We start from the raw sequence: 64,684 nt of genomic DNA on the forward strand, positions 1-64,684 counted from the left end.
GGGGGGGGTCTTTCTTCTTTTTTTTTGTTAGTTTTCTTTTCTGGTTTTGTGTTTTCTTTTCTTTCTATTTATTTTCTTTTTGTTTTTATTTTACTTTCTTTTAAGTTTACTTTTTACTTAATATTAAAATGATCCCTAAATTAGTAATACCATGAAACCACTGCCACAAAAGGTTTTATCCCAAAACAATTTAGTTTAGTATTTTATTTATTTATAAAAGCATTTAAATATCGGTTTTGCTACTGTTTTATTCATTTTAGAATAATTACACATTTTATAAGAGTGTGGTTCCTCCACCATAATTACCTATGTATTATTTGGTTCACTCCGAACATTTAAATTTTAATATTTGAAAACTTTTATTGTTTGCCTATATTTTAAATTTTAAATTTGAATCGTTTTTGAACTAACTCGAGTTTATCAACAGTAACCGAGGTGACGTGGCATCGTTAACGCGGGATTATTGTAGCCTAATTATCCGGGCGTCACAGGGGGGTTCCTGTAACCCCCCTGTACTCCGATACACCCCGGAACACTTCCAGTGTCCGAATACTATCATCCTATATATCAATCTTTACCTCTCAAACATTTCGAGACTCCTCGTCATGTCCGTGATCTCATCAGGGACTCCGAACAACATTCAGTCACCAAATCACATAACTCATATAATACAAAATCGTCATCGAACGTTAAGCGTGCGGACCCTACGGGTTCGAGAACTATGTAGACATGACCGAGACACCTCTCCGGTCAATAACCAATAGCGGAACCTGGATGCTCATATTGGCTCCCACATATTCTACGAAGATATTTATCAGTCGAACCATTATGACAACATACGTTAGTCCCTTTGTCATCGTATGTTACTTGCCCGAGATTCCATCGTCGGTATCTTAGTACCTAGTTCAATCTTGTTATCGGCAAGTCTCTTTACTCATTTCGTAATGCATCATCCTACAACTAACTAATTATTCACTTTGCTTGCAAGGCTTCTTATGATGTGCATTACCGAGAGGGCCCAGATATACCTCTCCGATACTCGGAGTGACAAATCCTAATCTCGATCTATGCCAACCCAACAAACACCTTCAGAGATACCTGTAGAGAATCTTTATAATCACCCAGTTACATTGTGACGTTTGATAGCACACAAGGCATTCCTCCGGTATCCAGGAGTTGCATAATCTCATAGTCGGAGGAATATGTATTTGACATGAAGAAAGCAATAGCAATAAAACTGAACGATCATAATGCTAAGCTAACGAATGGGTCTTGTCCATCACATCATTCTCCTAATGATGTGATCCCGTTCATCAAATGACAACACATGTCTATGGTTAGGAAACTTAGCCATCTTTGATTAACGAGCTACTCAAGTAGAGGCATACTAAGGACACAATGTTTTGTCTATGTATCCACACATGTATCATGTTTCTAGTTAATAAAATTCTAGCATTAATAATAGACATTTATCATGAATAAGGAAATATAAAATAACAACTTTATTATTGCCTCTAGGGCATATTTCCTTCATAAATGTGATTCGGTTGGAAGTATATTAGTTGTTGCCAGGGAAGAGACTGTGTGATGGTTTGTGTTTGCTTGTGTGTGATGCCAACACAAATTATATGGTGTCAATGGTCAGTAAGATCAAAATTCTTGAACTATATGTGCATGACAAAGATTTTTTTTTATGACCATCTTTAGAGATGATGCCATTCCAATGATACGACATGGTTTCAACTCTAGAAAGAGAAGGACACAAGATATCTCACCCCTTTTAATGAAAAATACATCATCCACAAATAGAGTGCAGTACTCTAGAGGAAATTTTACAGGAGAGAGGCAAATGCTTGGAAGAAGAGTAATTCAACACATCAATTCACACAGGAGAGGAGAAGTACCAGGAGTAGGACTCAACTTCAAGAGATTCAGCAATTAGATAAAGATGACATTGGTGGCGGTGAAAATAGTATCAATGTATTGTGCCTCATATTATGAGGTAGATAGAGATGGTGACAATTTGTATGATAAGTATGTTGAGACATATGAAGGGAAGGATGGATCGGGCAGTTGCATTTCATACACACATATACAAAATGTTTGGACATTCCATTTCATGGCATACACATACATTGCATTAGCTTCACATACAAACAATTGCATATTATGATCATCGCATTGGTACATTTTCACTTACGCCCTTTGTTGGTTTTAAAGTTGCTACACTATTGGTTTCATCATTTTTGTTGTCGAAAGATAGAATTAATCCATGTACCATCTCAATTTTCCATACTATAGAAGGAATTGTTAGCCCATGTTTCATTTCAATAGCCAGATTTTTTGGAAAGGAGGTTAAACCCCTGGACTCTCCATCAATGATGCACACAACCATTTTTATTAATTATTCAACATAATACAAAACAAAGCTAACCATGGGAGAACCATTACAAAATGTAAAAGTCCACACCAATGACTAAGTCGACTTCTTTCACATCAATGCCTTCAAAAAGGGATAAATGTCCTCGCACCATCCTCGCCACATCCGGCTGGAGACGACCATGACAAGGATTTTCGTCCTGGTTACCATGCTCATCTATTATTTGTTCAATGTAAAATTAATAGACTATTGCCTTGAATCACTTTTATCCTAGTTGACAAACACATATACATCATTTGATCATGATCGTGTTGGGTAGCAATCTACATCAAAAATTATGTTTGTTTTATCATTTATCTACTCGAGGATGACCAGGGATTATGCTTGGGGATTATGATACGCCTCAGACGTATCTACAATTTTTTTATTATTTCATGCTATTATAATATCAATTTTGAATACTTTTTTATAACATTTTGTTAGACTAACCTATTAATTTAGTGCTCAGTGCCAGTTGTTCTTTTCTACATGTTTTTGACTTTTTCAAAAAAAATCCATATCTACAGAGCCCCAAAACCCTAAGGATTTAATACAATTTTTGTCAAGCCATGAAGGTTCCAGAAAGTGCTGGGAGTTGTTGGGGGTCCATCTAGGGGCCCCATGTGGACAGGGGGCCACCTGTGTGGCTAGTCCGCGTAGCCCCCGGGCGTCGCTTTACATTGCTTCTTCCGCCTAGAAATCCTATATTCCAAGAAATCCTCGGTATCATATTTTTCTGACTCTTTACATTGTTGCAAGCTTCTTTTCCGAGGAGATCCAATTTGGAGGCCTGTTATGGCACCTTGCCGGAGGGGGAATCTAGCATCAAAGCCATCTCAACTTCAACGCGTTCCTAGAGAAAACCAAGCTAAAAGATGATGGCAGCAACTATACGGACTGGGTTCGGAACCTGAGGATCATCCTCACAGCTGCCAAGAAAGATTATGTCCTAGAAGCGCCGCTAGGTGAAGCACCAATCCCAGAGAACCAAGACGTTATGAACGCTTGGCAGTATCGTGCTGATGATTAATCCCTCGTTCAGTGCGGCATGCTTTACAGCTTAGAACCGGGGCTCCAAAAGCATTTTGAGCAACACGGAGCATACGAGATGTTCGAAGAGCTGAAAATGGTTTTCCAAGCTCATGCCTGGGTCGAGAGATATGAAGTCTCCGACAAGTTCTTCAGCTGTAAGATGGAGGAAAATAGTTCTATTAGTGAGCACATACTCAAGATGTCTGGGTTGCACAATCGCTTGACTCAGATGGGAGTTAATCTCCCGGATGACGCGATCATTAACAGAATCCTCCAGTCGCTCCCACCAAGCTACAAGAGCTTTGTGATGAACTTCAATATGCAGGGGATGGAAAAGACCATTCCTGAGGTATATTCAATGCTGAAATCAGCAGAGGTAGAGATCAAAAAGGAACATCAAGTGTTGATGGTGAATAAAACCACTAAGTTCAAGAAGGGCAAGGGTAAGAAGAGCTTCAAGAAGGAAGGCAAGGGAGTTGCCGCGCCCGGGAAGCCAGTTGCCGGGAAGAAGTCAAACAATGGATCCAAGCCTGAGACTGAGTGCTTTTATTGCAAGGGAAGTGGTCACTAGAAGTGGATCTGCCCCAAGTACTTAGCGGACAAGAAGGCCGGCAAAACCAAAGGTATATGTGATATACATGTAATTGATGTGTACCTTACCAGTGCTCGTAGTAGCTCCTGGCTATTTGATACCGGTGCGGTTGCTCATATTTGTAACTCAAAGCAGGAGCTGCGGAATAAGCGGAGACTGGCGAAGGACGAGGTGACGATGCGCGTCGGGAATGGTTCCAAGGTCGATGTGATCGCCGTCGGCACGCTACCTCTACATTTACCTACGGGATTAGTTTTAAACCTCAATAATTGTTATTTAGTACCAGCTTTGAGCATGAACATTGTATCAGGATCTCATTTAATTCGAGATGGCTACTCATTTAAATCCGAGAATAATGGTTGTTCTATTTATATGAGTGATACGTTTTATGGTCATGCCCCGCTGGTGAATGGTTTATTCTTAATGAATCTCGAGCGCAATGTTACACATATTCATAGTGTGAATACCAAAAGATGTAAAGTTGATAACGATAGTCCCACATACTTGTGGCACTGCCGCCTTGGTCACATTGGTGTCAAGCGCATGAAGAAGCTCCATGCTGATGGACTTTTAGAGTCGCTAGATTATGAATCGTTTGACACATGCGAACCATGCCTCATGGGCAAAATGACCAAGACTCCGTTCTCCGAAACGATGGAGCAAGCAACCAACTTATTGGAAATCATACATACTGATGTGTGCGGTCCAATGAGCGTTGAGGCTCGCGGAGGATATCGTTATGTTCTCACTCTCACTGATGACTTGTGTAGATACGGGTATGTCTACTTAATGAAACACAAGTCAGAGACCTTTGAAAAGTTCAAGGAATTTCAGAATGAGGTAGAGAATCAACGTGACCGAAAGATAAAGTTTTTACGATCAGATCGTGGGGATGAATATTTAAGTCACGAATTTGGTACGCACTTAAGGAAATGTGGAATCGTTTCCCAACTCACGCCACCTGGAACACCTCAGCAAAATGGTGTGTCCGAACGTCGTAATTGCACTCTATTGGATATGGTGCGATCTATGATGTCATTTACCGATTTATCGCTATCATTTTCGGGATACGCTCTAGAGACAGCTACAGTCACTTTAAATAGGGCACCGTCTAAATCTGTTGAGACGACACCGTATGAATTATGGTTTGGGAAGAAACCTAAGCTATCGTTTCTAAAAGTTTGGGGATGCGATGCTTATGTCAATAAACTTCAACCTGAGAAGCTCGAACCCAAGTCGGAAAAATGCGTCTTCATAGGATACCCTAAGGAAACCATTGGGTATACCTTCTACTTAAGATTCGAGGGAAAGATTTTTGTTGCCAAGAACGGGTCCTTTCTGGAGAAAGAGTTTCTCTCGAAAGAATTAAGTGGGAGGAAAGTGGAGCTTGACGAAGTACTGCCTCTTGAAACGGTAAGTAGCGCATCTCAGGAAGATGTTCCTGTGATGCCTGCACCGACAAGAGAGGAGGTTAATGATGATGATCAAGATACTTCGGATCAAGCTCCTACTGGACTTCGAAGGTCCACAAGGACACGTTCCACACCAGAGTGGTACGGAAGCGATGGCGGGCCCAGATTCCAACAAATGGCTTGAAGCCATGCAATCCGAGATAGGATCCATGTATGAAAACAAAGTGTGGACTTTGACAAACTTGCCCGATGATCGGCGAGCGATAGAAAACAAACGGATCTTTAAGAAGAAGATGGACACAGATGGTAATGTTACCATATATAAAGCTCGACTTGTCGCTAAGGGTTATCGACAAGTTCAAGGGATTGACTACGATGAGACATTCTCTCCCGTAGCGAAGCTGAAGTCCGTCCGAATCATGTTAGCAATTGCCCCATACTATGATTATGAGATATGGCAAATGGACGTCAAAACGGCATTCCTTAACGGTCACCTTAAGGAAGAACTGTATATGATGCATCCAGAAGGTTTTGTCGACCCTAAGAATGCTAACAAGGTATGCAAGCTCCAGCGCTCCATCTATGGGCTGGTGCAAGCATCTTGGAGTTGGAACATTCGCTTTAATGAGATGATCAAAGCGTTTGGGTTTATGCAGACTTATGGAGAAGCCTGCGTTTACAAGAAAGTGAGTGGGAGCTCTGTAGCATTTCTCATATTATATGTGGATGACATACATTTGATGGGAAATGATATAGAACTTTTGGACAACATTAAGGCCTACTTGAATAAGTGTTTTTCAATGAAGGACCTTGGAGAAGCTGCTTACATATTAGGCATTAAAATCTATAGAGATAGATCAAGACGCCTCATAGGACTTTCACAAAGCACATACCTTGATAAGATATTAAAGAAGTTCAATATGGATCAGTCCAAGAAGGGGTTCTTGCCTGTGTTGCAATGTGTGAAATTGAGCTTGGCTCAATGCCCGACCACGACAGAAGATAGAGAAAAGATGAGTGTCGTCCCCTATGCCTCAACCATAGGGTCTATCATGTATGCCATGACCTGTACCAGACCTGATATAAACCTTGCCGTAAGTTTGGTAGGAAGGTACCAAAGTAATCCCGGCATGGAACACTGGACAGCGGTCAAGAACATCCTTAAGTACCTGAAAAGGACTAAGGATATGTTTCTCGTATATGGAGGTGATGAAGAGCTCCTCGTAAAGGGTTACGTCGACGCTAGCTTCGACACAGATCTGGATGACTCTAAGTCACAAACCGGATACGTGTATTTTTGAATGGTGGTGCAGTAAGCTGGTGCAGCTGCAAGTAGAGTGTCGTGGCGGGATCTACATGTGAAGTGGAGTACATGGTAGCCTCGGAGGCAGCGCATGAAGCTATTTGGGCGAAGGAGTTCATCACCGACCTAGGAGTCATACCCAATGCGTCGGGGCCGATCACACTCTTCTGTTAACACTGGAGCTATTGCACTTGCCAAGGAGCCCAGGTTTCACAAGAAGACCAGGCACATCAAGCGTCGCTTCAACTCCATCCGTGAAAATGTTCAAGATGGAGACATAGATATTTGTAAAGTACATACGGATCTGAATGTAGAAGATCCGTTGACTAAACCTCTCCCTAGAGCAAAACATGATCAACATCAGAACGCAATGGGTGTTTGATACATCACAAAGTAACTAGATTATTGACTCTAGTGCAAGTGGGAGACTGTTGGAAATATGCCCTAGAGGCAATAATAAAATGGTTATTATTATATTTCTTTGTTCATGATAATTGTCTATTGTTCATGCTAAAATTGTATTATCCGGAAATCGTAATACATGTGTGAATACATAGACCACACCAAGTCCCTAGTGAGCCTCTAGTTGACTAGCTCGTTGATCAACAGATAGTCATGGTTTCCTGACTATGGACATTGGATGTCATTGATAACGGGATCACATCATTAGGAGAATGATGTGATGGACAAGACCCAATCCTGAGCATAGCACAAAGATCGTATAGTTCGTTTCGCTAGAGCTTTTCCAAATGTCAAGTATCATTTCCTTAGACCATGAGATTGTGCAACTCCGGGATACCGTAGGAGTGCTTTGGGTGTGCCAAACGACACAATGTAACTGGGTGACTATAAAGGTGCACTACGGGTATCTCCGAAAGTGTTTGTTGGGTTGGCACGAATCGAGACTGGGATTTGTCACTCCGTATGACGGAGAGGTATCTCTGGGCCCACTCGGTAATGCATCATAATAATGATCTCAATGTGACCAAGTGTCTGGTCACGGGATCATGCATTACGGTACGAGTAAAGTGACTTTCCGGTAACGAGATTGAACGAGGTATTGGGATACCGACGATCGAGTCTCGGGCAAGTAACATACCGATTTACAAAGGGAATTGTATACGGGATTGATTGAATCCTCGACATCGTGGTTCATCCGATGAGATCATCGAGGAGCATGTGGGAGCCAAAATGGGTATCCAGATCCCGCTATTGGTTATTGACCGGAGAGGCGTCTCGGTCATGTCTACATGTCTCCCGAACCCGTAGTGTCTACACACTTAAGGTTCGGTGACGCTAGGGTTGTAGAGATATGAGTATGTAGTAACCCGAAAGTTGTTCGGAGTCCCGGATGAGATCCCGGACATCACAATGAGTTCCGGAATGGTCCGGAGGTGAAGAATTATATATAGGAAGTGCAGTTTCGGCCATTGGGAAAGTTTCGGGGGTCACCGGTATTGTACCGGGACCACCGGAAGGGTCCCGGGGGTCCACCGGAAGGGTTCCGGGGGTCCACCGGGTGGGGCCACCTATCCCGGAGGGCCCCGTGGGCTGAAGTGGGGAGGGGAACCAGCCCCTGGTGGGCTGGTGCGCCCCCCTTGGGCCCCCTGCACCTAGGGTTGGAAACCCTAGGGTCGGGGGGCGCCTCCACTTGCCTTGGGGGGCAAGCCACCCCCTTGGCCGCCGCCCCCCCTTGGAGATCTCATCTCCTAGGGCCGGCGCCCCCCCAGGGGGGCTATATAAAGAGGGGGGGGGAGGGGAACCGCACCCCAAGTCTTGACGCCTCCCTCTCCCCTGCTACACCTCTCCCTCTCGCAGAAGCTTGGTGAAACCCTGCCATGATCACGGCTGCATCCACCACCACGCCGTCGTGCTGCTGGATCTTCATCAACCTCTCCTTCCCCCTTGCTGGATCAAGAAGGAGTAGACGTCTTCCCAACCGCACGTGTGTTGAACGCGGAGGTGCCGTCCGTTCGGCGCTAGGATCTCTGGTGATTTGGATCACGACGAGTACGACTCCCTCAACCCCGTTCTCTTGAACGCTTCCGCACGCGATCTACAAGGGTATGTAGATGCACTCCCCTCTCTCGTTGCTAGATGACTCCATAGGTTGATCTTGGTGAACGTAGGAATTTTTTTATTTTATGCAACGTTCCCCAACAGTGGCATCATGAGCTAGGTCTATGCGTAGTTACTATGCACGAGTAGAACACAAAGCAGTTGTGGGCATAGATGTTGTTAATTTTCTTGCCACTACTAGTCTTATCTTGCTTCGGCGGCATCGTGGGATGAAGCGGCCCGGACCGACCTTACACGTACGCTTATGTGAGACAGGTTCCACCAACTGACATGCACTAGTTGCATAAAGTGGCTAGCGGGTGTCTGTCTCTCCCACTTTAGTCGGAGCGGATTCGATGAAAAGGGTCCTTATGAAGGGTAAATAGAAATTGGCATATCACGTTGTGGTTTTACGTAGGTAAGAAACTTTCTTGCTAGAACACCTATAGAAGCCACGTAAAAACTTGCAACAACAATTAGAGGACGTCTAACTTGTTTTTGCAGCAAGTGTTTTGTGATGTGATATGGCCAAAGGATGTGATGAATGATATATGTGATGTATGAGATGATCATGTTCTTGTAATAGGAATCACGACTTGCATGTCGATGAGTATGACAACCGGCAGGAGCCATAGGAGTTGTCTTTATTTTTTGTATGACCTGCGTGTCATTGAAGAATGCCATGTAAATTACTTTACTTTATTGCTAAACGCGTTAGCCATAGAAGTAGAAGTAGTTGTTGGCGTGACAACTTCATGAAGACACGATGATGGAGATCATGGTGTCATTCCGGTGATGAAGATGATCATGGCGCCCCGAAGATGGAGATCAAAGGAGCAATATGATATTGGCCATATCATGTCACTATTTGATTGCATGTGATGTTTATCATGTTTTACATCTTATTTGCTTAGAACGACGGTAGCTTAAATAAGATGATCCCTCAAAATAATTTCAAAAAAATTGTTCCCCCTAACTGTGCACCTTTGTGAAGGTTCGTTGTTTCGAAGCACCACGTGATGATCGGGTGTGATAGATCCTAACGTTCGAATACAACGGGTGTAAGCTAGATTTACACACGCAATACACTTAGGTTGACTTGACGAGCCTAGCATGTATAGACGTGGCCTCGGAACACGGAAGACCGAAAGGTCAAGCATGAGTCATATAGAAGATACGATCAACATGAAGATGTTCACCGATGTTAACTTGTCCGTCTCACGTGATGATCGGACACGACCTAGTTGGCTCGGATCATGTTTCACTTAGATGACTAGAGGGATGTCTGTCTAAGTGGGAGTTCATTGAATAATTTGATTAGATGAACTTAATTATCATGAACTTAGTCTAAAACCTTTGCAAAATGTCTTGTAGATCAAATGGCCAACGCACATGTCCACCTCAACTTCAACGCGTTCCTAGAGAAAACCAAGCTGAAAGATGATGGCAGCTACTATACGGACTGGGTCCGGAACCTGAGGATCATCCTCATAGCTGCCAAGAAAGATTATGTCCTAGAAGCGCCGCTAGGTGAAGCACCAATCCCAGAGAACCAAGACATTATGAACGCTTGGCACTCTCGTGCTAATGATTACTCCCTCGTTCAGTGCGGCGTGTTTTACAGCTTAGAACCGGGGCTCCAAAAGCGTTTTGAGCAACACGGAGCATACGAGATGTTCGAAGAGCTGAAAATGGTTTTCCAAGCTCATGCCCCTGTCGAGAGATATGAAGTCTCCGACAAGTTCTTCAGCTATAAGATGGAGGAAAATAGTTCTGTTAGTGAGCACATACTCAAGATGTCTGGGTTGCACAATCGCTTGACTCAGCTGGGATTTAATCTCCTGGATGACGCGGTCATTGACAGAATCCTCCAGTCGCTCCCACCAAGCTACAAGAGCTTTGTGATGAACTTCAATATGCAGGGGATGGAAAAGACCATTCCTGAGGTATATTCAATGCTGAAATCAGCAGAGGTAGAGATCAAAAAGGAACATCAAGTGTTGATGGTGAATAAAACCACTAAGCTCAAGAAGGCAAGGGTAAGAAGAGCTTCAAGAAGGACGGCAAGGGAGTTGCGCGCCCTGTAAGCCAGTTGCCGGGAAGAAGTCAAACAATGGACCCAAGCCTGAGACTGCGTGCCTTTATTGCAAGGGAAGTGGTCACTGGAAGCAGAACTACCCCAAGTACTTAGCGGACAAGAAGGCCGGCAAAACCAAAGGTATATGTGATATACATGTACTTGATGTGTACCTTACCAGTGCTCGTAGTAGCTCCTGGGTATTTGATACCGGTGCGGTTGCTCATATTTGTAACTCAAAGCAGGAGCTACGGAATAAGCGGAGACTGGCGAAGGACGAGGTGACGATGCGCGTCGGGAATGGTTCCAAGGTCGATGTGATCGCCGTTGGCACGCTACCTCTACATTTACCTACGGGATTAGTTTTAAACCTCAATAATTGTTATTTAGTACCAGCTTTGAGCATGAACATTGTATCAGGATCTCGTTTAATTCGAGATGGCTACTCATTTAAATCCGAGAATAATGGTTGTTCTATTTATATGAGTGATGTGTTTTATGGTCATGCCCCGCTGGTGAATGGTTTATTCTTAATGAATCTCGAGCGCAATGTTGCACATATTCATAGTGTGAATACCAAAAGATGTAAAGTTGATAACGATAGTCCCACATACTTGTGGCACTGCCGCCTTGGTCACATTGGTGTCAAGCGCATGAAGAAGCTACATGCTGATGGACTTTTAGAGTCTCTAGATTATGAATCGTTTGACACATGCAAACCATGCCTCATCGGCAAAATGACCAAGACTCCGTTCTCCGGAACGATGGAGCGAGCAACCAACTTATTGGAAATCATACATACTGATGTGTGCGGTCCAATGAGCGTTGAGGCTCGCAGAGGATATCGTTATGTTCTCACTCTCACTGATGACTTGAGTAGATTTGGGTATGTCTACTTAATGAAACACAAGTCGGAGACCTTTGAAAAGTTCAAGGAATTTCAGAATGAGGTAGAGAATCAACGTGACCGAAAGATAAAGTTCTTACGACCGGATCGTGGGGGTGAATATTTAAGTCACGAATTTGGTACACACTTAAGGAAATGTGGAATCGTTTCACAACTCACGCCGCCTAGAACACCTCAGCGAAATGGTGTGTCCGAACGTCGTAATCACACTCTATTGGATATGGTGCGATCTATGATGTCACTTACCGATTTACCGCTATCATTTTGGGGATACACTTTAGAGACAGCTACGTTCACTTTAAATAGGGCACAGTTTAAATCCGTTGAGACGACACCGTATGAATTATGGTTTGGGAAGAAACCTAAGCTGTCGTTTCTAAAAGTTTGGGGATGCGATGCTTATGTCAAGAAACTTCAACCTGAGAAGCTCGAACCCAAGTCGGAAAAATGCGTCTTCATAGGATACCCTAAGGAAACCATTGGGTATACCTTCTACTTAAGATCCGAGGGCAAGATTTTTGTTGCCAAGATTTGGTCCTTTCTGGAGAAAGAGTTTCTCTCGAAAGAACTAAGTGGGAGGAAAGTGGAGCTTGACGAAGTACTGCCTCTTGAAACAGTAAGTAGCGCATCTCAGGAAGATGTTCCTGTGATGCCTGCACCGACAAGAGAGGAGGTTAATGATGATGATCAACATACTTCGGATCAAGCTCCTACTGAACTTTGAAGGTCCACAAGGACACGTTCCGCACCAGAGTGGTACGGCAACCCTGTCTTGGAAATCATGTTGTTAGACAACGGTGAACCTTCGAACTATGAAGAAGCGATGGCGGGCCCAGATTCCAACAAATGGCTTGAAGCCATGCAATCCGAGATAGGATCCATGTATGAAAACAAAGTGTGGACTTTGACAGACTTACCCGATGATCGGCGAGCGATAGAAAACAAATGGATCTTTAAGAAGAAGACGGACGCAGATGGTAATGTTACCATATATAAAGCTCGACTTGTCGCTAAGGGTTATCGACAAGTTCAAGGGATTGAATACGATGAGACATTCTCTCCCGTAGCGAAGCTGATGTCCGTCTGAATCATGTTAGCAATTGCCGCATACTATGATTATGAGATATGGCAAATGGACGTCAAAACGACATTTCTTAACAGTCACCTTAAGGAAGAACTGTATATGATGCAGCCGGAAGGTTTTGTCGACCCTAAGAATGCTAACAAGGTATGCAAGCTCCAGCGCTCCATCTATGGGCTGGTGCAAGCATCTCGGAGTTGGAACATTCGCTTTAATGAGATGATCAAAGCGTTTGGGTTTATGCAGACTTATGGAGAAGCCCGCGTTTACAAGAAAGTGAGTGGGAGCTCTGTAGCATTTCTCATATTATATGTGGATGACATACTTTTGATGGGAAATGATATAGAACTTTTGGATAGCATTAAGGCCTACTTGAATAAGTGTTTTTCAATGAAGGGCCTTGGAGAAGCTGCTTACATATTAGGCATCGAAATCTATAGAGATAGATCAAGACGCCTCATAGGTCTTTCAAAAAGCACATACCTTGATAAGATGTTGATGAAGTTCAATATGGATCAGTCCAATAAGGGGTTCTTATCTGTGTTGCAAGGTGTGAAATTGAGCTCGGCTCAATGCCCGACCACGGCAGAAGATAAAGAAAAGATGAGTATTGTCCCCTATGCCTCAGCCATAGGGTCTATCATGTATGCCATGACCTGTACCAGACCTGATATAAACCTTGCCGTAAGTTTGGTAGGAAGGTACCAAAGTAATACTGGCATGGAACACTGGACAGCGGTCAAGAACATCCTTAAGTACCTGAAAAGGACTAAGGATATGTTTCTCGTATATGGAGGTGACGAAGAGCTCATCGTAAAGGGTTACGTCGACGCTAGCTTCGACACAGATCTGGATGACTCTAAGTCACAACCCGGATACGTGTATGTTTTGAATGGTGGGGCAGTAAGCTGGTGCAGTTGCAAGCAGAGCGTCGTGGCGGGATCTACATGTGAAGCGGAGTACATGGTAGCCTCGGAGGCAGCACATGAAGCTATCTGGGTGAAGGAGTTCATCACCGACCTAGGAGTCATACCCAATGCGTCGGGGCCGATCACACTCTTCTGTGACAACACTGGAGCTATTGCACTTGCCAAGGAGCCCAGGTTTCACAAGAAGACCAGGCATATCAAGCGTCCCTTCAACTCCATCCGTGAAAATGTTCAAGATGGAGACATAGATATTTGTAAAGTACATACGGATCTGAATGTAGCAGATCCGTTGACTAAACCTCTCCCTAGAGCAAAACATGATCAACACCAGAACGCAATGGGTGTTCGATACATCACAAAGTAACTAGATTATTGACTCTAGTGCAAGTGGGAGACTGTTGGAAATATGCCCTAGAGGCAATAATAAAATGGTTATTATTATATTTCTTTGTTCATGATAATTGTCTATTGTTCATGCTAAAATTGTATTATCCGAAAATCGTAATACATGTGTGAATACATAGACCACACCAAGTCCCTAGTGAGCCTCTAGTTGACTAGCTCGTTGATCAACAGATAGTCATGGTTTCCTGACTATGGACATTGGATGTCATTGATAACGGGATCACATCATTAGGAGAATGATGTGATGGACAAGACCCAATCCTGAGCATAGCACAAAGATCGTATAGTTCGTTTCGCTAGAGCTTTTCCAAATGTCAAGTATCATTTCCTTAGACCATGAGATTGTGCAACTCCCGGATACCGTAGGAGTGCTTTGGGTGTGCCAAACGTCACAACGTAACTGGGTGACTATAAAGGTGCACTACGGGTATCTCCGAAAGTGTCTGTTGGGTTGGCACGAATCGAGACTGGGATTTGTCACTCCGTATGACGGAGAGGTATCTCTGGGCCCATTCGGTAATGCATCATCATAATGATCTCAATGTGACCAAGTGTCTGGTCACGGGATCATGCATTACGGTACGAGTAAAGTGACTTGCCGGTAACGAGATTGAACGAGGTATTGGGATACCGACGATCGAGTCTCGGGCAAGTAACGTACCGATTGACAAAGGGAATTGTATACGGGATTGGTTGAATCCTCGACATCGTGGTTCATCCGATGAGATCATCGAGGAGCATGTGGGAGCCAACATGGGTATCCAGATCCCGCTATTGGTTATTGACCGGAGAGGCGTCTCGGTCATGTCTGCATGTCTCCCGAACCCGTAGGGTCTACACACTTAAGGTTTGGTGACGCTAGGGTTGTAGAGATATGAGTATGCAGTAACCCGAAAGTTGTTCGGAGCCCCGGATGAGATCTCGTATGTCACGAGGAGTTCCAGAATGGTCCGGAGGTGAATAATTATATATAGGAAGTGCAGTTTCGGCCATCGGGAAAGTTTTGGGGGTCATCAGTATTGTACCGGGACCACCAGAAGGGTCCCGGGGGTCCACCAGGTGGGGCCACCTATCTCGGAGGGCACCGTGGGCTGAAGTGGGGAGGGGAACCAGCCCCTGGTGGGCTGGTGCGCCCCCCCCCCCTTGGACCCCCCTGCGCCTAGGGCTAGAAACCCTAGGGTGGGGGGCGCCTCCACTTGCCTTGGGGGGCAAGCCACCAACAGCGGGATCTGGATACCCATGTTGGCTCCCACATGCTCCTCGATGATCTCATCGGATGAACCACGATGTCGAGGATTCAATCAATCCCGTATAAAATTCCCCTTGTCAATCGGTACGTTACTAGCCCAAGGCAAGTGGAGGCGCCCCCACCCTAGGGTTTCCAACCCTAGGCGCAGGGGGGCCCAAGGGGGCGCACCAGCCCACCAGGGGCTGGTTCCCCTCCCCACTTCAGCCCACGGGGCCCTCCGGGATAGGTGGCCCCACCCGGTGGACCCCCGGGACCCTTCCGGTGGTCCCGGTACAATACTGGTGACCCCCGAAACTTTCCCGATGGCTGAAACTACACTTCCTATATATAATTCTTCACCTCCGGACCATTCCGGAACTCCTAGTGACGTCCAGGATCTCATCCGGGACTCCAAACAACTTTCGGGTTACTGCATACTCATATCTCTACAACCCTAGCGTCATCGAACCTTAAAGTGTGTAGACCCTACGTGTTCGGGAGACATGCAGACATGACCGAGACGCCTCTCCGGTCAATAACCAACAGCAGGATCTGGATACCCATGTTGGCTCCCACATGCTCCTCGATGATCTCATCAGATGAACCACGATGTCGAGGATTCAATCAATCCCTTATACAATTCCCTTTGTCAATCGGTACGTTACTTGCCCGAGACTCGATCGTCGGTATCCCAATACCTTGTTCAATCTCGTTACCGGCAAGTCACTTTACTCGTACCGTAATGCATGATCCCGTGACCAGACACTTGGTCACATTGAGCTCATTATGATGATGCATTACCGAGTGGGCCCAGAGATACCTCTCCGTCGTACGGAGTGACAAATCCCAGTCTCGATTCGTGCCAACCCAACAGACACTTTCGGAGATACCCGTAGTGCACCTTTATAGTCACCCAGTTACGTTATGACGTTTGGCACAGCCAAAGCACTCCTACGGTATCCGGGAGTTGCACAATCTCATGGTCTAAGGAAATGATACTTGACATTTGGAAAAGCTCTAGCGAAACGAACTATACGATCTTTGTGCTATGCTCAGGATTGGGTCTTGTCCATCACATCATTCTCCTAATGATGTGATCCCGTTATTAATGACATCCAATGTCCATAGTCAGGAAACCATGACTATCTGTTGATCAACGAGCTAGTCAACTAGAGGCTCACTAGGGACTTGTTGTGGTCTATGTATTCACGCATGTATTACGATTTCCGGATAATACAATTTTAGCATGAACAATAGACAATTATCATGAACAAAGAAATATAATAATAACCATTTTATTATTGCCTCTAGGGCATATTTCCAACAGTCTCCCACTTGCACTAGAGTCAATAATCTAGTTACATTGTGATGTATCGAACACCCATTGCGTTCTGGTGTTGATCATGTTTTGCTCTAGGGAGAGGTTTAGTCAACGGATCTGCTACATTCAGATCCGTATGTACTTTACAAATATCTGTCTCCATCTTGAATTTTCACGGATGGAGTTGAAGCGACGCTTGATGTGCCTGGTCTTCTTGTGAAACCTGGGCTCCTTGGCAAGTGCAATAGCTCCAGTGTTGTCACAGAAGAGTGTGATCGGCCCCGACGCATTGGGTATGACTCCTAGGTCGGTGATGAACTCCTTCACCCAGATAGCTTCATGCGCTGCCTCTGAGGCTGCCATGTACTCTGCTTCACATGTAGATCCCGCCACGATGCTCTGCTTGCAACTGCAACAGCTTACTGCCCCACCATTCAAAACATACACGTATCCGGTTTGTGACTTAGAGTCATCCAGATCTGTGTCGAAGCTAGCGTCGACGTAACCCTTTACGACGAGCTCTTCGTCACCTCAATATACGAGAAACATATCCTTAGTCCTTTTCAGGTACTTAAGGATGTTCTTGACCGCTGTCCGGTGTTCCATGCCGAGATTACTTTGGTACCTTCCTACCAAACTTACGACAAGGTTTATATCAGGTCTGGTACAGGTCATGGCATACATGATAGACCCTATGGCTGAGGCATAGGGGACGACACTCATCTTTTCTCTATCTTCTGCCGTGGTCGGGCATTGAGCCAAGCTCAATTTCACACCTTGCAACACAGGCAAGAACCCCTTCTTGGACTGATCCATATTGAACTTCTTCAATATCTTATCAAGGTATGTGCTTTGTGAAAGACCTATGAGGCATCTTGATCTATCTCTATAGATTTTGATGCCTAATATGTAAGCAGCTTCTCCAAGGTCCTTCATTGAAAAACACTTATTCAAGTAGGCCTTAATGCTGTCCAAAATTTCTATATCATTTCCCATCAAAAGTATGTCATCCACATATAATATGAGAAATGCTATAGAGCGCCCACTCACTTTCTTGTAAGCGCAGGCTTCTCCATATGTCTGCATAAACCCAAACGCTTTGATCATCTCATTAAAGCGAATGTTCCAACTCCGAGATGCTTGCACCAGCCCATAGATGGAGCGCTGGAGCTTGCATACCATGTTAGCATTCTTAGGGTCGATAAAACCTTCCGGCTGCATCATATACAGTTCTTCCTTAAGGTGACCGTTAAGGAATGCCGTTTTGACATCCATTTGCCATATCTCATAATCATAGTATGCGTCAATTGCTAACATGATTCGGACGGACTTCAGCTTCGCTACGGGAGAGAATGTCTCATCGTAGCCAATCCCTTGAACTTGTCGATAACCCTTAGCGACAAGTCGAGCTTTATATATGGTAACATTACCATCTGCGTCCGTCTTCTTCTTAAAGATCCATTTGTTTTCTATCGCTCGCCGATCATCGGGCAAGTATGTCAAAGTCCACACTTTGTTTTCATACATGGATCCTATCTCGGATTGCGTGGCTTCAAGCCATTTGTTGGAATCTAGGCCCACCATCGCTTCTTCATAGTTCGAAGGTTCACCATTGTCTAACAACATGATTTCCAAGACAGGGTTGCCGTACCACTCTGGTGCGGAACGTGTCCTTGTGGACCTTTGAAGTTCAGTAGGAGCTTGATCCGAAGTATCTTGATCATCATCATTAACCTCCTCTCTTGTCGGTGCAGGCATCACAGGAACATCTTCCTGAGATGCGCTACTTACCGTTTCAAGAGGCAGTACTTCGTCAAGCTCCACTTTCCTCCCACTTAATTCTTTCGAGAGAAACTCTTTCTCCATAAAGGACCCGTTCTTGGCAACAAAAGTCTTGCCCTCGGATCTTAAGTAGAAGGTATACCCAATGGTTTCCTTAGGGTATCCTATGAAGACGCATTTTTCCAACTTGGGTTCGAGCTTCTTAGGTTGAAGTTTCTTGACATAAGCATCGCATCCCCAAACTTTTAGAAACGACAGCTTAGGTTTCTTCCCAAACCAAAATTAATACGGTGTCGTCTCAACGGATTTAGACGGTGCCCTATTTAAAGTGAATGTAGCTGTCTCTAGAGCGTATCCCCAAAATGATAGTGGTAAATCGGTAAGTGACATCATAGATCGCACCATATCCAATAGAGTGTGATTACGACGTTCGGACACACCATTTCGCTGAGGTGTTCCAGGCGGCGTGAGTTGTGAAATGATTCCACATTTCCTTTAGTGCGTACCAAATTCGTGACTTAAATATTCACCCCCACGATCTGATCGTAAGAACTTTATCTTTCGGTCACGTTGATTCTCTACCTCATTCTGAAATTCCTTGAACTTTTCAAAGGTCTCAGACTTGTGTTTCATTAAGTAGACATAGCCATATCTACTCAAGTCATCAATGAGAGTGAGAACATAACGATATCCTCTGCGAGCCTCATAGCTCATTGGACCACACACATCAGTATGTATGATTTCCAATAAGTTGGTTGCTCGCTCCATCGTTCCGGAGAACGGAGTCTTGGTCATTTTGCCCATGAGGCATGGTTCGCATGTGTCAAATGATTCATAATCTAGAGACTCTAAAAGTCCATCAGCATGGAGCTTCTTCATGCGCTTGACACCAATGTGACCAAGGCGGCAGTGCCACAAGTATGTGGGACTATCGTTATCAACTTTACATCTTTTGGTATTCACACTATGAATATGTGTAACATTGCGCTCGAGATTCATTAAGAATAAACCATTCACCAGCGGGGCATGACCATAAAACACATCACTCATATAAATAGAACAACCATTATACTCGGATTTAAATGAGTAGCCATCTTGAATTAAATGAGATCCTGATACAATGTTCATGCTCAAAGCTGGTACTAAATAACAATTATTGAGGTTTAAAGCTAACCCCGTAGGTAAATGTAGAGGTAGCGTGCCGACGTCGATCACATCGACCTTGGAACCATTCCCGATGCGCATCGTCACCTCGTCCTTCGCCAGTCTCCGCTTATTCCGCAGCTCCTGCTTTGAGTTACAAATATGAGCAACCGCACCGGTATCAAATACCCAGGAGCTACTACGAGCACTGGTAAGGTACACATCAATTACATGTATATCACATATACCTTTGGTTTTGCCGGCCTTCTTGTCTGCTAAGTACTTGGGATAGTTCCGCTTCCAGTGACCACTTCCCTTGCCATAAAAGCACTCAGGCTTGGGTCCATTGTTTGACTTCTTCCCGACAACTGGCTTACCGGGCGCGGCAACTCCCTTGCCGTCCTTCTTGAAGCTCTTCTTACCCTTGCCCTTCTTGAACTTAGTGGTTTTATTCACCATCAACACTTGATGTTCCTTTTTGATCTTTACCTCTGCTAATTTCAACATTGAATATACCTCAAGAATGGTCTTTTCCATCCCCTGCATATTGAAGTTCATCACAAAGCTCTTGTATCTTGGTGGGAGCGACTGGAGGATTCTGTCAATGACCGCGTCATCCGGGAGATTAACTCCGAGTCAAGCGGTTGTGCAACCCAGACATCTTGAGTATGTGCTCACTAACAGAACTATTTTCCTCCATCTTACACCTGAAGAACTTGTCGGAGACTTCATATCTCTCGACCCGGGCATGAGCTTGGAAAACCATTTTCAGCTCTTCGAACATCTCGTATGCTCCGTGTTGCTCAAAACGCTTTTGGAGCCCCGGTTCTAAGCTGTAAAGCATGCCACACTGAACGGGGGAGTAATCATCAGCACGAGAGTGCCAAGCGTTCATAACATCTTGGTTCTCTGGGATTGGTGCTTCACCTAGCGGCGCTTCTAGGACATAATCTTTCTTGGCAGCTATGAGGATGATCCTCAGGTTCCGGACCCAGTCCGTATAGTTGCTGCCATCATCTTTTAGCTTGGTTTTCTCTAGGAACGCGTTGAAGTTGAGGTGGACATGAGCGTTAACCATTTGATCTACAAGACATTTTGCAAAGGTTTTAGACTAAGTTCATGATAATTAAGTTCATCTAATCAAATTATTCAAGGAACTCCCACTTAGATAGACATCCCTCTAGTCATCTAAGTGAAACATGATCCGAGCCAACTAGGCCGTGTCCGATCATCACGTGAGACGGACTAGTTAACATCGGTGAACATCTTCATGTTGATCGTATCTTCTATACGACTCATGCTCGATCTTTCGGTCTTCCGTGTTCCGAGGCCATGTCTATACATGCTAGGCTCGTCAAGTCAACCTAAGTGTATTGCGTGTGTAAATCTGGCTTACACCCGTTGTATTGGAACGTTAGGATCTATCACACCTGATCATCACGTGGTGCTGCAAAACAACGAACCTTCGCAACGGTGCACAGTTAGGGGGAACACTTTTCTTGAAATTATTTCGAGGGATCATCTTATTTAAGCTACAGTCGTTCTAAGCAAATAAGATGTAAAACATGATAAACATCACATGTAATCAAATAGTGACATGATATGGCCAATATCATATTGCTCCTTTGATCTGCATCTTCGGGGCGCCATGATCATCTTCATCACTGGCATGACACCATGATCTCCATCATCATTATCTCCATCATCGTGTCTTCATGAAGTTGTCACGCCAACGACTACTTCTACTTCTATGGCTAACATGTTTAGCAAGAAAGTAAAGTAATTTACATGGCGTTCTTCAATGACATGCAGGTCATACAAAAAATAAAGACAACTCCTATGGCTCCTGCCGGTTGTCATACTCATCGACATGCAAGTCGTGATTCCTATTACAAGAACATGATCATCTCATACATCACATATATCATTCATCACATCCTTTGGCCATATCACATCACAAAACACTTGCTGCAAAAACAAGTTAGACGTCCTCTAATTGTTGTTGCAAGTTTTTACGTGGCTTCTATAGGTGTTCTAGCAAGAACGTTTCTTACCTACGTAAAACCACAACGTGATATGCCAATTTCTATTTACCCTTCATAAGGACCCTTTTCATCGAATCCGCTCCGACTGAAGTGGGAGAGGCAGACACCCGCTAGCCACCTTATGCAACTAGTGCATGTCAGTCGGTGGAACCTGTCTCACGTAAGCGTACGTGTAAGGTTGGTCCGGGCCGCTTCATCCCACGATGCCGCCGAAGCAAGATAAGACTAGTAGTGGCAAGAAAATTAACAACAACTACGCCCACAACTGCTTTGTGTTCTACTCGTGCATAGTAACTACGCATAGACCTAGCTCATGATGCCACTGTTGGGGAACGTTGCATAAAATAAAAAAATTCCTACATTCACCAAGATCAATCTATGGAGTCATCTAGCAACGAGAGAGGGGAGTGCATCTACATACCCTTGTAGATCGCGTGCGGAAGCGTTCAAGAGAACGGGGTTGAGGGAGTCGTACTCGTCGTGATCCAAATCACCGGAGATCCTAGAGCCGAACGAATGGCACCTCCGCGTTCAACACACGTACGGTTGGGAAGACGTCTCCTCCTTCTTGATCCAGCAAGGGGGAAGGAGAGGTTGATGAAGATCCAACAGCACGACAGCATGGTGGTGGATGCAGCTGTGATCACGGCAGGGCTTCGCCAAGCTTCTACGAGAGGGAGAGGTGTAGTAGGGGAGAGGGAGGCGCCAAGACTTGGGGTGCGGCTGCCCTACCTCCCCCCTCTTTATATAGGCCCCCTGGGGGGCGCCGGCCCTAGGAGATGAGATCTCCAAGGGGGGGCGGCGGCCAAGGGGGTGGCTTGCCCCCCAAGGCAAGTGGAGGCGGCCCCCCACCCTAGGGTTTCCAACCCTAGGCGCAGGGGGGCCCAAGGGGGGGCGCAATAGCCCACCAGGGGCTGGTTCCCCTCCCCACTTCAGCCCACGAGGCCCTCCGGGATAGGTGGCCCCACTCGATGGACCCCCGGGACCCTTCCGGTGGTCCCGGTACAATACCGGTGACCCCCGAAACTTTCCCAATGGCCGAAACTGCACTTCCTATATATAATTCTTCACCTCCGGACCATTCTGGAACTCCTCGTGACGTCCGCGATCTCATCCGGGACTCCGAAAAACTTTCGGGTTACTGCATACTCATATCTCTACAACCCTAGCGTCACCAAACCTTAAGTGTGTAGACCCTACGGGTTCGGGAGACATGCACACATGACCGAGACGCCTCTCCGGTCAATAACCAACAGCGGGATCTGGATACCCATGTTGGCTCCCACATGCTCCTCGATGATCTCATCGGATGAACCATGATGTCGAGGATTCAATCAATCCCGTATACAATTCCCTTTGTCAATCGGTACGTTACTTGCCTGAGACTCGATCGTCGGTATCCCAATACCTTGTTCGTTCTCGTTACCGGCAAGTCACTTTACTCGTACCGTAATGCATGATCCCGTGACCAGACACTTGGTCACATTGAGCTCATTATGATGATACCTCTCTGTCATACGGAGTGACAAATCCCAGTCTCGATTCGTGCCAACCCAACAGACACTTTCGGAGATACCCGTAGTGCACCTCTATAGTCACCCAGTTATGTTGTGACGTTTGGCACACCCAAAGCACTCCTACGGTATCCGGGAGTTGCACAATCTCATGGTCTAAGGAAATGATACTTGACATTTGGAAAAGCTCTAGCGAAATGAACTATACGATCTTTGTGCTATGCTCAGGATTGGGTCTTGTCCATCACATCATTCTCCTAATGATGTGATCCCGTTATCAATGACATCCAATGTCCATAGTCAGGAAACCATGACTATCTGTTGATCAACGAGCTAGTCAACTAGAGGCTCACTAGGGACTTGTTGTGGTCTATGTATTCACACATGTATTACAATTTCCGGATAATACAATTTTAGCATGAACAATAGACAAATATCATGAACAAAGAAATATAATAATAACCATTTTATTATTGCCTCTAGGGCATATTTCCAACAATTTTCACTTACACCCTTTGTTGGTTTTAAAGTTGTTACACTGTTGGTTTCATCATTTTTGTTGTCGAAAAATAGAATTAATCCATGTACCATTTCAATTATCCATACTATAGAAGGAATTGTTAGCCCATGTTTCATTTCAATAGCCAGATTCTTTGGAAAGGAGGTTAAACCCCTGGACTCTGCATCGAATGATGCACACAACCATTTTTATTAATTATTCAAGAGAATACAAAACAAAGCTAACCATGGGAGAACCATTACAAAATGTAAAAGTCGACACCAATGACTAAGTCGACTTCTTTCACAGCAATGCCTTCAAAAAGGGATAAATGTCCTCGCACCATCCTCGCCACATCCGGCTGGAGACGACCATGACAAGGATTTTCGTCCTGGTTACCATGCTCATCTATTATTTGTTCAATGTAAAATTAATTGACTATTGCCTTAAATCACTTTTATCCTGGTTGACAAACACATATACATCATTTGATCATGATCGTGTTGGGTAGCAATCCACATCAAACATTATGTTTGTTTTATCATTTATCTACTCGAGGATGACCATGGATTATGCTTGGGGATTATGATACGCCTCAGACGTATCTACAATTTTTTTATTATTTCATGCTATTATAATATCAATTTTGAATACTTTTTTGTAACATTTTGTTAGACTAACCTATTAATTTAGTGCTCAGTGCCAGTTGTTCTTTTCTACATGTTTTTGACTTTTCAAAAAAAATCCATATCTACGGAGCCCCAAAACCCTAAGGATTTAATACGATTTTTGTCAAGCCATGAAGGTTCCAGAAAGTGCCGGGAGTTGTTGGGGGTCCATCTAGGGGCCCCATGTGGACAGGGGGCCACCCGTGTGGCTAGTCCGCGTAGCCCCCGGGCATCGCTTTACATTGCTTCTTCGGCCTAGAAATCCTATATTTTGAGAAATCCTCGGTATCATATTTTTCTGACTCTTTACATTGTTGCAAGCTTCTTTTCCGAGGAGATCCAATTTGGAGGCCTGTTATGGCACCTTGCCGGAGGGGGAATCTAGCATCAAAGCCATCTTCATCAACCTTGCTGCCTCCATGGTCATGTGTGAGTAGTTTCCTTAGGACCTTAGGGTCCACATCAGTAGCTAGAGGACCTCTCTCTCTCTCTCTCTCTCTCTCTCTCTCTCGTGATTCAGTAGAAAGTTCCCGTGAGCTGCCTCACATGATCGGATCAATATGATGTAATCGGTGATTGTGTTTGTTGGGGTATGATGAATTGTCACTTTATGATCATATTGTTCACTGAATTATATTGAATCTTTTTAATTTTCATTGTTCTATAATTATGTAGTTATGTATGCTTTCCGATCAGTTTGTCGTCTCTGGCCAAGATTGTTAGGTAGTTCTTCAGAGGAAGTGGTGCATAGTAGTGGGTTAAATCTTGCGGTGCCTCATCCCAGTGACAGAAAGGGAATACACATGTATTGTATTATTGCCACTAAGGAGAAATGATGGTTTCTTTATCACACTTATATGATAGTTTTACTGTCTACATTACGCCATCATGCTTATTGCAATGCTCTGTTTGTCATGAACTTGACACTTCGAGATGCATGCTGGATAGTGGTCTTGGGGTGGAGTATTAGTTGTAGATGAAGTTGGATAACTCTCTATATATTACATATACAATGCCTATACAAGCTTATACCATGAATGATCATAGTCATAAATATAAATATTACAATTTAATTGTTGCCCAACTATAATTTGTTCACCACACCACACTTATCTTCTTGAAGAGATGCCACTAGTGAACCTATTGCCCCGAGGGTCTATTTTCCATAATTGTAAACCTTTTAGAAAGATATTATCCTTTGTTGTATTGTTTATTTATTTTATCTACCTATCAACTCCTATCATATTATGCAATTTACCGTTGCAACTAGCAGGACAAGAAACTTGACAACCTTCTTGAAACATTGGGGACAAGCGTGTGTTGTGTTTTGTGTGCAGGTACCCATGACCTTGTTTGCTAGAAGAACTCCTTTTAGTTCGATAACCTTAGTTCTCAACTAAGGGAAATACTTATTGCTAGGTTACTTCACCCTTATACTTGGGGGTTACCCAACTACTCTTATGAGAGAGCACCCGATAAATGGTCATCCGGACATCAATTAAAATGGTAAAACTTTTGATTGAAAGCTATGTTGTTCTATGATTGGTTCTTTGTTGCTTTACCTATGTGCATCCAGACCTCATATTATGTTGAGTGTTTGCATGTGTGCACGTTTCCAAGCTGCACCAAAAGAATTGCACCACCTCGCGGTTAAATGTATTATGAGATACCACCTTGGTTTATGGTATCCTAAGGGAGTGTAGTTTGATCTCTTGGGATATTCAGATTCAGATTATGCTGGTGACTATGCGGACATGAAATCTAGCTCCAGGACTTGTCATTTTCTCGGTAGATCTTTGGTGTGTTGATCCTCGAAGAAGCAATATTGTTTATCTCTTTTCGTGACCGAGGCCAAATATATTGCTGCTGGTGCATGTTGCTCTCAGTTATTGGGATGAAACGAAATCTCAAGAACTATGACATCAAGATAAATAAGATTCCTATCCTATGTGATAATGAGAGTGCCATCAAGGTTACACACAATCCCATACAATATTCTCGCACGAAGCGTATTCATATGAGGCATCATTTTCTTCGTGAACATGTTCTTTAAGAGGATATTATTATCAGTCACGTGAATACATGAAATCAATTGGTTGATATGTTACCCAAGCCTCTCAATGAGAAAAGATCCGTGTGTTACGGTGTGAGCTAAATATGATAGGTTTCGCAAACATGCAGTACAGAGAACTTTGCACTCGTGCTAGCACTTTCACATCTTAGAAGGAATGGGTGCACAAACTCGAAGAATTTGAAAACCTTGACAAAGGGATGTTTTATCTCCTAGAGTGAATACGTTAATGAAGAAGTTGACTCAGAGAATTCCATGATAAATTATGAAATGTTCTGGGTCAAATAGTTCTTACACGGTGGGTAATGCCATCACCCTTTCATTGCTTCCTATTTGAGTTTCATTTTGTTAGGATTTGTTTCGCATTTTAGGCATAGATTTTTCTTCGCAGTTATGGGTTTAGTCCTCTGTGCATTTCACTCAGTGCTATTTTCTTTCGATTTTGCTTTTCCATCCGAGTGAAATGTTTCGGAACCCACCTTTCTATTCTATCTTATCTAGTCTATGCTATTCTTTCATGAGTACACAGTTTTATATGAAGTGCATTTCCATCTGGAATTCTTTGTTACAACAAAATTTTCACTTCAAAAAGTATTCAAATTTGTGGCAATCCCTCCAAAAATTGGGTTTCCCGCCCAAGTGAGGAGATATACCTTTCTTTTTGGTTGCCACATGCCAATGAACAACCACCAGATAATCTTGGCCGTAGAATCTGTAGCATCTGTGCCTTTGAGCCGTCACATTAGAATACAAAATGACGTGTTTTTCACTTATATATATCCATCATGTTCATCCTTAGATGGTTCCTTGCTCATTCCACTCTCTCCCAAAAACCATTAAGCATTGCCTCTCCACTTTTGACACCGACGAGCCCTTCATTGCTTCACTGCCAGAAAGACATTAACATAGTTCTTCCTCACCATCACAGAGCATATCTTTTACCGCGCCGCCTAGACGGCACTCATCACCGGGTTAGGATATGTGTGCCTTGGATTCGAGCTTCTTTTCATTCTCGCTCGAGTTCATCCACGATTATTTCTTATGATTTTACTGTATTCATTCAATCTGTAGAACTTTAGGATTAGTTATGCACTTTGTTTGTAGTTTTACATCGCTACACTATTCATATGTAGGGTTTGGGTTACCCTTCGATCGATGAAAATCTAGTTTTCATATTAGTGATTTTTCCTTTGAAATGCACCAGTGTGAAACCTGTTCAATTCTATCTATCAAAAGTTAGCTCAAAGTCTAAGTCTCTCTTGTCAGAAAAATAACTTTCATCGACAATAATCTCTGTGCATACTTATGACCCTACCTATATTCCCTTGCATCTATTCTTTTTCACAGGTAAATGTACTCTGTCGAAGATTCTGCCAAGCCTGCTAGTCAGACAGAGATGGGCAAAGATAAACATACTGTCATGTGCATAGTTGATGAATCCAAAAGTCAAGCTACATATAAGAATGCTTGTCCACAAAAGAAAATGTGTGGAACTGGGAAAGGGTTCCAAGAAGCCAAAGAAGCAAAAGCTTGATGCCGATGGAAATCCTATTCCGTAGAGACCTCAAGTTGGTGGACGTCAGCGTGATGAAAATTGAATAGAATTGATGTCTAATTCTGACAAGTAAAAAACCGTCAAAGGCGAACCAAACCAATAGCAAAAACAAGATACTGCAAAGAAGTCGACGCTTTGGATGACGAAATGGTTCAACTATCAGTTTGTTCATCCCAGATAAGCAAAAAGGTTCTCTTCACTCCACCCTAGGGCGTATGCCTTGCTAAGTCTTGTCTGAAGACTGGTGATGCAAATCAGAGACCTCCACTGCTTGACGGCGCGAATCCTTTTTCTCTGATAGAACCAAAGTATTATCTAGAGGAAGTTGAAAAGAGATGGATCAATGCTATCAAAAGAGCAAAGAAGAAGGAAACAACTGATGTGAAAGAATAACAAAATATTGAGCTTACTAAGCAGGACATTGAGAAACGAAAAACTCTCGGCCTTGATGAAGGACGCTCGAGGAAGAAGCATGATAAAAAATGCTGCTAGTACTTCAAAAATGCCGAAGAGGCCTGCCAATGGAAAGAAAAAGGTTGTTGATGATGTTGAGCCTGAAGATTATTCTAAGTTGAATATGATTCTCCAGACCTATCATGAGAAAATGTTTTGCCTCTGGAAAGTGAACTTGTGAACATCACTTTTGAGGCGACACTACCAAGGCTCGAGAAGCCTGCTCCAGTTCCTCAGAAGCCGAAGAGAAAGACCCTAGCCACCACTTTGACTATGAAGGTAGTGGTTTATATAACTCCTCCTGAAGCACGTGGAGGATGATAGAAAATATAAAGATCATTTGGCAAATGAGGTAAATCGCATAGAAAATAGAGTTCACCTTATTTATCTAACTGTCGGTGAAAATAAACATCACCTCTAGAAATTACTTCGAAAGTTTTTCTATGAGAAAAACTAACAAAGGCTAAAATCAGGCAGATATATGACTTCATGGATGTTCCAAATGGATGCGCACGATCTTCAACAAAGTCACACTCCATCTCTTCTGACCCATGCTCCCACAACATATTTGTTGAAGATTAATCTGCAAAAAATTCTCGATGAATCTGAAGCAACATAGCCAACTTTTTGGTCTGCGGAATGTTCTGCCACCAACTGCTAATGCTAATGTCGAGAAAGTTGCCAAAGATGATCTAGCATGCCCCGATGAGCGGCAACTGTCTGATAGAAATGAAGCTGAAGAAGACTCTGACATCAACAAAGACAATGTTGTCACCTACGAGGTGAAACGGCTCCGCCAAGCTATTAATGATCTTCGGGTGATGAGTTTGCTTCTACTGGACGCTAAGTCCTCGTGATTTTCCTTGGCTTTTTTGCACCTGTTGACAAAAAGGGGGAGAAGATATCGAGTGACGATAGATTTGCGGGTTTTGTGTTGGGCGGTTTCAAGTCTACAACACTTGCCTTACATTTGATTCTTATCATGTTGTAAAACTCTCATGACCTTCTGGTCAGTAATATTAATAACACTTGCAGTATACCATTTCTCTACAGAATCTATTTTGCAGGTGGAATTATATCAGAGTTAACTTTTGGATCCACTATATTATCCCTGGACTATTATCCGATTAGCATAACTCATTTAATCTTGAAGTTATGAATTATCCCTCCACCAAGCTTATTCAAAATATATGTAGTATCAAATCATACTTTCATAAGATGTATGCATTTAGGGGGAGCTTAATTTATCTTTGAGATATTACCTACATCCCGAAATACTTGTCTTAGATTTGTCTAGATACAGATGTATCTAGACACGTTTTAGTGTTAGATACATTCGTATATAAAAGAAATCTAAGACAAGTAATTTGGGATGGAGGGAGTATGTTTCTGCATTTCTTTTCGCACATTACTTGTTACATGTCTAAACTGTTTTATCAACAATCATCCAAACAGGAGGAGATCGGTAGTGCAATTGAGTTCCCAGAGAGTTTTGGAGAATGTTGGACAAAAACAGTGACGAACTAATGTGTTTGCTAGTGCACACAGAGAGAATAGGTCCCTTGAGTTTAGAGGAGTTTGCTATAACGCAGGAGATTATTATCCACGAAGCAAATAAGAATGCTAAGGCAATCGAGGAGATTGCTATCGAAGAGATTGCATGTCAGAGATAACCCCCAAAATATTGCTGACGTGAAGTAATTGCTATGCGTTGAGTCCAAGAGAAATTGACTGTAGCAGAGAAGAATCAAGACGAAGAAAAGATGTAGTATTTTCTTTCGTAGTTCATTGTCTTTCTTTGAGTCATAGAACCGTCGTACTATTAAGAGGGGTTCAGTGATTCGAGACTTTTGTCTTTATGATGCTTAACAAAAAAACATCCTAAGTGAGTTGAGAGAAATCTCTTCATGCAAAAATTAATTACTCGCCATCCAAAGAAGAAGTTCTTCTAGGCTACGAGAGAATTTCCCTAGTAGGGGAGTCGGCTCTAATTATTCCTCAAGTAAAGTTGCCGTGTGCATTTGAAATCCAAGCTTTGGTAACATGTCGATTGACCATTGGTTGGGCCATGTGCCCAAAATGGTTTTGCCCTGGGGATTGCTCCAGCTATAAATAGCCACCCCCGCCTATCATTATGGTCGGCTGCTACGTATGATTTTACGAAAAGTTTGTTTGAGCACCCCTCTCAGAAAGATTTGAGTGAATCCACCGAGAGAGAGCCCCAAAGCACACAACTTAGGTAGTGGTTGAGCATCATAGAGATCTAAGTCGAGAGCTTTGAACTTATTACTCTTGAGAGCTGCTAACTCTCTAGACGGTCAGGTGTCTGCTGAGTGGCAAAGAGTACTTGTGGTCTCCTAAAACAAAGTCTATGAAGGTTATGGAGATTGCCTGAAGTATCTACCGAGAGTAAATCGACACAAAAGTCGACGAACTTGGTCAAGCAGAATATGGTGGATAGAGTTTTTCTCATGTGTTCAATCACAAGTCCCTCCAACCAGACGGATTGCTTTTGTAGAAAAGTGAACTGGTCTTGTCGCCATCGATCACCACTGGTTCTATTTAATTTTCGCATTACTTTCTATAGTTTACTTTCGATAGTGTTTCCTGTCATGATTTTTCTATCAGAGTTGTGGTAGTTCAATTTCAGAGAGATGTGCTTTCTGTTCTATCATGTTTTCTTTCGTAGAACTACACGTGCCTAGTTTTATTTTCGTGGTGCTATGGTGAGAGTATTTAATTTCTTAGAATAAATTTTAAACCTCCCATTCACCATTGGACGATATACTACGGTCCTACACGAACAATCTAGTACACTGTATCGTCTAACCATGTGTGTATGGTTGAAGTTACATGATACAGACATGTATAGAATGCACCTCTATTCCGGGATTGGCAGTAACATGCTAACTTCGAATAACTTCACATATGGGGCCTTACATGGTATCTTCTAAAATATGCGGATGATGCACACGAAACATGATTTAGAAAAGTTGCAACTATGAGCTTATGTTTGTTATTTTTTAACAAGTCACTAATGAGTTGTGATTTTTACGAAACTTGAAATCGGAAAACAAGGTCGATTCATGTGCATGGAAGTTTTTTTTATGGATTTTTTGGATGTCTGGAAATAAATTTTTGAATATCATTCACACCTGACTATGATACCACTTATTAGAATAGGAAGCACATGGTGATCTGTTGAGAATACGGGAAGCAACCACACGATTTGTTAACCGGTTCAAGGAACAAGCATGACTATGGTGCTCCTAATCTATATTGATAGCAGCACAGCCCTTGGCCACCGAGAATCGGCTCGCCCTTGACGGTTTCAGGTGTGAGTAGTTCGGGGAGGTTGCCGGCCTAGAATCATGGAAGGTTTTAGAGAGATGTCCAGGGTGGAACGGTGTGCAAGATAGCACCGCCAGTCATGGTTGGTAGGTACATGCGGTTGGTTGGCAGTACATATAAGTGGGTCGTTGGTTAAGGGAGGAAGAAACCGGAGGAGGAAGATGTTGCAACCGTTATACTTCAATGCAAAAGCGAAGAAAATCGATTGAAAGTTGAGTGGAAATAAGCGACCCGTATTAAACACTAGAGATTTGATTGAAGATAAATTACTCTTTGGATGTGGGGCACACACATGTAATCTTATGTCACAAGAGAATTAATAGAAGCCAAACACAAAAACTTGGACAAGCAAAACAAAGATACAAAGAAACAAAAGAGAAGATACAGCCTCAGATGAAACCATCGAGCCAAACTATTTTAGTACCCTCAAGTGAGTGCCTACATCAACCTTGCAAGATGTTAGAACTGCTGCCACCAAGTGTAGGTGCCACCGAACCACCAGTTGTACGGCGCAACATTGTCGGCCATGACGACCCGACCGTCGTCGGTCTGTACCCTGAAGGATAGACTCTGGCCGTTGAGGTAGGAATTGCTCTGCCAGCTGGCACCCCAGTTCCTGCTCATTACCATCCAGTCAGTCTTGGACCCCTTGATCCACATTTGGGACACCACGCCGCTACCGCCGACATTTTCCATCGTGACGAGCTCAAAGTAGTCGTTCCCGTTGATGGTGAACCTCATGCCTCCACTCCTCTGGCAGGGAACCCTCCTGTAGTTGACGGGCACAATGCCGCCTTGATAGACGGCGATGGTCTCCTAAGCGGGCTGCGACATGTCGAAGTGCTGCCGCGGCGGGTTGCACCATCCGCCGTTGTCGTTGGCCAGGGCGTAGTTGGGTGGGCAGAAGTTGGTTGCCGTGATGGTGATTGACGTGCCCTGTTTGCACGACGGTGTCTTGCTTGCATAGCAGGTGATGGTGAAGCACATGCCGCACGATGCGCCGTTGTTGAAGAGCGCCATGCTCAACGCTGCTGACTTAACCCCGTACCCGCACACACCACCTGCATATTTTGTATTTCTTTTATTTGTTTTCTCTTTTTCTTTTATTTAATTTTGCCGTTTGACTTAATTTTGAATTTTGAATTCGAACGTGATTGGATCATCGCGAGGTTAACAACAGTAATCACGGTGATGTGGCATCATTAGCATGGGATTACTGTAGCATAATTATCCGGGCGTTACAATTCTCCTCCACTAAAAGAAATCTCGCCCTGAGATTTAGGAGGTAGAAGGAAACAATTCGGGGTATTCATCATGCAGGCGATCCTCGCGTTCCCAAGTGTCATCTTCAGAGTGATGCAACCACTGGACCTTGAGGAACTTGATCGCCTTTTGACGTGTGCGGCGTTCAGCTTGGTCGAGAATGCAGACCGGATGCTCTTTATAGGAGAGGTCCTGTTGCAACTCGAGCACTTCATGATCCACTGCTCGGATTGGGTCCTTGAAGCAGCGGCGGAGTTGTGACATGTGGAACGCATCATGAACCTGAAAAAGGATCGACGGTAGTTCCAACTGGTATGCCACTTTTTCACGCTTTTCGAGAATAGTGAAATGACCAATATAGCGAGGAGCTAGCTTGCCCTTGACCCCAAAGCGTTGTGCACCCTTCATTGGTGTGACTAGAAGATAAGCCTTTTCGCCAGGTTGATAGACCATGTCTTTATGATGACGATCATACTGACTTTTCTAACGTGACTGAGCAATCTTGAGATTCTCGCGGATAACGCAAACTTGTTCTTCGGCGTGTTAGATAATATCTGGACCGAAGAGTGGATGTTCCCCAGTTTTTGACCAGTTCAAAGGGGTTCGGCACTTTCGTCCATATAACACTTTGAAGGGGGCCATCTAGTGTGTAGTTGGTTAGAGGAGGAAGAAGCGGGAGGTGGAAGTTGTCCCATCCGTTGGATTTCAACCCAAAAGCGAAGAAAATCGACTAAAATTTAGGCACAAATAGGCGACCCTGTATTAAACACTAGAGATTTGATTGAAGATAAATTACTCTTGAGATGTTGAGCACATACATATAATCTAATGATCTTATGCCACAAGAGAATTAATGGAAGCTAAGTACACAAACTTGGACAAGCAAAATAGAGATACAAAGAAATAAAAGAAGAGATACAGCCTCAGATGAAATCATCGGGCCTGACTATTTGAGTACCCATAGATGAGTACCTACATCAACCTCGCAAGATGTTAGAACTGCTGCCACGAAGTGTAGGTGCCACCGAACCACCAGTTGGACGGTGCAACATTGTCGGCCATGACGACCCGGCCGTCGTCGGTCTGTACCTTGAAGGACAGGCTCTGGCCGTTGAGGTAAGCATTGCTCTGCCAGCTGGCACCCCAATTCCTGCTCATTACCATCTAGTCAGTCTTGGACCCCTTGATCCACATTTGGGACACCACACCACTACCACCGACATTTGCCACTGTGACGAGCTCAAAGTAGTCGTTCCCGTTGATGGTGAACCTCATGCCCCCACTCCTCTGGCAGGGAACCCTCATGTAGTTGAAGGGCACAATGCCGGCTTGATAGACAACGATGGTCTCCCACGCGGGCTGCGACATGTCGAAGTGTTGCCGCGGCGGGTTGCACCATCCGTCATTGTCGCTGGCCAGGGCGTAGTTGGGTGGGCAGAAGTTGGTTGCCGTGATGGTGATTGACGTGCCCTGTTTGCACGACGGTGTCTTGCTTGCGTCGCATGTGATGGTGAAGCACATGCCGCGCGATGCACCGTTGTTGAAGAGCGTCGTGCTCAACACAGCTGAATTAACCACGTGCGATGCGGAGTTCGCGCAGTTATTCCCGGCAACTGATGTGACGCATATTATGACAGAGGAGTCGGACCATCAGGCGCTAGTTGTCAGAGTGCAGGCGGCACAGGTCGCAGCGCACTCTGGAGGCCAGCAGCCGTTTATCTATGAAGCCGCTTGGGCAAGGCACGAGGGATACGAGACCATGGTGGCCAGTGCATGGGCTGAAGCCCATGCAGCCAATCAGGAGGCTGGCGCACTCGGCGCGGCATGCAGTCGCCTCCTGTTCACGTCGAGAGCCATGCACAGATGGAGTCGCCAAGTCTTCGACTCAATTAAAAAACAGATCGCTCACCTCAAGGTTCAGTTAGTGGATGCTAAAGAACGGGGCGCTCGGACGGGATACAGACAGGAGGTAAAAGATATAGAGGATCAATTACATGAATTATATGAAAGAGAAGAAGTATATTACAAGCAAAGATCCCGGATTGATTGGTTAACAGAGGGGGATCAGAACACGAAGTACTTCCAGAATCGCGCCTCACACCGTAAAAGGAAAAACACTATCAAGGCTTTGAGGAGAGATGATGGATCTAAGTGCACGGACGACGAAGGTATGAGGAAGATGGCTGCTGAGTTCTATGCCAGGTTGTTCGCATCAGAGGGTTCTCGTGATGCCGATACAATTTTGCAGCATATTACCGGGTGCGTCACAGAGGAGATGAATGCAAAGTTGGGGGCACCGTTCACAGATGATGAAATTGAGAAGGCACTTTTCCAGATGGGCCCCACGAAGGCGCCGGGGCCAGATGGGCTGCTGGCCATGTTCTTTCAGAAGCATTGGGCGTTAGTAAAAAATGATGTGTGCAACGCTGTTCGCGAGTTCCTTGCCGGGGGTGCAACCCCAGATGGATTTAATGGCACAACTCTGGTGCTGATTCCGAAGGTAAGCTCACCGGAGCTGCTTTCACAATTCCGCCCAATTAGTCTCTGTAATGTCCTATACAAGATTGCCGCGAAAGCACTGGCTAACCGGCTGAAGGAGGTGCTACGTTTTATGATATCGGAGGAACAAAGTGCCTTCGTCCCAGGAAGGCTACTAACGGATAATGTCTTGGTGGCATATGAGTGTGTGCATGCGATAAGAAAGCGGAAACGCAGGAAACCTTTATGTGCAGTAAAGCTGGATATGATGAAGGCGTACGACAGAGTGGAGTGGGATTTCCTAGAGAAAATGTTACTCAAATTTGGTTTCTCCTGTCACTGGACGGAGATGATTATGAGGTGTGTGAAATCAGCTACCTTTGCGGTCAAGTTGAATGGTGGGCTATCTCACAGGTTTTGGCCATCGCGTGGACTTAGACAGGGAGATCCCCTTTCCCCCTACCTCTTCCTTTTTTGTGTAGAGGGGTTCTCAGCTTTGCTGAAGAATGCACAGAGTAAGAAGGAAATCAAAGGAGTGTTGTTTGGATGCACCGGGCCGACTGTTACTCACCTCCTATTTGCAGATGATAGTGTGGTGTTCTTGGAGGGATCCCGGGATAATTTTGAGGCGCTTCATGTCATTTTGCAGGGGTATGAAGTGGCGTCGGGACAGAAAGTTAATCTTCAAAAATCTGCTATTTTCTTCGGGAAAGGTTGCCCGGATGCATTGAAACAGGAGGTGAAGCAGATTATTGGCATTTCTGAGGAGGCCCTAAGTGAACGGTATCTAGGGCTCCCCACTGTCGTTGGAAAGTCAAAGGAGGGTACGTTCAAGTATGTTAAGGAGAGTGAAAGAGGGAAAGTAGGCGGATGGAAGGGGCAAGGTCTATCCAAGATGGCGAGAGAGGTGCTTGTCAAGTCGGGTCTCCAATCAACACCAACTTTTACCATGAGCTGTTTTCAACTCACAAAGAAAATATGCGGGAATCTGTCATCTATCTCTGCGAACTTCTGGTGGGGTGAAGCTAATGGGCAAAAGAAGGTACATTGGATAGCTTGGGATAAAATGTGTGTTAGGAAGCATGAGGGCGGGCTCGGGTTTCGTGACCCAGAAGCGTTTAACCAAGCGATGCTTGCCAAACAAGCCTGGAGAATACTTCAGGTGCCAAACTCGCTGTGTGCACGAGTCTTAAAAGCTAGATACTTTGGGGATGGGTCGATCCTCAATGCAACGTGCCCGGATGGAGGTTCCTTCACTTTCAGAAGCATTATTCATGGGGAGGAATCTCCTCTTGGATGGGCTCATTTGGAGGATTGGGGATGGGACGAGAGTCAAAATACATCATGACAATTGGATACCACGGAAGGGATGTTTAAGGCCACTGGGCCAGAACTATATACATGGGATCACGAGGGTATGCGATCTACTCAATGATCAAGGCAATGCTTGGGACCACAGTAAGGTGCAGTCCATGTTTGCCCCGGATGAGGTGGAAGAGATACTGCAGATTCCGATTGGGGGGCCAGCCATGGAGTACTTAGCTTGGAACTTCACCAAAAACGGGGTGTCACGGTGAGGTCAGCCTACCACTTGAGAATGGCACAAAAACGTCTAAAAGCATGTAGGCCGGAAACTTCATCTCCTGTGGCAGAGCATAAATCTTGGCTGAGCCTATGGGATACTGTAGCACCGGGCAAGGTTAAAATACATATGTGGCGTCTCATCCGGAATGGGCTAGCTGTGGGCACAGAGTTACAGAGGAGGAAGATCAAGGAGGGAGTTGTTTGTGTTGCTTGTGGGAGGGAGGAGACTAACTATCATAGATTTTGGGGTTGCTTTCACTCAGCAAAATTCTGGAAGATCATGCAGTGGGAATTGGGGGTACCGGTGGCGATCCCACCGGAGTCAGCATGCCCTCAGAGTGCATTATCTAGGTGGCTCATGGAGTGGCTCCCGACAGCGTCCGATGATGAGAAAGCCGTCTTGGTTCAAGGTGTGTATGCACTCTGGTTAGCCAGGAATAACGCAAGAGAAGGACGAAGGATCGAGGATGCTGCAGCTATTGCGAGAAGAGTTTTCCAGTTAATGAAGGAGTGGCAGTCCATACATGGTCGAAAATGCAAGCAAGACAACCCTGCTCCGAAGGAAAAATGGCAACCACCTGATCAAGGGTGGGTGAAGGCAAACGTGGACGGAGCTACGTCCAAGGGAGGGGAGTTGGGAGGCGTAGGAGTGGTCATCAGGAACCAGGAGGGCGCGTTCATGGCCGGGGCGTGCCAGGCCTATCCTGGGTGCAAGGATGCGGCGATGGTGGAAATACAGGCATGCAAAAGGGCAGCACAACTAGCTCAGGAGCTAAATGTTGGACGCCTGCATGTGGAGATGGACTCCCTTGAGATAGTCAGCAAGCTGAATAACAAGGAGAGGGACTTATCTATGCTGGGACCGGTCATAGAAGAGGTTAAGCAACTTCTGGCGTTGAGGGATGGCTGGAAAGTCACTTGGGTTAGACGTTCTGCTAATAATGCAGCTCATCTGTTAGCTAGACATAGTGTGGCAAATAATCTGTGTAAGGTTTGGCTAGCCGAACCCCCGGACTGTATTTTGCAGGCTGTTTCGGACGAGATCCCTGCTTGGGACGTTTAAATAAAGAGTATGCGAGCTTCAAAAAAGAAAGAATTAACCCCGTACCCGGCGTTGTACAAGTTCCCGTACCCGCACGCACCACCTGCATATTTGTGTAAGTTGCGTCCTGCTTAGTAAAAGAAGATCGAGGATCTGCGGCATCCAAATAATGCATGCAGCTCAAGCGTAGAAGAAACCTTACCCATGGTGTCCGACGCGTCGCTGCCGCCGTAGAATGTTGCAAATGCAGGCGTCCATTGAGCAACGGAGGCCTTGAATGCAAAGGCCAACAAGGTGGTGAGAAGAAGCAGAGAAGGAGCGTCCATTTCAATTTCAGAGCACGCCTAGTAAGTAATGTAGCTAGGCCGACAAGTCCTCAAGGTTTATGTCTTGTGCTTTTGCAATGGTAATGGTGTCCCTATTTATAGTGTTCACATCATCAGAGCTTGCGTGTTGGTTGCTAATAATTGTAAGCTTGATTGATTATGGAGATTTTCTATGTGATGATTTTCGTTAGGATTGGTCAGCTTAACAATTATTGGGATGAACATGCCTTGATTTGCTTAGGATGGCCGTTGGCTCTTGACGGTTAAGACTAACACGGGTACGCGGATTAAACAGGAGCATACCCATGTGCAGTTTTTCCCTATCAAATTGCAGGAGGCACGTCTTATATTCCGACGAAGCATGAAGTTCTAGTAGGCCGGCCGGCAGACAGGCGTATGATCTTTATCGGGAAAAAAGAAGTAAAGACAGACTTGTGATGTTATTTCAGGCAAGATATCTGAACTTGTGAAGAGGATTGTGACCTTGTCCTTTCAAGTTTATCATAATTCAACTATAGCAGCGTGACGATCTGTTTGGCGGTGAACGAAAATCATTTCTTTGACATTATTCAGTTTTTTCGATTAATCAATCCTCGTTGGAGTTCTAACACTAGAATGAATATTCAATCTCTGAACTGCTAGCACGTCATTGCTTACACTGAAATCATTTTGGAGTACATCATTTGTGAGCATACCTGACAGTCTGACGCTAATCACTAATGCTCTCGTGTGTGAACGCTATTGTAGCATGTCAGGTGTACATAGGTAGATTAATCGTGTAGACAATACATAGTCAACCCCATAACCACCGTGCCCTTCAGTTAGAACATGCATGCATGTCAGTCTAACAAAGTCTTGGGTAATCATGTGCAAGTACATTTTAATTCACCGATCAATCAGGCATGTCATAACTTGGACCTGCTTAATCCAGAAAAATAATGTACCTGCTTAAGTTAAATAATTCTGGAAAAAATACACTCGTACATTAGGGTGTACTAGTAACAATGTATGTGCAACGCACGTTTATATTAGGTAGGATATTAGTTGCATGTTATATTAGGTAAGATATATCTGTTGCACGTTGGTATTTGGTAAGATATCAATTATTTTTTTCGCAGGAATGGTAGGATATTAATTACATGGCAGATTTCATGGGATAGCGTTGAGTCAAAACGTGTTTATAACCAATGGCAGTGGTGGGTAATTAGTGTGTTAAACGTGTTTGGTGCTCAACATTGGAGGAATTTGAACCGCTAGATAACATGATTTGACGGCCGAGATGGTTTGAATCTGCCCCTTTGGGTCTTTTTATATTGGTATAGATATAGATACTGCATTGGTGTCAATTTTTATAATGAAAATACATTTTTTAAGTGTGGTACACAAAACAAATCACGGACTATTATAGTGAACAGTACATGCGGTAGAAACACGTGGTTATTATTTTTGTAGCTCACATAAAACTTATTAACCGAAAGAAAAAACGTCACAGTCCCCCCGGGCGACGCGAGCGGCAACTAGTGTTCCTCCGCGCGCTGCCTCCCCTCCCACCTCCATCTTTCGTCATCTCCCAAGGCGAACACCGGCCAAGGTCATGCAGACGCCGATGACGGTGGCGGCTAGGCCTCAGTTGCTCCGTACCGTGAGGAGGACTTTGGAACCTGCGCCCTGCATCTGGCATGGCGACATCGCCCTCGGCAGGCGGTGGTCGTGGGTGGTTCCAGCCGGCGCTCTCGACCACTCGGGTGGTGCGACGCCGGCGGGCAGTTGGTTGCAACGTGGTGCTCCTTCTCCTCGCCAGATCGGAGGTTCGGTCCCCTCCCTTCAACTCCCCCTTCCTGCTTTCCAGTTTTATTCGACTCTATGCTGCCAGGATCCGGAGCGGGTTTGTTTCTGGTGGTGTAGTTTGGACCGGGGGAAACCCTAATTCGGCTAGCCCGGCCAGGCGATGGCGATGCCCTAAGACGCCTTTTATCCTCCTTGGAGGCGCAGCCGTGGTCCTCCTAGCCGGCCCCGTCCCCTCTCCCGAATGAAAATTCAAAATCCGTATCGGTTTGGACGGTGACGGTGCACTGCGCGTCGTGTTCTCCATGGAGGCACCGCTCGGGGAGGATCTGGGCTACGAGTAAGGGGCGTCGAACAGGGGCGGAGCCCAATGTGCCGACCCCGAGGCACATGAATACTGCTCCAAATTCATATTTACTATTACATGTCATCTGAAAAAGGCTTGGGCATCAGGGTTGAGGTGAAGCGGTACATCAGGCAGGTTCCACGATCACGCAAAACCCTATGCGCCGCTCGTTGTGTTAATATGTCGACACAACGCACAGGGGAAGCCCCGCATTGCTAGCAGCGGGACGACCCATTATACAAAATCTAGCCAGCCGGTTTTGGGAAACTGCTAGAAGGTTCCTTAAACCGTTTTTTTCTTTTTGACCTGTTTTCTGTTTCTTCTTGGGTTTTTTTGTTTTTCCGCTTTTATATTTCTTTTTCTTCTTTCTTAATTTTGTTGTTTTTTCTTCTTTTTCGTTTTTAAGCTTATTTCATTTTTCAAGTTTATTTTTTAACGATCATCTTTCAAAAATTGTTTGAAATTTTCAAAAAATGTTCATATTTTAAAGAAATGTTCCTATTTTATAAAATTGTTCATAAATTCAAAAAATGTTCTTGTTTTAAAAAATTGTTTGCATTTTTGAAAGAATTCGAAAATTGTTTGCATTTTTCAAAAATTGTTCTGGAATTTCAAAAAATGTTCTTATCTTACAAAAATGTTTGAATGTTTTCTTTTCAAATTGTTGACAATGTTCAAAAAATGTTCCTGTTCAAAAAAAATTGTTAACAAATTTTAAAAGTTGTTCACTTTTTCACTTTTTCAGCAATTTCAATAAATATTCACAAGTTTCTTAAAAAATAATGTGTTCAATTTTTTTTTCAGGAATTTTAAAAATGTTCGTGTTTCCCAATTTTGTTTTGGAATTTGGAAAAATGTTCCCGTTTTAAAAAACTGCTCGTGATTTTAAAAAAATTCCTATTTTTCAAAAAATTTATAGTTTTCGAAAAAATCGCAATTTTGGAAATTGTTTGCGTCTCACAACATTCCGTTTTTCGAAAATAAATTGCTTTCGAAATTCTTAAACTAATTCGGATCTGCGCAACATGTTTGGGCTATAAGTGTGATGCTCCCATGTCATTAGATACGGCTCCTAGCTTAGCTGGTAGGAATGCGTCGTTTATAGCAATTGATCATGATCATGTGTTCGAATCAATTGTTGTGCAATTTTTTTAGCTACAGTGGAATTTGACGCAGAGAGTCACACAGAAGGTCCCCATGACCTGCCCCTTTCGATCCAAATGTCATTGTTTTGCTAGCCTTTTTAAGGCAAACTTGTTTACTTATATCTGTACTCAGATATTGTTGTTCGCTGACTCTTGTATATTCGAGCGAATATATTCGAGCCTTAAGGCCCCTGGCTTGTAATATAAAGATTGTATTATTTTAATTTACGTCTAGAGTTGTGTCATAAAGTCTTCATGTGAGTCTCCGATCTTGATCGTGTATATTTGTGTTTATGACTAATGCACGATGTATAGAAGTATGTCATTGGAGGAAGAAGTGGGAGGAGGAAGATGTCCAAGCCGTTGGATTTCAACCCAAAAGAAAAGAAAGTCAACTAAAATTCAAGCACAAACAGGCGACCCCGTATTAAACAGCTCCACCTCTTCGGATATTGGGCATACACATATAATCTTATGATCTTATGGCACAAGAGAATTAAGAGATGCCAAGTACAAAAACTTGGACAAGCAAAACAGAGATACAAAGAAACAAAAGAGGAGATAAAGCCTCAGATGAAATCATCGGGCCTGACTATTTGAGTATCCTTGAGTGAGTACCTACATCAACCTCGCAAAAGTCTGTTTAATCCGCACGGCTTTCGGCAGAGAACTGTTTGCGTTAGGCTACCTTGCACAAACGTTTCCACACACAAAATTGTGTGTGATATACATACGAACGGAAATGTTTTTTTTAGAATTCACCGTGTGGGATGTACAAACGAACGGAAACGATTGGCTTTCGATGCCTCGCCAGATCACACACAAACTCATTTTACCCCAGCCTGTGTGCCAGGAGGGCCTATCCCCGACGGTTTCTGGGTCGTGTGGGAAGGACCCCCCTATAACCCACACTCATTTGGCGACGGTTCCAAACACCATCGCGGAAAGGCGTTAAAAACCGTTTGTATAGCAGGTCTCTGCATCAGTGGATGTACGACGTCCCTCTCCAGTAGGCGTTCCCAAGTCAGGGGATCTCGTTCCCGACTATGATACCACTTGTTGGAATAGGAAGCACACGGTGATCTATTGAGCATCGGCAAGCAACCACACGATTTGTTAACCGGTCGGTGAACAAGCATGACTATGGTGCTCCTAATCTGCATTACCACCACCACAACATTGGGCCACCGAGCATCAGCTCCCCCTTGACGGTTTCGGGTGCAGGTAGTTTGGGGAGGTCACCGGCGATACAATCGTGGCAAGGTTCAAAGAGATGACCAGGGCTTGCAAGGCGTGCACGATAGTGCCGCGGCCACGGTTGACAGGTACATGTGGTTGGTTGGCGGTATATACAAGTATGTCATTGGTTACAGGAGGAAGATGTCCCAGCCGTTGGATTTCAACCCAAAAGAAAAGAAAATCGACTGAAATTCAGGTACAAATAGACGACCCCATACTAAACAGTAGAGTTTTGATTGAAGATAAATTACTCTTTCGATGTTGGGCACACACATATAATCTTATGATCTTATGCCACAAGAGAACTAATAGAAAAACTTGGACAAGCAAAACAAAGATACAAAGAAACAAAAAACGAGATAGAGCCTCAGATGAAATCATCGGGCCAGATTATTTGAGTACCCCCACATGAGTACCTACATCAACCTCGCAAGATGTTAGAACTGCTGCCACGAAGTGTAGGTGCCACCGAACCACCAGTTGGACGGCGCAACATTGTCGGCCGTGACGACCCGACCGTCGTCAGTCTGTACCCGGAAGGACATGCTCTGGCCGTTGAGGTAGGCATTGCTCTGCCAGGTGGCACCCCAGTTCCTGCTCATTACCATCCAGTCAGTCTTGGACCCCTTGATCCACATTTGGGACAACACGCCGCTACCGCCGACATTTGCCACCGTCACGAGCTCAAAGTAATCGTTCCCGTTAATGGTGAACCTCATGCCCCCACTCCTCTGGCATGGAACCCTCCTGTAGTTCACAGGCACAATGCCGGCTTGGTAGACGGCGATGGTCTCCCACGCGGGCTGCGACATATCGAAGTGTTGTCGCGGCGGGTTGCACCATCCACCGTTGTCGCTGGCCAGGGCGTAGTTGGGCGGGCAGAAGTTGGTTGCCGTGATGGTGATGGACGTGCCCTGTTTGCACGACGGCGTCTTGCTTGCGTCGTAGGTGATGGTGAAGCACATGCCGCATGATGCGCCGTTGTTGAAGAGCGCCGTGCTCAACGCAGCTGAATTAACCCCGTACCCGGCGTTGTACAAGTTTCCGTACCCGCACGCACCACCTGCATTTTTGTGTAAGTTGTGTCTTGTTTAGTAAGAAGATCAAGGATGTGCGTCATCCAAATAATGTATGCAGCTCAAGCGTAAAAGAAACATTACCCATGGTGTCCGACGCGTCGCTGCCGCCGTAGAATGTTGCAAATGCAGGCGTCCATTGAGCAACGGAGGCCTTGAATGCAAAGGCCAACAAGGTGGTGAGAAGAAGCAAAGAAGGAGTATCCATTTCAATTTCAGACTACGCCTAGTAAGTAATGTAGCAAGGCAGGCAAGTCCTCAAGATTTTTGTCTTGTGCTTTTGCAATGGTAATGGCGTCCCTATTTATAGTGTTCAGATCATCAGAGCTTGCGTGTTGGTTGCTAATAATTGTAAGCTTGATTGATTATGGAGATTTTCTATGTGATGATTTTCGTTAGGAATGGTCAGCATAACAATTATTGGGATGAACATGCCTTGATTTGCTCAGGATGGCCGTTGGCTCTTGACGGTTAAGACTTAAGACACGGATACGCGGATTAAACAGCATCATACCCATGTGCCGTTTTTCCCTAGCAAAGTACACGAGGCACCGCTTTCAAGTTCTCTTAGTGGATGGGATGTCTTGTATTGCGACGAAGTATGAATTTCTAGTAGGCCGGCCGGCAAAAGACGTATGATCTTCATCAGAAAAAACAAAGTAGAAACAGACTTGTGAATTGTGATGTTATTCAGTGAAATTGTGAAGTGGAATAACGTTGTCCTTTAAACTTTATCAGAATTCAGTAATGCAAGCGTGACGATTTGTTAGACCGTGAAGGAAAATCATTCTTTTAACACTATTCAGTTGTTTCCAATAATCAAATGATCTGTTTGTAACTTAGGAGGATGCGATGGGGATAAATCTCAGATTTTATTTCAAGTTCGAACACTAGAATGAATATTGAAACTCTGAACTGCCAGCACGTCATTGCTTACAACTGCAACCATTTTCGAGTACAATTTGTGAGCATACCTGACAGTCTTACGCTAATCAGTCATGCTCTCATGAGGTTACGTGTGAACACTATTATACCATATCAGGCGTACATATGGATTAATTGTGTAGGCAATCCATAGTCAACCCCATAACCACCGTTTCTTTCAGTTAGAACATGCATGTCAGGTTCACAAAGTCTTGGGTAAGGGTAATCATGTGCGAGTAAATTTTAATCCACCGATCAACAATCAAGCATGTGATAATTTTTGCACCTGCTTAATCCAGAAAAATAACGTACATGCTTAAGTTAAAAATTCTGAAAAAATAGACAAGCACATTAGGATGTTTTTCTTAGGGGAAGTATACATTAGGATGTATACTGCATTGCTGTAAATTTTCATGATGAAAATACACTTCTATGTGTGCTATACAAAACAAATCATGAACTTTTATAGAGAACAGTATACATGATAGAAACACATGATTATTTTTTGTGTAGCTCACATATAACTTATTCACCATGAAACTTTACAAACATTTAATATACATCCCTATGTTTATGTGTATTTTTTGTCAGATTTTTTTGAAACAAAAAAAATGATTTTTGATTATTTATTAATTCAGCCTCCATGGAGCTCGACATCCATTAGTGATTTCCGGCACACACCATGCTATTAAAACATTTTCTCAAGCGCTCTCTGGATCCATGTTATGAGTGTGTTCAAAATGCGGGAATGTGTATGTGATGATCACAAGCTTGGTGGAGCATAGAGAATGAAAAGAGAAAATATGGCTTGGTTTGCTAGGGATAAATTGATTCTCCCTAAATTCCAGGTGGCACGAGCTTGAGAGATATAAGGTTATTTGAAGTGTTGTAGTAATGGTGATAGTGTATTAAGGGCGAATCACTATAGATCACCTGATAGTGTATTATGGATAATCCTGATAATGTATTAAACTGTTCTAGTAATGGTGATTTATACTCAATATCGCTGATGACTGGATTTAAATCGACAACCGAGGATTCATCGCTTCCTCCTCACAGAACGATTCACACACTCGCTAGACTGCAAACTTCATTTATTTTTCTCCTTGGTCACATGCACACCTTAGGCCCAATTGGACCAAATAATTGTATATTATCGATTTTGTCATGGGAGCAGTCACCCAGTCTGTGTAGCAATCTGTGTGCTTGGCATCAGAAGCCTGGGCGGGATTGCCAAAATAAAATCCAACGGCCAGAAACGCTGAACCTTCAAATCTGATGGCCGATACCACTAATGGTCTAAGAGGTCTGAGAAAGTACAGTTTCAATGTCTCTAAATGTGCTCGATTGTTGACAACAAACTATTGCCGTAAATGGAAACTTGAGAAATCTTGCTTTTACTGGCAATGCATTTAAGGTTTGGCATGGTAAATAACATGGATTGGAACTGCTAAAGAGAGGCCCTGCTTGGCGAGTTGGCATTGGAAAATATAAAGGTTTGGACGGACCCGTGGATCCCTCACGACATGTCTCATCAAAGTTCGAACAGTCACAACGGAAGGTCATTGTAGGTTTAATACGGTGGATGATTTTCTAGGTAATCATGGACCATGGAAGTTTTGAGGGCCGTCGGCAATTTTATCTGCTACTTGATGCTGAAGCAATCTTAAAGATTAGAACATCGCCAAGAGGGGACGACGATTTATAGTTTTTTTCCTAGCAAGCATGGTAGATTCTCGATGAAGAGTGCATATAACCACAGAGACCATTTCGAGTGTTATTTGCGGCTCAAAACTTTTTGGAATTACCAAGAACCCTAAAATAATTGTAGGGTTATTCATAAAGCTAAAATTGATCTACAAAATGTGTGTGAGCTTTCCTTTTTAATGTTTTGCGTTGGGAAATAATTTCCCTAAATCCCACATAGCATTTGAAACCCTGGATTAAAGTTTGGAGATTTATATGAACCTTAAATCATTTTAGGGAATAAATATAATATCCCATAACAGAGTTGCAAAATATTTATTTGGTTTGAAATATATTTTCCTAAGCCCCAAGTATTTGTTAAACATATGTGGGGTTTTCCCCCAAAAAATTGGATTAGATTTGATCTTTGAATCAAATTCAAATTCAACTGCAAAAAGGAAACAGAAAAGAAAAGAAAGAAAAAGAGAAAACTAAACCTAGCCTACCCTATTACCTAGCCCACTAGCCCCTGACGTAACTAACGCTCAGTGAGCGAAGCTCAGCGTTCAGCGAGCCCAGTCGAGCGAGCCAATGGCCCATTTGTATTCCAAATTGGTACACAAGGGCAATATAACGTTGACCGTTTGATTTTATGACGATCCAATGAATTTTTTTTTTAGAAAAGGAGGATGACCCCCAGCCTCTGCATCTGGTCGATGCATACAGCCACTTTATTAATTATTCTCACAAGACCTCACAAAGTTATACAACAGTGAGACTAAAGCCGTCGTCTAAGCAACAAACTGTCGCTACACCTATCCAGTTGATGAAGGGGCGCAGATAGCCTGGGCCTAATACCAAACAGACATCACAGCCAAGCCTAGCATCTAAGACCTGAGACCCCAACCTGTTGGAAATATGCCCTAGAGGCAATAATAAAATGGTTATTATTATATTTCCTTGTTCATGATAATTGTCTATTGTTCATGCTATAATTATATTAACTGGAAACCGTAATACATGTGTGAATACATAGACCACAACATGTCCCTAGTGAGCCTCTAGTTGACTAGCTCGTTGGTCAATAGATGGTTATGGTTTCCTGACCATGGACATAGGATGTCATTGATAACGGGATCACATCATTAGGAGAATGATGTGATGGACAAGACCCAATCCTAAGCATAGCACAAGATCGTGTAGTTCGTTTGCTAAAGCTTTTCTAATGTCAAGTATCATTTCCTTAGACCATGAGATTGTGCAACTCCCGGATACCGTAGGAATGCTTTGGGTGTACCAAACGTCACAACGTAACTGGGTGGCTATAAAGGTGCACTACAGGTATCTCCAAAAGTGTCTGTTGGGTTGGACGAATCGAGACTAGGATTTGTCACTCCGTATGATGGAGAGGTATCTCTGGGCCCCACTTGGTAATGCATCATCATAATGAGCTCAATGTGACTAAGTAGTTAGTCACGGGATCATGCATTATGGAACGAGTAAATTGACTTGTCGGTAACGAGATTGAACGAGGTATTGGGATACCGACGATCGAATCTCGGGCAAGTAACATACCGATTGACAAAGGGAATTACATACGGGATTGCTTGAATCCTTGACATCATGGTTCATCCGATGAGATCGTCGTGGAACATGTGGGAGCCAATATGGGTATCCAGATCCCGCTGTTGGTTATTGACCGGAGAACGTCTCGGTCATGTCTGCATGGTTCCCGAACCCGTAGGGTCTACACACTTAAGGTTCGGTGACGCTAGAGTTGTTATGGGAAATAGTATGTGGTTACCGAAGGTTGTTCGGAGTCTCGGATGAGATCCCGGACATGACGAGGAGCTCCGGAATGGTCCGGAGGTGAAGATCGGTATATTGGACGAAGGGTATTGGAGTCCGGAATTGTTCCAGGGGTACCAGGTGATGACCAGCGTGTCCGAAAGGGGTTTCAGAGGCCTCGGCAAGTGTTGGGGGCCTTATGGGCCAAGGGGAGAGGGCACATCAGCCCACTAAGGGGCTGAGCGCCCCTCCCACCCCATCTCACGTAACCAGGAGAGGTGGGGGCGCCACCCCTAGGGCAGCCGCCCCTCCCGGCTTGGGGGGCAAGTTTCCTAGGGGGTGGGGGCGCCCAAACCCATCTAGGGTTTCCCCTATGGCTGCCGCCCCTCCCCTAGGGAACCCTAGGGCACCTCCCCCTCCTCCCTTCCCCCTATATATAGTGAGGGAGAGAGAGGGCAGCCGCACCCTTCCCCTGGCGCAGCCCTCTCCCTCCTCCAACACCTCCTCCTCCTCCGTAGTGCTTGGCGAAGCCCTGCCGGAGAACCACGAGATCCATCACCACCATGCCGTCGTGCTGTCGGAGTTTTCCCTCAACTTCTCCTCTCCCCTTGCTGGATCAGGAAGGAGGAGACGTCCCCGGGCTGTATGTGTGTTGAACGCGGAGGCGCCGTCCGTTCGGCGCTTAGATCGGAATTGACCGCGATCTGAATCGCTGCGAGTACGACTCCACCAACCGCGTTCTTGTAATGCTTCCGCATCGCGATCTTCAAGGGTATGAAGATGCACTCCCCTCTCCCTCGTTGCAAGTCTCTCCATAGATTGATCTTGATGATGCGTAGAAAATTTTGAATTATTGCTACGTTCCCCAACAGTGGCATCATGAGCTAGGTCTATTGCGTAGATTCTATGCACGAGTAGAACACAAGTTGTTGTGGGCGTTGATTTTGTTCAATATGCTTACTGTTACTAGTCTTATCTTGTTTCGACGGTATTGTGGGATGAAGCCGCCCGGACCGACCTTACACGTACGCTTACGTGAGACAGGTTCCACCGACTGACATGCACTTGTTGCATAAGGTGGCTAGCGGGTGCCAGTCTCTCCCACTTTAGTCGGATCGGATTCGATGAAAAGGATCCTTATGAAGGGTAAATAGCAATTGGCATATCACCGTTGTGGCTTTGCGTAGGTAAGAAACGTTCTTGCTAGAAACCCGTAGCAGCCACGTAAAACATGCAACAACAATTAGAGGACGTGTAACTTGTTTTTGCAGGGTATGCTATGTGATGTGATATGGCCCAAAAGAATGTGATGAATGATATATGTGATGTATGAGATTGATCATGTTCTTCTAATAGGAATCACGACTTGCATGTCGATGAATATGACAACCGACAGGAGCCATAGGAGTTGTCTTAGTTTATTGTATGACCTGCGTGTCATTGAATAACGCCATGTAATTACTTTACTTTATTGCTAAACCGTTAGCCATAGTAGTAGAAGTAATAGTTGGCGAGACAACTCCATGAAGACACGATGATGGAGATCATGATGATGGAGATCATGGTGTCATGCTGGTGACAATGATGATCATTGAGCCCCGAAGATGGACATCAAAAGGAGCAAAATGATATTGGCCATATCATGTCACTATTTGATTGCATGTGATGTTTATCATGTTTATGCATCTTATTTGCTTAGAACGACGGTAGTAAATAAGATGATCCCTCATAATAATTTCAAGAAAGTGTTCCCGCTAACTGTGCACCGTTGCGAAAGTTCGTTGTTTTGAAGCACCACGTGATGATCGGGTGTGATAGATTCTAACATTCACATACAACGGGTGTAAGCCAGATTTACACACGCGAAACACTTAGGTTGACTTGACGAGCCTAGCATGTACAGACATGGCTTCGGAACACAAGAGACCAAAAGGTCGAACATGAGTCGTATAGTGGATACGATCAACATGAAGATGTTCACCGATGATGACTATTCCGTCTCACGTGATGATCGGACACGGCCTAGTTGACTCGGATCATGTATCACTTAGATGACTAGAGGGATGTCTGTCTGAGTGGGAGTTCATAAGAGGAACTTAATTATCCCGAACATAGTCAAAAGGTTTTTGCAAATTATGTCGTAGCTCGCGCTTTAGTTCTACTGTTTTAGATATGTTCCTAGAGAAAATTTAGTTGAAAGTTGATAGTAGCAATTATGCGGACTGGGTCCGTAAACTGAGGATTGTCCTCATTGCAGCATAGAAGGCTTATGTCCTTAATGCACCGCTCGGTGTGCTGAACCTCGAACGTCGTCTGTGGATGTTGCGAACATCTAACATACACGCTTTGGTAACTACGTGATAGTTCAGTAATGTTAAACAGTTTAGAATTGAGGCACCGAAGACGATTTCGAAACATCGCGGAACATATGAGATGTTTCGAGGGCTGAAATTGGGATTTCAGGCTCGTGCCCACGTCAAGAGGTATAAGACCTCCGACGAGTTTCTTAGCCTGCAAACTAAGGGAGAAAAGCTCAATCGTTGAGTTTGTGCTCAGATTGTCTGAGTACAACAATCACTTGAATCAAGTGGGAGTTAATCTTCCAGATAAGATAGTGATGTTTCTCCAAAGTCATTGCCACCAAGCTGCTAGAGCTTCGTGATGAACTATAACATATCAGGGATAGATATGATGATCCTTGAAATATTCGCGATGTTTGACGCCGCGAAAGTAGAAATCAAAAAGGAGCATCAGTTGTTGATGGTTAGTGAAACCACTAGTTTCAAGAAGGGCAAGGGCAAGAAGGGATACTTCATGAAATGGCAAATCAGTTGCTGCTCTAGTGAAGAAACCCAAGGTTGAAACCAAACCCAAGACTAAGTGCTTCTGTAATGAGGGAAATGGTCACTGAAGCAGGACTACCCTAGATACTTGGTAGATGAGAAGGCTGGCAAGGTCGATAGAAGTATATTGGATATACATTATATTAATGTGTACTTTACTAGTATTCTTAGTAGCACCAGGGTATTAGATACCGGTTCGGTTGCTAAGTGTTGGTAACTCGAAATAAAAGTTGCGGAATAAACGGAGACTAGCTAAAGGTGAGATGACGATATGTGTTGGAAGTGTTTCCAAGCTTGATGTGATCAAGCATCGCATACTCCCTCTACCATCGAGATTGGTGTTAAACCTAAATAATTGTTATTTGGTGTTTGCATTGAGCATAGACATGATTGGATTATGTTTATCGCAATATGGTTATTCATTTAAGGAGAATAATGGTTATTCTGTTTATTTGAATAATACCTTCAATGGTCTTGCACCTAAAATGAATGGTTTACTGAATCTCGATCGCAGTGATACGCATGTTCATGCCAAAAGATATAAGATAGTAATGATAGTACCACATACTTGTGGCACTGCCACTTGAGTCATATTGGTATATATAAAACGCATGAAGAAGCTCCATGTTTGATGGATCTTTGGACTCACTCGTTTTGAAAAGATTGAGACATGCGAACCATGTCTATCGGTATATATGCATGAAGAAACTCCATACAGATGGATCGTTTGGACTCACTTGATTTTGAATCACTTGAGACATGCAAATCATACCACATGGGCAAGATGACTGAAGACCTCATATTCAGTGAGATGGAACAGGAGAGCAACTTGTTGGAAGTAATACATTTGATGTGTGCAATCCAATGAGTGCTGAGGCACGCAGTGAATATCATTATGTTCTTACTTCACAGATGATTTGAGTAGATGTTGAGTATATTTACTTGATGAAACAAAAGTCTGAATTATTGAAAGGTTCAAGTAATTTTAGAGTGAAGTTGAAGATCATCTGACAAGAGGATATAATGTCTATGATATGATATAGAGATAAATATTTGAGTTACGAGTTTGGCACACAATTAAGACATTGTGGAAATTGTTTCACAACTAATACCGCCTGGAACACCATAGTGTGATGGTGTGTCTGAACATCATAATTGCACCCTATTGGATATGGTGCGTACCATGATGTCTCTTATCGAATTACCACTATCGTTTATGGGTTACACATTAGAGACAACCGCATTCACTTTAATGGGCACCACATAATTCAGTTGAGATGACACCGTATGAACTATGGTTTAGTGAAACTTAAGTTGTCGTTTCTTAAAAGTTTAGGGCTGCGACGCTTATGTGAAAAGTTTTGCCTGATAAGCTCAAACCCAAAGCGGATTAATGCATCTTCATAGGACACCCAAAACAGTTGGGTATACCTCCTAATTCAGATCCGGAAGCAAAAGTGATTGTTTCTAAAAACGGGTCCTTTCTCGAGGAAATGTTTCTCTCAAAAGAATTGAGTGGGAGGATGGTGGAGACTTGATGAGGTTATTGAACCGTCACTTCAACTAGTATGTAGTAGGGCACAGGAAGTTGTACCTGTGGCGCCTACACCAATTGAAGTGGAAGCTGATGATAGTGATCATGAAACTTCGGATCAAGTCACTACCAAACCTCGTAGGTCGACAAGGATGCGTACTACTTCAGAGTGGTACTTAATCCTGTCTTGGACGTCATGTTGCTAGTCAACAATGAACCTACGAGCTATGGAGAAGCGATGGTGGGCCCGGATTCCGACGAATGGCTCGAGGCCATAAAATCCGAGAGAGGATCCATGTATGAAAACAAAGTATAGACTTTGGAAGAACTACTCGATGGTCATAAGGCTGTTCAGTACAGATGGATTTTAAAAGGAAGACGGACAATGATGGTAAGTGTCACCATTAAGAAAGCTCGACTTGTCGCTAAGATGTTTTCTGACAAGTTCAACGAGTTGACTATAATGAGACTTTCTCACTCGTAGCGATGCTAAGAGTCTGTTGGAATTATATTAGCAATTACTGCATTATTTATGAAATCTTGCAGATAGGATGTCAAAACATTGTTTCCTCGACGATTTTCTTGAGGAAAGGTTGTATGTGATACAACCAGAAGGTTTTGTCAATCCTGAAAAATGCTAACAAGTATGCAAAGCTCCAGTAATCCTTCTAAGGACTGGAGTAAGCATCTCGGAGATGGAATATACACTTTGATGAGATGATCAAAGATTTTGGGTTTATACAAAGTTTATGAGAAACTTGTATTTCCAAAGAAGTGAGTGGGAGCACTATAGAATTTCTGATGAGTATATGTTGTTGACATATTGTTGATCAAAAATGATGTAGAGTTTCTGGAAAGCATATAGGATTATTTGAAAAGTGTTTTTCAATGGAAAACCTAGATTAAGCTGCTTGAACATTGAGCATCAAGATATATAAGGATAGATCAAGATCGCTTGATAGTACTTTCAAACGAACACATACCGTGACAAGATTTTGAAGGAGTTCAAAATAGATCGGCAAAGAAGGAGTTCTTGGATGTGTTATAAGGTGTGAGTATTGAGTAAGACTCAATTCATGACCTCGGCAGAAGAGAGAGAATGTACAAAGGTCGTCCCCTATGCTTCAGACATAGACTCTACAGTATGCTATGCTGTGTACCGCACCTGAAGTGTGCCTTGCCATGAGTCAGTCAAGGGGTACAAGAGTGATCCAATAATGGATCACATGACAGCGGTCAAACTTATCCTTAGTAACTAGTGGACTAAGGAATTTTCTCGATTATGGAGGTGGTAAAAGAGTTCGTCGTAAAGGGTTACGCCGATGCAAACTTTGACACTAATTTGGGTGACTCTGAGTAGTAGACCGGATTCGTATAGTAGGGCAGTTATTTGGAATAGTTCCAAATAGCGCGTGGTAGCTGCATCTAGGAGATGACATAGATATTTGTAAAGCACACACGGATCTGAAAGGTTCAGACCCGTTGACTAATAAACCTCTCTCACAAGCGAGATATGATCAGACACCATGGGTGTTGGATTCAATACAATCACATAATGATGTGAACTAGATTATTGACTCTAGTGCAAGTGGGAGACTGTTGGAAATATGCCCTAGAGGCAATAATAAAATGGTTATTATTATATTTCCTTGTTCATGATAATTGTCTATTGTTCATGCTATAATTGTATTAACTGAAAACTGTAATACATGTGTGAATACATAGACCACAACATGTCCCTAGTGAGCCTCTAGTTGACTAGCTTGTTGATCAATAGATGGTTATGGTTTCCTGACCATGGACATAGGATGTCATTGATAATGGGATCACATCATTAGGAGAATGATGTGATGGACAAGACCCAATCCTAAGCATAGCACAAGATCGTGTAGTTCGTTTGCTAAAGCTTTTCTAATGTCAAGTATCATTTCCTTAGACCATGAGATTGTGCAACTCCCGGATACCGTAGGAATGCTTTGGGTGTACCAAATGTCACAACGTAACTGGGTGGCTATAAAGGTGCACTACAGGTATCTCTAAAAGTGTCTGTTGGGTTGGCACGAATCGAGACTGGGATTTGTCACTCCGTATGACGGAGAGGTATCTCTGGGCCCCACTCGATAATGCATCATCATAATGAGCTCAATGTGACTAAGTAGTTAGTCACGGGATCATGCATTATGGAACGAGTAAAGTGACTTGCCGGTAACGAGATTGAACGAGGTATTGGGATACCGACGATCGAATCTCGGGCAAGTAACATACCGATTGACAAAGGGAATTGCATACAGGATTGCTTGAATCCTTGACATTGTGGTTCATCCGATGAGATCATCGTGGAACATGTGGGAGCCAATATGGGTATCCAGATCCCGCTGTTGGTTATTGACCGGAGAACGTCTCGGTCATGTCTGCATGGTTCCCGAACCCGTAGGGTCTACACACTTAAGATTCGGTGACGCTAGAGTTGTTACGGGAAATAGTATGTGGTTACCGAAGGTTGTTCGGAGTCCCGGATGAGATGCCGGACATGACGAGGAGCTCCGCAATGGTCCGGAGGTGAAGATCGGTATATTGGACGAAGGGTATTGGAGTCCGGAACTGTTCCGGGGGTACCAGGTGATGACCAGCGTGTCCGAAAGGGGTTTCGGAGGCCTCGGCAAGCGTTGGGGGGCCTTATGGGCCAAGGGGAGAGGGCACATCAGCCCACCAAGGGGCTGAGCGCCCCTCCCACCCCATCTCACTTAACCAGGGGAGGTGGGGGCGCCACCCCTAGGGCAGCCGCCCCTCCCGTCTTGGGGGCAAGTTTCCTAGGGGGTGGGGGCGCCCAAACCCATCTAGGGTTTCCCCTGTGGCCGCTGCCCCTCCCCTAGGGAACCCTAGGGCGCCTCCCCCTCCTCCCTTTCCCCTATATATAGTGAGGGAGAGAGAGGGCAGCCGCACCCTTCCCCTGGCACAGCCCTCTCCCTCCTCCAACACCTCCTCCTCCTCCGTAGTGCTTGAAAGATCTGTCGTGTGTAGCACCTGCCGACCAGGTATGACAAAGCGTAGCACCTGTCGTTCAGGCATGACTTGACATCTCCACCGAAGCTCTGTGCAAGACGAAGCCGCTCCACCTCCTGCCTCTGACTTACAGCGCTGCTCCCAAGAGAGAAACGACACCGCAGTGCCGCCATCGTCCGATCTGGGACACGAGATCCTAGAGTTTCCCCCGGAGCAGTGCCCATCACCAGCAACCGTCAAGGACCCACACAGTGCCCACCACCACTCAGCCCTCAAGGCGACGCCTTTAGGAAGGTCACGACGTCAAGGACGCCGCCGCCACCCACCAAAGTTAGGGTGTTCACCCGAGAGGCAAAGAGGGGGGAAAATGAAGGAACAAACATATATCGACGTCTCCAAGAAGAAGAACGACGCCCTTGAGCGTTGTCGTTGGCGCGGCCGACTGGGGCCGACCAAGAGGTTTCCCCCTATCTCGATCTCCTCCACCAGCTTCACCCGCTGCCTGGGTCCCGACAACCACGCCGGCACCGTCAGGAACCCGCAGGAGAGAAGCCCACTGATCAGGGCCGGATGACTGCTGCCAGATCTAGCACTAGAACCCACCGCCCGCGTGCACCGGCAGCCGAACGACCCCGACAACGCCGGCCATAGATCTGGACACACCCAGATCCGACGCACCCACCACGCCGACGACCACCTCCACTCGCCGGAGTGGAGAACCACCCCGGCCGCGCAGCCAAGCGCCGGCGACACCACGGGCCACCACCACTCACAACAGGACGAATTTGGGCAGGGGGCGCCCAGATCCGCTGCCACCACGCGCCATGGCTGACCACCATGCTGCCCCGGCAACCATGGAGGCGCAGCCCCGCCGAAAAGTCGTGGAGCCGCCGCTCCAGCTTCCTATCTCCGCCGCCACGCTTGACGCCCAGGGTCACCGTCGCGCGCAGCCCGAGTCCGCCCCCAGGATGAAGGGCGAGCCCGCCACCGCCGTCCGCCGGACGAGCTTTGCTCGCCGGCTTCCTCCGGCGACGGTGGGGGAAGGTGGGTCGGGGTGGGTTGGGGGCGACGGCGGCTAGAGTTCGCCCGAGCCGCCCCCCTGGGGGCAGCGCGAGCGCGTCCTTCTAATGTCCTACAGCTAGCCTCAATGACTAATGATCTTCCATCTCTTCTCTCCCACTCACAGCTAGCCCCAACAACCCGTCGTCAACCTCTCGCTTGAGGAACGGGAGCCCATGATCCTGGCCTCACGCGCACAACCCCACTGAACTCCAGGGCAATGGCCACGATCCACCAGACATGCTTGCCCTGTAAATAGACCTCATTACCCTGCAAAAATCCCCTATAGAAGCTTCCCACATCGCCGCTAGGCAGTCTCAAATTTGACACAATGTCGCCACCTCTACAGTTACTATACCCGGTAATTCCGATGAGCACCGACCACCACTTGCCCAGGCACAGACACCCTCATCCTCGGCATGCATGGGCAAATAGGTTTGGCATGGTCCGCAACCCCAGCGCCCCCTCATAGCACGGCTTCACCATCACACAAACAGCGCCGCCGCACCATTGCCGATTTTAGCGAGGTAAGCCCGACATGCCCATCATATCTGCCTTGGCACGTTGCGCACCCTTGATTAGTAGATTTTTTGACGATCGTTCTAAATCAGCACATGCAACCTTACCGAAGCTCGAACGGCGCCGAGCAACTCTCGAGAGCCATTGCGATCCTCTTCTGATAATTCATCCAAGCCAAGAATTGTGATAATGTTCTGAAGTTCTTTGTAGTGTTGTAAACTTTCCGCCTGATCTCGTCAACCCCCAAGCACGCCAATGCCACCTTCATCTTTGCCGCACCATGAAGAGCACTGTCGACCATCGCAACGTTGATCCATCCAATCCCGATCCGTGCGTCGTTGTCCTCGAAATCTTCGGTGACTACCCCGGTGAGCACCGAAACCCTAGCCCGTGTATTGTACGATCTAAACCAACAACAAAGGATTAGAAACCACTAGAAATGGTATCAACCAATCACACAACGTCACGTCATTTATGATCGTAAAGCATTACCATCCAATCAGGACATGCCATCCCTTTAAGGCTGGCCATAGTGGGGGTAACATAAGTAGTATCATGCACTTGGGACTCGCAAACATGCTTATGTGGTAGGTAATTAAAGAAGAGAGAGATGAATATAGTAACATAGGTAGATACTGTAACATAATAAATGTGATGCTATTATGTGTCATGCATGACAATAAATGAGACCACCTATGATACTAATCTATGATACTATGCACTATAGAGGTAGTAACATAGACTAGTAACATATCCCCGCTATGACCAGCCTAAGTCCAACAACTCCATTATGTTCCTGCCTCGAACCAGAACTAGCCAATTAGAAGCCACCACATATCCCTTATTTTATTTAATAATTTTCACCAATTTAATCTTTGTAACTTTTATAGTAAACCCCTACATGTTCAAACCTTTATAAATTTTTACCTGCACTTCTAAATTGAGTGAATATCTTTTGCATATTAATCCTCATAGAATGCAATATTCTTCAGAACCATTTAAATTTACTTTTGAGATGTTGGGCACACACATATAATCTTATGATCTTATGCCACAAGAGAATTAAGGCAAGCTAAGTACACAAACTTGGACAAGCAAAACATAGATACAAAGAAACAAAATAGGAGATATAGCCTCGGATGAAATCATCGGGCCTGTTTATTTGAGTACCCACAAATGAAATCATCAACCTCGCAAGATGTTAGAACTGCTGCCACGAAGTGTAGGTGCCACCGAACCACCAGTTGTATGGCGCAACATTGTCGGCCGTGACGACCCGGCCGTCGTCGGTCTGTACCTTGAAGGACAAGCTCTGGCCGTTGAGGTAAGCATTGCTCTGCCAGCTGGCACCCCAGTTCCTGCTCATTACCATCCAGTCAGTCTTGGACCCCTTGATCCACATTTGGGACACCACGCCGCTACCGGCGACATTTGCCACCGTCACGAGCTCAAAGTAGTCGTTCCCGTTAATGGTGAACCTCATGCCCCCACTCCTCTGGCAAGGAACCCTCCTGTAGTTGACGGGCACAATGCCGGCTTGGTAGACAGCGATGGTCTCCCACGCGGGTTGCGACATGTCGAAGTGCTGCCGCGGCGGGTTGCACCATCCGCCGTTGTCGCTGGCCAGGGCGTAGTTGGGCGGGCAGAAGTTGGTGGCCGTGATGGTGATGGACGTGCCCTGTTTGCACGACTGCGTCTTGCTAGCGTCGCAGGTGATAGTGAAGCACATGCCGCATGATGCGCCGTTGTTGAAGAGCGCCGTGCTCAACGCAGCTGAATTAACCCCGTACCCGGCGTTGTACAAGTTTCCGTACCCGCACGCACCACCTGCATTTTTGTGTAAGTTGTGTCTTGTTTAGTAAGAAGATCAAGGATGTGCGTCATCCAAATAATGTATGCAGCTCAAGCGTAAAAGAAACATTACCCATGGTGTCCGACGCGTCGCTGCCGCCGTAGAATGTTGCAAATGCAGGCGTCCATTGAGCAACGGAGGCCTTGAATGCAAAGGCCAACAAGGTGGTGAGAAGAAGCAAAGAAGGAGTATCCATTTCAATTTCAGACTACGCCTAGTAAGTAATGTAGCAAGGCAGGCAAGTCCTCAAGATTTTTGTCTTGTGCTTTTGCAATGGTAATGGCGTCCCTATTTATAGTGTTCAGATCATCAGAGCTTGCGTGTTGGTTGCTAATAATTGTAAGCTTGATTGATTATGGAGATTTTCTATGTGATGATTTTCGTTAGGAATGGTCAGCATAACAATTATTGGGATGAACATGCCTTGATTTGCTCAGGATGGCCGTTGGCTCTTGACGGTTAAGACTTAAGACACGGATACGCGGATTAAACAGCATCATACCCATGTGCCGTTTTTCCCTAGCAAAGTACACGAGGCACCGCTTTCAAGTTCTCTTAGTGGATGGGATGTCTTGTATTGCGACGAAGTATGAATTTCTAGTAGGCCGGCCGGCAAAAGACGTATGATCTTCATCAGAAAAAACAAAGTAGAAACAGACTTGTGAATTGTGATGTTATTCAGTGAAATTGTGAAGTGGAATAACGTTGTCCTTTAAACTTTATCAGAATTCAGTAATGCAAGCGTGACGATTTGTTAGACCGTGAAGGAAAATCATTCTTTTAACACTATTCAGTTGTTTCCAATAATCAAATGATCTGTTTGTAACTTAGGAGGATGCGATGGGGATAAATCTCAGATTTTATTTCAAGTTCGAACACTAGAATGAATATTGAAACTCTGAACTGCCAGCACGTCATTGCTTACAACTGCAACCATTTTCGAGTACAATTTGTGAGCATACCTGACAGTCTTACGCTAATCAGTCATGCTCTCATGAGGTTACGTGTGAACACTATTATACCATATCAGGCGTACATATGGATTAATTGTGTAGGCAATCCATAGTCAACCCCATAACCACCGTTTCTTTCAGTTAGAACATGCATGTCAGGTTCACAAAGTCTTGGGTAAGGGTAATCATGTGCGAGTAAATTTTAATCCACCGATCAACAATCAAGCATGTGATAATTTTTGCACCTGCTTAATCCAGAAAAATAACGTACATGCTTAAGTTAAAAATTCTGAAAAAATAGACAAGCACATTAGGATGTTTTTCTTAGGGGAAGTATACATTAGGATGTATACTGCATTGCTGTAAATTTTCATGATGAAAATACACTTCTATGTGTGCTATACAAAACAAATCATGAACTTTTATAGAGAACAGTATACATGATAGAAACACATGATTATTTTTTGTGTAGCTCACATATAACTTATTCACCATGAAACTTTACAAACATTTAATATACATCCCTATGTTTATGTGTATTTTTTGTCAGATTTTTTTGAAACAAAAAAAATGATTTTTGATTATTTATTAATTCAGCCTCCATGGAGCTCGACATCCATTAGTGATTTCCGGCACACACCATGCTATTAAAACATTTTCTCAAGCGCTCTCTGGATCCATGTTATGAGTGTGTTCAAAATGCGGGAATGTGTATGTGATGATCACAAGCTTGGTGGAGCATAGAGAATGAAAAGAGAAAATATGGCTTGGTTTGCTAGGGATAAATTGATTCTCCCTAAATTCCAGGTGGCACGAGCTTGAGAGATATAAGGTTATTTGAAGTGTTGTAGTAATGGTGATAGTGTATTAAGGGCGAATCACTATAGATCACCTGATAGTGTATTATGGATAATCCTGATAATGTATTAAACTGTTCTAGTAATGGTGATTTATACTCAATATCGCTGATGACTGGATTTAAATCGACAACCGAGGATTCATCGCTTCCTCCTCACAGAACGATTCACACACTCGCTAGACTGCAAACTTCATTTATTTTTCTCCTTGGTCACATGCACACCTTAGGCCCAATTGGACCAAATAATTGTATATTATCGATTTTGTCATGGGAGCAGTCACCCAGTCTGTGTAGCAATCTGTGTGCTTGGCATCAGAAGCCTGGGCGGGATTGCCAAAATAAAATCCAACGGCCAGAAACGCTGAACCTTCAAATCTGATGGCCGATACCACTAATGGTCTAAGAGGTCTGAGAAAGTACAGTTTCAATGTCTCTAAATGTGCTCGATTGTTGACAACAAACTATTGCCGTAAATGGAAACTTGAGAAATCTTGCTTTTACTGGCAATGCATTTAAGGTTTGGCATGGTAAATAACATGGATTGGAACTGCTAAAGAGAGGCCCTGCTTGGCGAGTTGGCATTGGAAAATATAAAGGTTTGGACGGACCCGTGGATCCCTCACGACATGTCTCATCAAAGTTCGAACAGTCACAACGGAAGGTCATTGTAGGTTTAATACGGTGGATGATTTTCTAGGTAATCATGGACCATGGAAGTTTTGAGGGCCGTCGGCAATTTTATCTGCTACTTGATGCTGAAGCAATCTTAAAGATTAGAACATCGCCAAGAGGGGACGACGATTTATAGTTTTTTTCCTAGCAAGCATGGTAGATTCTCGATGAAGAGTGCATATAACCACAGAGACCATTTCGAGTGTTATTTGCGGCTCAAAACTTTTTGGAATTACCAAGAACCCTAAAATAATTGTAGGGTTATTCATAAAGCTAAAATTGATCTACAAAATGTGTGTGAGCTTTCCTTTTTAATGTTTTGCGTTGGGAAATAATTTCCCTAAATCCCACATAGCATTTGAAACCCTGGATTAAAGTTTGGAGATTTATATGAACCTTAAATCATTTTAGGGAATAAATATAATATCCCATAACAGAGTTGCAAAATATTTATTTGGTTTGAAATATATTTTCCTAAGCCCCAAGTATTTGTTAAACATATGTGGGGTTTTCCCCCAAAAAATTGGATTAGATTTGATCTTTGAATCAAATTCAAATTCAACTGCAAAAAGGAAACAGAAAAGAAAAGAAAGAAAAAGAGAAAACTAAACCTAGCCTACCCTATTACCTAGCCCACTAGCCCCTGACGTAACTAACGCTCAGTGAGCGAAGCTCAGCGTTCAGCGAGCCCAGTCGAGCGAGCCAATGGCCCATTTGTATTCCAAATTGGTACACAAGGGCAATATAACGTTGACCGTTTGATTTTATGACGATCCAATGAATTTTTTTTTTAGAAAAGGAGGATGACCCCCAGCCTCTGCATCTGGTCGATGCATACAGCCACTTTATTAATTATTCTCACAAGACCTCACAAAGTTATACAACAGTGAGACTAAAGCCGTCGTCTAAGCAACAAACTGTCGCTACACCTATCCAGTTGATGAAGGGGCGCAGATAGCCTGGGCCTAATACCAAACAGACATCGCAGCCAAGCCTAGCATCTAAGACCTGAGACCCCAACCTGTTGGAAATATGCCCTAGAGGCAATAATAAAATGGTTATTATTATATTTCCTTGTTCATGATAATTGTCTATTGTTCATGCTATAATTATATTAACTGGAAACCGTAATACATGTGTGAATACATAGACCACAACATGTCCCTAGTGAGCCTCTAGTTGACTAGCTCGTTGGTCAATAGATGGTTATGGTTTCCTGACCATGGACATAGGATGTCATTGATAACGGGATCACATCATTAGGAGAATGATGTGATGGACAAGACCCAATCCTAAGAATAGCACAAGATCGTGTAGTTCGTTTGCTAAAGCTTTTCTAATGTCAAGTATCATTTCCTTAGACCATGAGATTGTGCAACTCCCGGATACCGTAGGAATGCTTTGGGTGTACCAAACGTCACAACGTAACTGGGTGGCTATAAAGGTGCACTACAGGTATCTCCAAAAGTGTCTGTTGGGTTGGACGAATCGAGACTAGGATTTGTCACTCCGTATGACGGAGAGGTATCTCTGGGCCCCACTTGGTAATGCATCATCATAATGAGCTCAATGTGACTAAGTAGTTAGTCACGGGATCATGCATTATGGAACGAGTAAATTGACTTGTCGGTAACGAGATTGAACGAGGTATTGGGATACCGACGATCGAATCTCGGGCAAGTAACATACCGATTGACAAAGGGAATTACATACGGGATTGCTTGAATCCTTGACATCATGGTTCATCCGATGAGATCGTCGTGGAACATGTGGGAGCCAATATGGGTATCCAGATCCCGCTGTTGGTTATTGACCGGAGAACGTCTCGGTCATGTCTGCATGGTTCCCGAACCCGTAGGGTCTACACACTTAAGGTTCGGTGACGCTAGAGTTGTTATGGGAAATAGTATGTGGTTACCGAAGGTTGTTCGGAGTCTCGGATGAGATCCCGGACATGACGAGGAGCTCCGGAATGGTCCGGAGGTGAAGATCGGTATATTGGACGAAGGGTATTGGAGTCCGGAATTGTTCCAGGGGTACCAGGTGATGACCAGCGTGTCCGAAAGGGGTTTCAGAGGCCTCGGCAAGTGTTGGGGGCCTTATGGGCCAAGGGGAGAGGGCACATCAGCCCACTAAGGGGCTGAGCGCCCCTCCCACCCCATCTCACGTAACCAGGAGAGGTGGGGGCGCCACCCCTAGGGCAGCCGCCCCTCCCGGCTTGGGGGGCAAGTTTCCTAGGGGGTGGGGGCGCCCAAACCCATCTAGGGTTTCCCCTATGGCTGCCGCCCCTCCCCTAGGGAACCCTAGGGCACCTCCCCCTCCTCCCTTCCCCCTATATATAGTGAGGGAGAGAGAGGGCAGCCGCACCCTTCCCCTGGCGCAGCCCTCTCCCTCCTCCAACACCTCCTCCTCCTCCGTAGTGCTTGGCGAAGCCCTGCCGGAGAACCACGAGATCCATCACCACCATGCCGTCGTGCTGTCGGAGTTTTCCCTCAACTTCTCCTCTCCCCTTGCTGGATCAGGAAGGAGGAGACGTCCCCGGGCTGTATGTGTGTTGAACGCGGAGGCGCCGTCCGTTCGGCGCTTAGATCGGAATTGACCGCGATCTGAATCGCTGCGAGTACGACTCCACCAACCGCGTTCTTGTAATGCTTCCGCATCGCGATCTTCAAGGGTATGAAGATGCACTCCCCTCTCCCTCGTTGCAAGTCTCTCCATAGATTGATCTTGATGATGCGTAGAAAATTTTGAATTATTGCTACGTTCCCCAACAGTGGCATCATGAGCTAGGTCTATTGCGTAGATTCTATGCACGAGTAGAACACAAGTTGTTGTGGGCGTTGATTTTGTTCAATATGCTTAC

The 64,684-nt window shown here is 44.5% G+C and overlaps 2 protein-coding genes and 2 pseudogenes across 2 annotated transcripts; all 4 read right to left on the reverse strand.

Moving 5' to 3' along the window:
• Positions 1 to 32,304: 32,304 nt before the first annotated feature.
• On the reverse strand, positions 32,305 to 33,008 carry LOC119279675 (annotated as a pseudogene).
• A 943-nt stretch (positions 33,009 to 33,951) lies between these two features.
• LOC119281592 lies at positions 33,952 to 38,538 on the reverse strand (annotated as a pseudogene).
• Positions 38,539 to 43,283: 4,745 nt separating this feature from the next.
• On the reverse strand, positions 43,284 to 44,388 carry LOC119281593 (expansin-A8-like). Its single transcript, XM_037562081.1, has 2 exons — positions 44,214 to 44,388; positions 43,284 to 44,116 (listed from the first exon to the last, which is right to left on the reverse strand). The coding sequence occupies exons 1-2, from the start codon at positions 44,335 to 44,337 to the stop codon at positions 43,491 to 43,493; spliced, it is 750 nt and encodes a 249-aa protein (XP_037417978.1). The 5' UTR covers positions 44,338 to 44,388; the 3' UTR covers positions 43,284 to 43,490.
• Positions 44,389 to 58,501: 14,113 nt separating this feature from the next.
• On the reverse strand, positions 58,502 to 59,584 carry LOC119281594 (expansin-A8-like). Its single transcript, XM_037562082.1, has 2 exons — positions 59,410 to 59,584; positions 58,502 to 59,312 (listed from the first exon to the last, which is right to left on the reverse strand). Exons 1-2 carry the CDS (start codon positions 59,531 to 59,533, stop codon positions 58,687 to 58,689), a joined length of 750 nt encoding a protein of 249 aa, XP_037417979.1. The 5' UTR covers positions 59,534 to 59,584; the 3' UTR covers positions 58,502 to 58,686.
• Between the last annotated feature and the right edge of the window lie 5,100 nt (positions 59,585 to 64,684).

The sequence above is a fragment of the Triticum dicoccoides genome, chromosome 3B, assembly GCF_002162155.2.
Source record: "Triticum dicoccoides isolate Atlit2015 ecotype Zavitan chromosome 3B, WEW_v2.0, whole genome shotgun sequence".
NCBI classification, from domain to species: Eukaryota; Viridiplantae; Streptophyta; class Magnoliopsida; order Poales; family Poaceae; genus Triticum; species Triticum dicoccoides.

What these genes read in the sequence shown, in the direction of transcription:
- LOC119281593 (XM_037562081.1), bottom strand. Translation starts at nt 44,337, where the DNA reads ATGGATACTCCTTCTTTGCTTCTTCTCACCACCTTGTTGGCCTTTGCA. An exon ending in CGACGCGTCGGACACCATGG is followed by an intron (nt 44,117 to 44,213) that starts GTAATGTTTCTT and finishes ACAAAAATGCAG; the next exon opens with GTGGTGCGTGCGGGTACGGA.
- LOC119281594 (XM_037562082.1), bottom strand. Translation starts at nt 59,533, where the DNA reads ATGGATACTCCTTCTTTGCTTCTTCTCACCACCTTGTTGGCCTTTGCA. An exon ending in CGACGCGTCGGACACCATGG is followed by an intron (nt 59,313 to 59,409) that starts GTAATGTTTCTT and finishes ACAAAAATGCAG; the next exon opens with GTGGTGCGTGCGGGTACGGA.